The 71,586-nt window shown below is 43.3% G+C and overlaps 2 protein-coding genes across 13 annotated transcripts in view; both read left to right on the plus strand.

Moving 5' to 3' along the window:
* Positions 1–7,245: 7,245 nt before the first annotated feature.
* Positions 7,246–33,516, plus strand: XRCC2 (X-ray repair cross complementing 2). Of its 5 annotated transcripts, none has more exons than XR_006018660.1 (5): positions 7,287–7,344; positions 9,525–9,674; positions 11,726–11,807; positions 17,375–20,861; positions 21,306–30,705. XR_006018660.1 is itself a non-coding variant. In XM_042044222.1 (4 exons), the coding sequence occupies exons 1-4, from the start codon at positions 7,306–7,308 to the stop codon at positions 32,626–32,628; spliced, it is 447 nt and encodes a 148-aa protein (XP_041900156.1). In that variant the 5' UTR covers positions 7,287–7,305; the 3' UTR covers positions 32,629–33,516. The 5 variants fall into 5 exon arrangements, 3 of the variants coding, with proteins under 3 accessions (XP_041900155.1, XP_041900156.1, XP_041900153.1); XR_006018661.1 differs by having other exon boundaries at positions 17,375–20,786; XM_042044222.1 differs by lacking the exons at positions 17,375–20,861; positions 21,306–30,705 and adding an exon at positions 32,453–33,516.
* A 25,088-nt stretch (positions 33,517–58,604) lies between these two features.
* KMT2C (lysine methyltransferase 2C) overlaps positions 58,605–71,586 on the plus strand; it is a 193,429-nt gene continuing 180,447 nt past the window's right edge. For 7 of the 8 annotated variants that reach the window (XM_042044206.1, XM_042044207.1, XM_042044214.1 and 4 more), the window contains exon 1: positions 58,803–58,978. In XM_042044206.1, the coding sequence (XP_041900140.1) occupies positions 58,803–58,978 (176 nt within the window). Of the gene's footprint in view, positions 58,691–58,801; positions 58,979–71,586 lie in introns of those variants that run through there. The other variant, XM_042044205.1, reaches the window with a different exon arrangement.

Consider the following 71,586-nt stretch of genomic DNA (forward strand, 5'->3'; position numbering starts at 1 on the left):
AGTGCAGCATGTTCTCTGCAACTCTCCACATGTGCAACTTCACAGCAGTTACTGCAAGTGGCCTTACACAAGAGACTCTCCCAGGCTGATGTAACATCCATCGTGGATAATGCAGCTTTCCACAGTACCAGGAGACAGAAAGGTCTCTGACAAAGCTGTTGCAAAGCCATCTTTGATCCATATCCATGGTCACAGATGTCCAGTTTGCATAGATTGGAACTTCCGAGAAACATCTGAGCAAGGAAAACCCTACAGACCCAGACAGGTCACAGGCAAACTCTCTTGAGACTCCTCTAGCTGCTGTGTGGAAACAAGGATTGCAGAATCAGAGAAACAGGAATAAGCTGCTGAAGGCCATTTGAACCAACCTCCCACTCAAAGCCTGACTGTCACCAACTATAAATCAAATCAGCCATGGATTTATTTGGATTGAATCTTGAAAACCTTCAAGGACCAAGATTTCACAACTCTTCCAAAATGCAAAAATGTATTTCAGTGCTGTACTGTCCTCCTACTGAAGAAATTCAGCTAATGTCCAGTTTCAATCTCCCAGGATGAAAACTGTGGCCCTTGCCCTCAAATTTGCTCTAAGTTTCCACATTTCACAGTAAGTTTCCAGTTTGTGTTGCTGCATGAGGTTATTCTGCTCCAGGTACCAGGATTCACTCACCTTACTGAATGCCTTAAGGTCCAATTCACAGGTGTTTCAAGATCCCTCTGGACTGAAGCTCTGTTGTTCAGGGTGCTAATCATTTCCCTTAGTTTAGCATCACACACCGGTTTTTCGAATTTGCATTCTCACTGATCATAATGAAAATATTGAACACCACCAATTCTGGGGTACCCAACTACTGAGTTTTGGGCTGTTGATAACTGTTCTTCAAACCTGATGAGCCAGGCAGTTTTCAACTGATGTAACAGTCTGTTCATCCGAGCTATACTTCGTCATCTTCCAGATAAGGATGGTATAGAAGCCTTACTGAAAAGATAATGTATTACATCCATCCTCTCATCTTTCTGGCCAGTCATTTCACCATAAAAAGCAACCAGGCTGGTCAAGAACAATTTACCATTGATGACTCTGCTGCAAGCACAGCAGTGCAGGTGTAGTCAGGTTAGCTCATGACCCTACAAACAGTTTACTCACAACAGCACAGACTTGGTCAGCTTTACTGAGCAAGCTTATATGGGGGCTTGGAGCCATGGTGAAATCAGACTGCCTCAGAAAACCTGTCTGCAGTGCCAAAGATGGGCAGTCACTGCAGTAAATGTACCCCAGGTCTTTCTGACAGATGGATCTCACAGGCTGTTCAGGCTCAGCTTTAGGTATCTCTGGGAGGAGTGCACTGTCAAGCCCCAGTTTTAAGACAACAGTCAAAAACAAGGCATTCCCTGAATACGGTCTGGAGTGAGGTAAAAGTCTGGTTTAGCTTGAAAAACAGTTTATAGCCTTCTATAAAAACATACCTTTTTCTATTACTACTGGCAGCAGATCTGACAGTGTTATCTCTCTACTTACATTTTATGCTTCCTAATTCCAACATATGATGGCACTTCACTTTCCAATATCCATTGACATTCTTTTGATGTATCTTTTGGGCTAGTGCCTAAGCACATTTGCAAATAGTTTAGTGCTCAATTTAAGGCTGAATATATTCCCAGAATTCCCGGGGCAATCAATTATTTATTACTTACAAGTGTTAAGATCAAAAAGAAAAGAAATAGATGTATATTCCATGCTGACAGGAGGTCCATGGGGATTACAGAAAACAGAAACTTTAATGCTAAATTTGTGTAAAAAGGGTAAAATGGGGATTCCCTAGTCAGTTTAAAAAAAAAAAAAAAAAAAAAAAGGAATGGCCTGGATTATACAGTTATTCTTCTTTGTTAGAAAAGCACACTTCAAATGTACCATTAGTTCTCTGTACCACACAGGCAAATTGTGGTTTGTTTTCGCCAAAGAATACCAGTCATCTTGAACTTAGTGCCAACTACCCCACTAAAGGATGCACCTTTTAGTAGTGTGCCTGGGGGAGCATAAATAGCTAATTAATTAAGACACTGACTCACTCCTATTGCAGGTCTAGGATTTGTATGAATTATTCAGCAGGGTCATAGTGCCTGCTTGGATTCTTTGTAAAACTTGGGGCTTGTACGGGCATCAACACCCAAGCAAATGGTGACCCACAGGAGCAGAATTTAGAAAGATCATTCATTCTTCATTGAACTGTACTGTAGAAGGCAGAGAACATTTTCACAAGCACGTTTGACTGAGGCAAAATTTGCTTTATTCCCATCAGTGGGGTACAGGCAGAGAGGGAGGTTCACAAGGTCAAACACAAGACCTCTCCCTCCATGGGCTGCAGGTCAGAGCTCAAGCACTCAAAGAGGAACTTCATCTGTAGTCACTGCAGGCTATGAAAGTGGCTTTACAAATCACGTGTAAGCCTTACTGCTAACCTGAAACTGCACCCATAGACAAGCAAGAAAATACCCCTGGCCAGGTCACCAGTACAAACCCAGTCCAAGCAAGAGGTATCTGGCAACTTTGCAGTGAGCCAGAGCAGAAATATTCAGGCAGGACAGAAGCCGCTCCAGGAGAAGGACAACATGGTACAAACAGACAAGAATTAATTCCAGCTCAGGAATACAAGCTGATGAAAGCCAAGTAAGAAATCTAGACATAAATAAAGGTGAATGGCTACACAGAGCAAGTTTGTTTCTGATGTACATTTGCAAGCTGAAATGTAAAGCAGAATATCCAGCAACTGGCTATAAAACTATTCCAGGCAAGGTTGGATGGTGCTCTCAGCAACCTGGTCTACTGGAAGGTTCACTGCAAGGGGACTGGAACTAGATGAGCTTTAAGGTCCCTTCCAGCCCAAACCATGTTATGATTCTATGATCACAGATGCCAGAACTAATAAAGACCTGGACTTGCTTTTTCATGGCTAGTAGTCCAACTACCAATGTATTAAATTATTTTCTCTTTGTGGGGTTGCCTTTATTTTTTCAACAAAATTCAGGAAATCTATGCAGCAAATCTATCAGCTTTTCTGAGGTCAGTGAAATTATAACACATTTTCAATTTAGGTTACTTATTTCTCAAATAAACAGATAAATTAGACTACCATAAAGCCCAAAATGCATCTAAAGAAAGTGGCAGCTCTCCAGGTAAAAAGAATCAGCCATCTGCTCTAAAAAATAAAAGAAAAAAATCTAATAAAACCCAGTGACAGATCACTTCACTCATTGAGAGAAACTTGGAACAGCGAGGCTGAAATCAGCTCCGTGAAACGGGAGGAGTCACACAACAGGGAGGTCGCAACTAATCCAACAGCCTTCACTACATGGAGACTCAACACATACTTTAAGTCTTAATTCTTACCACCACTACTACTGTTATTATTCTTAATCCTTTTTAGGTCTGCTTTCAATTTTGAGGTGGTCTTTAGTTGGTAAACCTTTTGGAGTTTGAGCATTACTACACAAAGGAGGAGATAAGACTCCACTAGAAACCTTTCTATTTTATTTCTGGGAGTGATTCTTCTGTGTAATGACTTTTGGGAGAGCCAATTTGTCACCTTTGGAATGAAGGTATTTAAGAACCTGGACATTAATTAGGGAAACAACAATTGACTTTACTGGAAGAGTTTAGTTCAACTATATGAACAAACTGTTTTCAAGCTAGAAGATCTGTTTGGAGCTGGTTTGTGCTGGAATGGCACCCACACAGATCTTGTGAGGGAACATTAAGTGACAATACACTGAAAATTATGAAGCTTATGTTGGAGCAAAATCTCTGTGGCTGGAAAAAAAAAAAAAACGCTCAAACAAGGAAGCATTTACATTCCAGTTTCTAAGTTAGCTATTACTTAATTAAATATAAAAGTTTGATGTGATTTTTTTGCAAACATCTTCACACAATCTAGCTTTCTTGTCAACGTATTGGTTTTCTTCATGCTTTTCCTCTTTTGTTTAAGCTCTTACCTCAGGCCTTGTCCCAGGATAGGGTGTTAGTTCTTTAGACTGGCATCTAAAGTCTAATAATCTAATTCTTGAAACTATTGTAGACCAACTGGCAATTTAAATGTAGGACTTTGCATCTTAAAAACAAATTAGATGGTTATATATACAGTAGACTCAGTTCTTTACAGCCCTGGGGCACCTGAGCTAGTCCTTCCTTCCCCAGAACCCATCCCAGTTTCCTTATGTTGGCTGAAATCAACAATAGTGAATGTATGAATAAGCAAATAATTTTTAAAAATACAATAAAAAGTAATTTTTCTCTGCAACTCCACTTTAAATATCTTCCTCTCTTGCACTGCCATTTTTTCTCACAACAATGCAGGTCTTAAACACATGCAGTGGAAAATACAGCATCCCAGTGTGGGAGATGTTCAAAATCAAGATTACGAAAGAGGAATTTTCTCCAGAAGACACATTTCATAAAGGCAGAGATGCTCACCCCTAGAGTCTGATCTTTCTGCTATTAGGAAAGTCCTTGTTCTTGCTGCTGAATTGCTACATGAGCAGTGCTGTGGCTCCAGGGGCCCCCTCAGGCTCCCCTCATGCCAAACAAAGGAAGACTAATTTTCTGCCTGTAGAAACAGGTGTGCTGGGGCATGGAGACCCTGCATACTGCGAGCTACTTAGAGCTGTAGTGCTTTAAGGAGGATTCTGCTGTTTAAGAAGGAAGAGTAAGGGGTGGGTGGGATCTGTACTCCTGGATCGCCCACTATCACTCAGAAATGCTACAGAAAAATATGAAATAATGAATCATAAATAAATAAATACATATAAATAAATAAATAAGCCTACCAGAAGCCCAGAAAATAGAAGGTGCAATTAAAATCCTTGCTCTGCTGATACCAGTGCTAAAGAATTTGTCTCCTTACCTATGTTACTGTTTTTCTTTAAAGGAGCAAGGTCAATGAAGAGGTTTACTGTGCAGGGAGAAAAACAAACAAACAAACAAAAGAACTATGAGAACTATACAGACAGCTTTGATAAAATATTACAAAATGTGGTAAGATGCCAGCAATGCTGACTGCTGATGTGCAGTCTGCCTATCAAGGTGACCAGTGTATTTGATTTACACATTTCTAATTATTATGTACTATTTCAAGCAATTAAATATCCTTAATATCCTTTTTTTTTGCTGCTGCTCAGATGAATTCTATGATTTTACCCTCTCTCTCGAATCTTTGTTGCTTGGTCTCCATTGAACTGTGATACTTCATTTTGCATTAGATTGTAATGCCAAAGCTGTGCTCAGCTGAGCAGTAGAAGAGCTCCCACAGAACCCTACTGGGACACTCACAGTGGTAAGTGATGAGGTAGGAGTGGGCTTCAGTCAACTGGCATTTATCTGTGTTGTATATTTTATGGCTCTAAATTCAAGCAGCAATCACTTTTTAAAAATTAGTGCAACATCTTTAATTAGAGGAGAAGAGCAACAAAGAACCTGTAATTATAAGAAAAAAATCATGTGGTTGATGCAGTGTGTAGAGTCTTTGTTGTCACAGCGAGTCCACTCTGCTCTTGGGTTAGGTCACTCCTCAGTCAGCTTCAAGGGCAATCACTACCAATTAACAAAGCTTTTAAACTTTTCCAGGGAACGTGGCCCAGACCACTGAGGTACTGTAAGAACAGTCAGACATGCAGCTCTTAAAGTTGTCTGTCCCTTATGTTGACTTCCTCCAAAATGCAAGGCAGAAACTTCCTTCAATACAGTGAAACCAAAAGTATTGTACTTGCATTTTTGTGCACTCCCTGCAGTCATCCAAGACCTTCTCACTAGAGAACCACCTTCCATGCTCCTGATAATTTGGCATGTGTATCCATACACAGAAAAAGAAAAAGACTACTCAGCTGTGCAAAGTGACCATCTCCCTTCTGTACTTTAATGAGCAGAATTAAGACTGGACACTGAAACTAGAGACTTGAATTGAGTTAAATCTAGCTGGTGGCATCCATCTAGCACCTGAGTTAGTCAAGTGGCAATGACAGTGTGTTTTGTATTGGAGCTGCGTATTTTGGGCTGAAAGAGGGTTGAAAGAGTAAACAAAGCTGATGCCTTGCATCTGAGGCTAGATTTTCTATTGCGGTGCATGCTAGTAGAAACTCTTTTATATAGACAAACATGATTTCTTTGAAGAAACAGAGAACTGTTTCACCGCCAGTTTCTCCTCCTAACTGTAAGGACGTGCAGTATCACCGATAACCTCACTAGACCTAAAGGGATGATATCATTACTGCTCTTTGATATGCAGATACTGGGAGCTGCTATTCTTATCCTGCTGGTTTTGCATTTAGCCTATGGAAAACACAAACAGGTTCTCCCATGTTCTCCCTGTGCCCATCCCTCTTGCCTGCCCAGGTTGCACAACTGCAGTGGACGGGCCGTGATCCGGGAGGAGCAGGTCCTGCTACCAGCCATGGGCATACGGCTGCTGATGTGACCGAGCCACTGGCCATCAGCTCCTGCCCCAGAGCATCACACACCATACAAGCCCAGTTCATTCCAGAGACTTATTATAAATACTCTAGACCCCTTTTAATTTAAGTCATAATTGATAGCTGGCTTTGGCAAAGAGCAATTTCGCAGGCGTCAAGAGTTTAATTGCAGCCCCGTGAACGAGCTTCCCTTGAGTCACAACTACCCCAGTGTCACAGAGGACCATCCCCTGAGTCACACCAGCCCAGCCACCTGCCCCTTTCCAGCAGGAGCAGAAAAAACCCACACACACCTATAGAAAGACAGGTCCTTAAAAATAAATAAACAGCTGCCTCCAGGTGAGGGTCAGCCTCTTCTCAGGTAAATTGGGACAGGATGACAGGACATGGTTGTAAGCTGTGCCAGGGGAGGTTTAGGTTGGACATCAGGAAGAATTTATTCTCAGAAAGAGTAATTAGACATTGGAACCGGCAGCCCAGGGAGCTGGTGGAGTTACCGTCCCTGGAGGAGTTTAAGGAAGGACGGGACAAGTCACTCAGTGCCATGGTCTGGTTGACACGGTAGTGTTCGGTCATAAGTTGCACTCGATTACCTCACAGGTCTTTTCCAACCTATTTGACTCTGTGATTCTCCCGGCGGTGTCCAAGGAATCCCAAGCCGCACAGGACGGGCGGGCGTGTGGGGGGCCGCGAATCGAGCCCGAGGCGGGACTCGAACCCGCGACTCCGCAGCCGGCAGGCTCCACCCCGCGCTCCCGAGGGGCCGAGCCGCGCAGGCGCAGAGGGCGCGGCCGAGCGGGGGCGCTGCGGGGCGGCGGCGGCGGGCGCGGAGCCGCGAGGGCCGCTATGGGTGACGCGTTCGGCGGGGCGGAGTCGGGCACGCAGGTGAGGCGCGGCCCCCGCCCTGCTCCCCTCAGCCCCCGGCCCGGGCACACGGGCGGGGAGCGCTGGGCGAGGCCGCAGCCGGGGGGGAAGAGGAGCGCCGAGCCTCCCTCCGTCACCGCCACGGGGCGGGCGCGGGAGAGCCCCCTCGGGGCCTCCTGAGGGGGCGGTGTGGGAGGGACGGAGGGAGTTCCACCCCCCGAAACGCCGCGGAGGCTGTCTCGGTGGATTTCCTGCGGATCCCGGAGGGATCAGGGGCCCGTGGGTCCCTGTCCTGCCTCTGTGTCGGGATGCGGGTGGGCTCCTGCCCTGGGCGCTTCTTGCAGCACGGGGGGAGATTGCTTGATTTGTCTCGGTAATTGTTTTATAAATACTTCCTTCGGGCTCCCTTCCTAAGTGTTGGAGGGGATGCCTAAAGAAAAATACTTGTGGGGAAGGTTTGATTTAAAGGTTCGAACTATTATCATCTTAGAGGTCTCTTCCGACTTTACGATTCTATAAATAAACAGTATGTAAGGTGGAATTGCTTTCCTCCTCTTTAGGAGAAAAGAGGTTTGAGTTTCCGAGTTTTGTTGTGTTGTTGTATTAGGGGTTTTTGTCCCTTCTGGGTGGTTTATTTGTGAGAAACTTCCACTTGCAATCAGCAACTTAATTGCGTGGAGATTGTGTGGAACTGTACCAGAATATGCTGAATAGTTCACATAAAACATATGTGTGATAAAGTTTATTTGTTGTTAAAGCTCTGCGTGGCTTTTAGGGGGACTTGAGCTTTTAAGCCCTTTTGGCACTTAAAAAAAGAAAAATTAGAACCAGATGTCCACTATCAGCAAATAGACACGAATTAAGGGCATGAGATGTACTCTGTGTCCAAGGGGTAAATGCATTTATTTGTCCACATGAGTAGTGCGAACAGGGAATGCACATGGCATCAACTACCTGCAGTGGATGGATATCCAGCCTGGAACAAGGGAGGGGTTGACAACCAATGGGTTAAGAGAGGTCAATGTATGAATACAGTGTCTGGAAAAAAAATTGTTAAAAGCGCCTGAAACAGAAAACACTTAATTTAAACCAATACTTCCTCAAATAGCCTCATGCGTAAAGTCAGATTTTACTGAGTTACACTGAGACTGCAGTGTTATACTTTTATTATTGAATGTAATTAATACAACAGATTAGAGCTTCTTGCAAAACAGCTTATATCACAATAAAAGTAATGACAAATAGCTTGCATACGTCTTCATGCCCAAAGTTTACAAAAGTTCAGTCAGAGCGGTTATAGTGGTTGAGAATTAAATTTTGTCTAGTACTTGAGATAGGTTTGTATGTGTAAATAGCCTGTAGGTTAGCTCACAGCCTCTAACAGAGCTGGAGTATTTAATTTGAATTTCTTTAACATTTTAATGAAGTAATCTCTCATTGCTGACAAGACCTACATGTGTGCTTCCATTGATGCACAGCTCTCTTGAACCCAACAGACTATGAGCACATCTTGCATTAGTCAGTGGAACTGTCCATATGCGTATTTGTTTATAAAAAGAACGATAAATTATAAAAGGCATAGTTAAAATATTTGAGTCCCATCAGCTTTGCAATTAATGACATTTAACCCAGCTGCTGCTGAGCTTTTGCTGTACAGCTTGTTCTCTTCGTGTAACTGCACATCTGTGCAGTTTCTTGCTGGCATAATTACATTTTCAAAGAACACCTAAGAGTGAGGACCTACGACTAGCAGGTTGCTAAAAGGTAGTGTTTTCTGTAAAAGAAGATAAAGAGAGGCTTATGGAGGAAGAAATGAGCACCTACAGTTCAATTATAGAATCTGAAGTCTGTTAATATGGGATTTGAAATGGACTTAGGATTTTTTTCTAAGCTCTTCCCACTTCAAGGTTCTCTCCAGTGGTGCTGTACTGCTGTATTCTGTACCCTGTCTGTGACAAAGCTTGGGACACCTGACATACACCTTTCAGATTTCCCTTCACATGCTGTAGATTTCTCCCCCTCTCATTTTCCAGAAGAACGTGTGAGAAGGCAAAATGGAAATGCCTCCCCTGGAACAGAGCCAAGGTGGCTCTTCCTCCATTTGGAACAGCCCATATTGTCCATGTCTGTAATGTGGGCAGAGGGGAGGGATGCCTGTGTAGTGTCTCATCTCATCTTTGATTCCATCACTTCTGCTGCAGTGTGGACAAACCTTTGTGAGAGTTGAAGGAAAATTGTTGGCTGTTTCTGCCTGGAACCCCGTTGCTCCCAGCATGGCACTAATGAGGCAAGTGCCTTTGGAGATTCTGCTTCAGAACTCGGAAGTAAATACAAGCTTGATAAAAACACAGGTGCGCTATCATCAGCAAATTACCATAAATTACCTACATGAGCAGTGCTCAGAGAAAGCACCTGTAGTTATTTAAAATTAATATATAAACTTGTCATTTAAATAACTGCAGATTCATATTTAAACGATAGCAATCAATCTACTGTGTGTTTCCAAAGCTCTCACAGTAAACTTAAAGAGTTAATAGTCTAAGAGGAGACAGCAGCTCATGGTTTCCACAAAAAATTAACTGCAGAGGATGTATTTATTAATGTACAAGTTAATTTAGGAGCAGGAGGCTGCAGAAATGTGTTTAGGCCAGCAGTAGTTGTGACTGCTGGCCCCAGCAGCACCCGTCATTGAGCCCCTGTTATCCCTGAGTGCCACAGTGGTGCTTCCTCTGCTAAGAAGTGAAGAGCATCAGAAAGCAGCAGCCTGTGGTGGTTTTCCTCTTTCTCTCAACTTCCACTGCCAACGAAGAGGTGAGAGATTTGTGGTCCCTCCCCTTGCTGGGGGCCAGGGCCAGGCCCTGGCAGCTGCTTGCACAGAAGAGCTGCACATGTAGGGTGTGCCAAGGTAGTTGAGAGCTGCTGGTTCATGTACCCCAAGTTACGTTCCTGTATTCTTGTGTACATATGTCCATCTGGATTTTTGCTTTGTCCAGATCATGAAACCCTGCTGGTTTCCAAGAGTTCACTCTGTGTTTTCTGTGCTGCACAAATGTGTGAAGTGTAACAGGAGGATCTGGTGATCCAGAGCAAGGTCAATTCAAGTGTTACTCTGGCCCTTCAGAGGACAAGTCAGAAAACTCTCCTGGATACGTGTGAAGAGGCCAAGGCAAACACACTGACATTTTGTTAATGGAAGGGACTCTTAAAATGTCAATGGTAATGTCACACTTAGATTCCCATTGTGACCACTTGAAATAAATTCAGGGCCATTTAATGGAGTTTTATTTTACTGTTAAAGGCAAACACACACACACAACTGTTCAAAGAACTTTTAAGACAATTCAGAGCAAATGTTGCTCATGGATGTAGCAAGGAGGAAAGCAAGAGAAGGCAGCAGTTGTTTGAAGGTGTGTGCTCACTGCTCATTTGGTCTTGAGGATGGGATAAAACTGAACAGGATTTGTTTTGTTCAGATCTTTAAATGACAGCTGGGTGCCTTGGAGAAGGTAGTATTTGGCACCAGGGTACGTGCTCTGGTGACACTGAGCATCCCAATAATGTCCTTTCCCATGTGTGCTAATACATGTAGGGAATAACAGCTCTAGTACCAGGGAAATGTTCATTCTTGCTTTACACAGTGTGCCAGAACTACTACTAACACAGGTTTTGTGAATACCTATCCACTTGCTATGCAAATACCTCTCAATTTAAGAAACTGTCCGTGATCTTTGAACTAATTAGTTTTACAATGGACTTAGTTTACAAGGGGCTTTGGAGAACTTGCTTAACAAATTCAAGCTTGCTTTAGAAAGGTTCTTGCAGAGCCACTGGTGACTAATTACTTTTGAACATTCTTAATCCATACTCTGTTTGAACAAGTAACTATGATATAGTAGGATTGTAGCCCAGAGGAGTCCTGTGTAACTTTTCAGGTGAAATGCACATGGTTTTACTTATAAATGCTCAGAGAGGCTGACTCGAGGGATTGATGATGGGTAAGGTTTCACGTCTCAGCCAGTATTTTTTTTGGAGGTGATGGTTGTTACAAATGATGTTCTTTCCCTTTTTTCTTTGGAATGGGCAGCACTGCTGTGTACCGGAGGCAGTTCCTCTCAGTAATGTACCTGAGCAGCCTTTGCTTTTTAAGCTTTACTTCTCCTCATATATCCAGTCCTCATTGCCACTGAATCTGTGTGCTCATTGTTTGTAAGGCTAGAACCTTCTGTTGCTGTAGTACAGACTATACATTTCCATATGTATTTATGAAAACATCTTTAAAATCAGGCTAATCTCTCGATAGGACTGTCATGGAAAACTGTCAGTTCGTAGAATCCTTTAAATTTGTTTCCCAAGGTCCATTATTTTCAGTTGACAGCATGGCTCTTTATCTTTTCTTTAAAAGCTGCTTGCACGACTTGAGGGCAGAAGTTCTCTGAAGAATCTCGAACCTTATCTGTTTGCTGAGGAAGGATCTCCTGTCCATGGTAAAAATGTCTTTATCGCACTAATCGAAAAATGTCCATGTAAAAGTATTCTCAGAGCAATGTAACAGAGATACGTATACAAGTAAATTATTTTGCCCTAGATCAGAGTTTTAATTGTTGATGTAGCTATGCAAACTAGATAAAATGGAATAATACAAAGTCACCATTCCAAACATTGTTTAATAGGCCTTAAAATCTACTTTATGCATATCAAAACACAGGTGTGAGTAAATACCAAGCACGTTGGTCAGTGTCTAATAGTTTTACAGCAGTTTGTTCTAGAGTCTGTCATTAAACCTCTTTGTTTTTTTTTAATCAGTGGTCTAGACAACCACCACAAAGTCATAACTGCAGAAATTTGCAAAGAACGTGAGGTTCAGTAAATAGCAAAGAGTTCAGTGATATGGAGTTGTCTGGGTAAGTTAGGGTAAGGGGCACGAGCAAACAGTATTTTTCAATAAAGCCAAGTAATCAAGCCATTCAGTCTTGGCCTGAAAAATCCTAATTATACTTAGATAGAACTTCATAAACAATTCCATTATGGAAATAGGTACTAATTAGTTGAATGAGTTCACAATGTCAGGATCAACATGGCTCATAGAGACCTTCAGTGAATGAACCTGAATTTAAGATTGGAGAAATCAGGTAACCTCCCAATGACACCAAGAAATTTTAAGATCAAGGTTGGATATTTTAATGAAAGAAATTACTGAACTAAACAGAAATTAACACACTATTCAGGAAGTCAGACTTATTTTCCAGATTGTGTGAAATTTCATTAATTTCACAATGGAAGAGAGAACTCTGATTACAGAAGACTAAAAATATGTATGAAAATAGGCATATGAGTGGCAAACTGTAAGGATCAACTGGTGAGGTACTGCTGTGGAATTTAGGTATGAATGAGTGGATTTCATAGGGCAAGTATAGGGCTTCAGTGGTTAGCAGCACGCTTATCTGCAGTTTTAATCCCCACAAATACAGAAGGTTCAGAAGAAATAGCAGAAAAAGCAATAAAAAGAATCAGGATAATTGGATGAGAGATGATGCTTAGTCTACAAATGCAGTCACTGTGAGACTCTTTGTGTATTGTTTTGCAGCACTTGAGAACGCATGTGGGCTTTAGCAGTACATGATTCCTGCCCTGGAAGTTTCCAATGTGACATAACAAAGATAAAGGGTGGAGAAATACTGCTAAAGCCAGTGCAAGCAGAGCATAGAGGAATATTTAAATACTCTCAATTCTGAATGGCTGTGTTACTCACTAGAAGAATTAAGGGCCAGGAGTGAAATTGGTGTATGCTTCACAGGGCTCTCAAATTCTTAATTTTTTAGAAGATGAGATATTACTGTATTTTTTTCAAAACATAAATATAAAATGCTGATCTTTTAGTCTGGATGTTTGGTATTTTTTAGTCAACTTTATGCACTGTTTGAGACTAAACTGGTTACGTGCTGGTCAAACAGACTTTACGAAGTTTTCTTGGGGATCACTAACTGCCCTTGCTGCAGTCCATAGCATTACATAATTTTATGTCAAATTATCTGCTTTGCTCTTAAAGCTTTATAGGTTGTTCATGTCTGTCCAAAGAGTGTTCCAGAACCTCAGTTCTAAGATGGCTGAAAACCTTGTAAAATTCATCACTGGTGCCAAAGAGTGCCAACAGTCATTGAGCTTTTGAAGCCCGTGTATTTTTCTTCTGGTTTCAACAAATGGTATCAATTATTACCCATGTTGGTCATGCTTTTTGGCTGACATTAATGAAACTGCCTAACATATTAGCACAGCTCTTTAGCTGTATATATAAATGGACTTCACCTTTTATTATGTTTTTGCTTTGTCTTTTAATACCACAGTATTCATGTGCGCCCGTATGTTATTTTGATGTGTGTTCTCATTATTCAGTCTGAAATCCCTGTTGAAGGCCTACCTCTCCATTTGTCATGAGCTTGACTTTTAGTGTGTCACTGTGGAATTCTGTAATGTTGCCCATGAAGTCCATACTGAACAGTGCTTCATCTAAAATGCTGTGATTAAAGCAATGCAAAGACCTAAATTATTCTTTTTTTCTGATGGTATTTAAACCAAACAAATATATGAAGTCTCAATAAACTATCCAAAGGTTACTTTTAGTTAAGTGTTCATGACTTGCATGTCAGGGTACTGTAAAATAGGGAGAGGTAATATAGGTATTAATGTGATATTCTAACCACTGCTTCTAATTATGATGGACTTGCATATTTAAGAACACATAAGTACATTAATTACATACCATTTAAGCTCTTCTGGAATGGAGCAAAAGTGACACAAGCATTAAATAATCTTCCACTATTGCCAGTCATATTTCCCCTGTGCCACTGGCATGAAGGTGTGGGTGTCAGTGCAATGCTCTGATGTTCAGCAATAGCATGACACCCAGCATTAACTTGGAATAAATATAAGGCCTTTCAACTTCACTTATAAATGGTATAAATATTAGTGACAGCTTCTGCACAAAATGGCCAGCCCAGGAACTTCAAGGTAGCCTACAATGTGAAACACACAAAGTTATTGCTGAGTATTCCAACAGCTTGTTTGTATCTGCAGTGTCAGAAAATAGTTTAACCAGCATTTGCTGGTGGATTGATTACAGACGAAAATAAGGTTCTTCTCTTTCAAAAGATAACACCAAATTGGTGACCAGGACTGAGCACAATGTTTCAGCTAAAAATATGTTAATCTTACATAAATATTTACATTTCTGCAGCATCATTTAGTTGAACCGGTATGCACATTCATAGCAGGACTATTGTTCTCTTTAGTCTGTCCATAATGGGCCAATTCAAGCTGCCCTGAGCCAGGCAGTGTGTTGTGGGACTCCTTAAAACCTACTTCTTGAATTCACCAGTGCCGAATTTCATGTGAAATCACTCTGCTCATCCATCTCCATCTGTTAAATCTTCACAAACTTAAGTCTTTATTAACCCAATTAGTTTGTCTTCTGCATGTTTTGCCAAGCTAATGGAACATTCATCTACTGATATGTTTAACATCTGCCAACACTAATTCTAATAGAAAAAATTCCCATTAACTTTCTTCCATGTTAAAATGTCTGTTCCTGCTCTCCCTCTCAGGCTGTTCTCATCCTGTGACAGTATCTTTTTACTAATCCTCCTTTCAAAGTTGTTTTGACATTAATGGATGATGCTAGTCCTGATCACTCAGTTTCTTCTGTGACCTATTGTCAGGGTGTCAGAGGCTTCTTGAAAATGTTGCTGGCCTCCCTTCCTCCTTTGCTGTGTCATGGTTTGTCCTCTCTGATCCAGAGAAATGAATTTCCCCTCTTATCTTACTGTAACAGCCTGGTTGCTAATTCAATGAAACCCTACATTTATAGATGTTGCTATAAATGGCTCCTGTTTTGCACCCGTTCTTCTTGTGGGCAGCCTCTTGGATAATCAGGGAGGCACAGAAATCCCCAGCTCTCTTGAGGTTTTCTTGCAGTCCAAGCTGTTAATGTTTTCAGAGTAACTCAAGTGTCTTGGTCAAACTACAAGGCAGCTGTGTATCTCCTTCAGCAGTGTTGAACAAACTCTGAGGGGTGCTTGGCTGTCTTACTATGAACATTCATAAACCACCACCATAAAAACCTCTGAGAATGATTTTTGTCATTCAACTTAGAATTTTTACTTAAATAAGTTTTCTTAGTTCTGCCAATAAAAAAACCTCATCCAGTGTTATTCTCCAGCACACAGATATCCTGCTAGAATGTCTTCAAGTGGTAAAAGTGAAGCATTTATTTCCCAGGATAATTTTTGAATCAAACAGGTCATATTTTGCTGTAAAGGCAGGTGAAGCAGTCTGTATTGCCTGTTGAGCCCACTCAGTTACTGGTCTGGATTCAGAAATGCCAGTCAGGGTGGCAGAAGTTTTGTGCCACAGCCAGTGACAAAAGATACACTTCGTTCCTTAACAAGAGCTGCCTTACGCAATTGTTCTAAAATGTTTCAAGAGACAAAATATGAGGGAATGACCTACCCAGCACATTTCGGGTAGTTCTTCCAAGCTGGTATCTCACCCTGCCAGGGTGTGGTTATATCTCTGGCACAGGCTGTGTGACAGCAGAGCCACTGGCTGCAAGTGTCAAGAGTTGGGCACTGCGACCTCTGGACAGGAAGAGAAAATAAAAACTTATGTCCCAGGAAATGTAGTCATTTTTCCTCTCAGAAGCAAGGGGGCCATTCAGAACAGCTTAGTAAGGGCTTGGGAGGCAGTCAAGCTTTTTAATAAATTTCAAAGTATCAGAAATTCATAGAAATGGTATTTCTGGGTGTCACTGAAATGGACAGACTTGTCACATCAGGTGTAAATTGCTTTTAACACTTGCAAAGGGAGAAGAGCTTGGTTTCTTCCCTACCATCCTCCTCCCCCCATCCCAAGCTTGACATTATAGGCACTTGTGAATGAGGACATCCTCTGGAAGCTGAGCAGTGACTTGAAAAACCCTGTTAACTCGGGCAGGCACGAACATGTTTAAGGAAAGTTGCAGTTAATTCTCTACTCTCGCATCCCCCTATGGAAAGCTGTAACGCCATTTGCACTTGCCAAGGCCGTGGAAGTCTCTTACCTTCCTACAATTACAATTGTGTGATTGTCCTTACTGTGTGTATTTACCCTTCTGCCTGAAATCCAAAATGTCATAAATAAATAATCCAGTTCCCCAAATTAGAAATTTATAAAGAACTGCTTATAAATCAACTTTTTTTAGAGTCTTGCTCTGATACAAGAAATCAGAGGACTTTGGATAAGGCTTTAGAGTATCTTGCATTCACATTCTACAAAAAAACTGGTTTCCTAATGAAGCGTAATGCTGTTTTTAATTAACATTTTAAATTTTTATGATATGTATTTTATGACCCACATGGATGAGGTAATTAGGCTGAATCCTTTTATGAACAGAGATCCTTTGCTTCAGACAGAGGCATTGCCTGGAGTTGAAGGAATCCCTGAGTCTCCCTTGTCAAAAGAGGCAGTTTCACATTATTATCACCACAGTAGAATAAAAGTGCTAAATAAACTTAGTGGTGTTCTCTTCACCAGTCACAGACTCCTGTAGGAATCTTGTGACATGCAGCATGTGACATCTATGTGACATGACCTCTAATATGTCAGATTTTTTTTGTTTTGTCCTCTACTTTGTTATTTCTTAATTGTGTGTGCATAACGTAGATGGTTTCTTAGCCGCTTTTGTGGAGCAGCTTCCTCTTCTGCCTTCATCTGCCTGTAGTGATACAGATGAAATCCAGTTGTAAACCTTTTATTGATAGAAGTCTCTTAGATGCTGCTGGCAGAGGTTTACAACCTTTGCTCACAGCTGATTAACTTCACTTTAGAGGCCTTTCTTGAAAATTGAAATACCTCTTGGTAGATGCTAACCAGGATTTAAATGGGGTTTTTTTAATATCAAACTGTCTAAAATGCATTTTTCAGTTTATGGAATAGTGAGTGTTGGTTCAGAAAACACTGAAAACTGACACTGGGCTGTAAATGCTCTTACCTGACAACATGCTGCTTTGTTTTTGAACAGGAGATGTTATTGAATTCCATGGCCCAGAAGGGACAGGAAAAACAGAAATGCTTTATCACCTAATAGCTCGCTGCATCATTCCCAAAGCAGAAGGAGGACTGGAAGTAGAAGTCATGTTTGTTGACACAGATTACCATTTCGATATGCTCCGGCTGGTCACTGTTCTTGAGAACAGACTGGCACAAGGGACAGAAGAAACGATAAAGCAATGCCTGGGAAGGCTTTTCCTTGTGAGCTGCAATAGTAGCACTCAGTTACTCCTCACTCTCTACTCTCTAGAAAACCTATTCTGCGCTCACCCCTCGCTCTGTGTTTTGCTCTTAGACAGTTTATCAGCTTTTTATTGGATAGACAGAAGCAACGGAGGGGAGAGTCTTACCTTGCAGGAGATGAACCTGAAGAAATGTGCTAACTTCCTTGAAAAGCTTGTGACACAGCACCACTTGATCCTCTTTGCAACAACACAGACACTAATGCAGAAATCTGCAAACTCTGCAGAAAGCTTTTTACCTTTAAAAATTCCACATGAAACTGATACAGACTACAGACCATATCTCTGTAAATCATGGCAGCAAATGGTAACCCACAGGATATTTTTCTCTAAGCAGTGTAATTCTGGCAACAGCAAAGGTTTTACTGTAGTTTCTTGCCACCTCAAAAGAAACCAGATAGTAAAACGTTCATTTAGCGTTGCAGAATGTGGAGTTCAGTTTTAACATCAGTTTATTTGGTAAACATTTAGCAAATCCTGGTGCTTAAGGCCTGATTAGGTCTAAGTACCTTTTAGTAACTTTTCAACTAGCTGGTTGTTGCTGGGTGATTAATAATTGTTGTCACCATTTTCTTAAAATTCAGTGAAGGGCGGGGAATGGTAAAAGTTTTGAATTACTTCAGCAGTTCAGTCCAAACAATAGAGGAATGTTGACATTACTTGTTTGTGCCTAATCAAGAAAATGGTAACCAAAGACACATTAAACTTACGGTATCCTTCAGCAATCTAACCGATGTGGCCAAATGCCTGTTGGAATTTCTGAGTCTTGCTGCTTTAAACTACTCCTCTTCCACACTCCAGAAGTAGGAGTCTGCTTGTCTGTGGCAGAGGTTGCAAAAAGGCCAGAGTTCACTCTTTATAAACATTGGCCTTGGTTTATTCCCTGTAGCCTTGGGCATAAGAAATGCAGTCACGATTTTGCCTGAAGAAGAGAATTCATTTTCACAGCCTATTAAATAGTGGTGATCCTGACTGTGCTGCTTCTCCAAGCTCTCAACCTCTCCATTTACATTAGCAAGTGCTCAGAGGAGCAGGGATTGCAGGTGTTCTGACCCTTACAAACAGCTGGCATTGAAGAATCTTCCATCTTTTAAAGAAATACAGGCCTGATTTTGATGACTGAAGGAAAAGTAAAGACCCAGTGCAGGATATGTGTGAGTTTGTGCTGCATGCAGCGAACAGTTTAGTTTTTGAAAATAATTAAGTGCAAGTTAGGGGATGTTTTGGGAGTGGAGGTTGTTTTTTTTGTTGTTAGGCGTTTTTTTTAATCATGCACAGACTTTTTTTTCTCTGCTGTCCCTCATTATTCCTTCCCACTTCTTTTCCTTCCCCACTCTCTCTAAGAAATCGAGGAATGCCTCTGGTCTTTACCAATATGTATTTGCCACATGTAGAACATTTGTGTGCAGGATTTGGCATGCACATGTTGCAATTCTGGCAAAGAAGATTCAGAACTTATGAGAAATGCCCTACAGTTCTGGCAAAGAACACCACATTATTTATGAACCTAGAAGTGCCCTTTGAAAGCTTCAAAGTGCTTTACAAGAAAGAAAATTGCACACAGTACATTATTTAATACAAAAACTTACATTAGCTTACAAATTCAAATTACTCAAACAAGGGGGAAATATTTCTCACAGTGATGTTTGTTCAGTCATGTTGCACAGCACGTTTTATAGTTTAGATTGAAGAGATTATTAACAAAAATGCATATTAAGAAGAAGTATCTAACTCAGTATCTTTTTGAGGAAGATGCCTAAAAACCACTGTTGTGAGACACTTACCTTTGAATTTCCTGACTTCTGAAGCAGCTTTTTCAAGCTGAATGTATGTCTGGAATCACAGCTGTGTATAGTTCTGTTACCCTCTTGGGTTCCACCGTGTCTGTTCACCATGAGTTCAGTTTAATTATTCTTTCTATGAGAACACTTCCTTTTTTCCCCTTCTCATTTTAAACCTTCCATCTGATTGCTTCTTCATGCCATCAGTTCTTTGATACAAGTGAACTTTGCCTTTTCGACATCTCCCCAGAGCTGATGATTTTATAGAATGTCATTTCATTTGTGCTTTTTAATCCATCAGCACCAATATGTATTTTATTTCAAAACCTGCATAAGTACACAAATCCATGAAAAAACATACAACAACCATTCAGCCTAGTGGACCCAAGTTAGATGGTTCACCATGAGTAGACACTTCCACTACAAATAATCATAAAGGGCATTCTTGATTTTTTTGTAAAAAAGAATGGGAAAATTCAAGTACAACTAGAGCACTTTAAAATCTGAAAATTCTAGGACTATGTAATTTCTACTAGAAAAAAAAGAAACCAGCCCCACTTTCCATTTGGAGAATACATCTCCACTGATGATTAACTTCTTCATAAAATCATACTTGCTAAAGAATATGCTTGAGAGAAAAAAACAATGGATATGTTCTGGCATTCCCGTCTGGAAAAAAAGCTTTTATATTATTCACAATGTAGTTTGTATTTTGCATTGTACTATTATAGAAATGCCTAAACTAAAATGAAGCCAAAGTTCTAGTTGATCAAAAAGAGCACCTCAGGAAATTTTGAAATTTCCCAGTTTTATTTTTACTTTGAATGCAGACAGATTTTTTTAATTCTCTGGTAATTGTAATATTCATGCTCTGCACATTTGTTTTAGCTGTATAGCAAGCCTGGATTTCTGAAGTGCTGAGCATCTGCATATCCTTGTAATACTGCAGGAGGGATAGGCAGTGCATAATCTGGGAGTGCACTGACCTCATCCTCTGGCATTTGGGAAAATGAACCTTTAGGATACAAGTCTCAGAAAGATGCACTGATAAAGAACCTGGGAAGCAGCAATTTTGTTTGTACCTTAATGCTCTGTGAGTATTAAAAATGGGGTTTGCCATTTCTTCAGTGGAGAATTTTTGCAAAATTTTGTACCGACTGTAGTTAGTGGAGACTGCAATTGATCCTTGTGAGCCAGGAACAGCGTATGAAATGTGGCGTTATACCTGGAATACTCTGTTTAATGCAGATTCTCCTCTTTCACCTAGACCTGAGGTACCGCCCCGTCTCCAGCCCAGTGTCTCACCTGGGGTGCCCTGAGCTGCTGCAGCTCAGTCTCCCAGGCAGGAAGCACGTTTCGGGTTAGTACGTCTGTGCTAAATCAGCCCTGCAGAAGAGCATGGAATGCTTGTATTCCTGAACTCTGATTTAGCCAGGTATTTCTTAGAAATGAAAATCCTTTCATGTCAGTGCCATTGTTCTTCAGCTCAGGGTGGTACTATTAAGGCTTTTGTAGGCACAGGAACTTTTTACATTCCTTAGAATTTTTGTTTGTTGCTTCATATGCAACATGGAATTAGAGCAGCAAGCTTGAAGTAAAGAGGAACTAGTTCACCCTTTCCTCCATCCTTTTCATAATGAGAGAGCTTCTTAGCAAAACCAAATTAAGGTATTTTGCAGGTTTTATATTTATTTTCAACTAAACTAATATTTCTATGGACACATGGAAAGAAAATGTTGAGTTTTATATTCAGTTAAAAGTTCTTTGTATTCCTAGACTTTTTATAGAGCAAATAAAATACAAATAAGAGTTTGCTTGGTTTAAGTTTGTACTTGCACATAAAATTCAAGTTTCCTTTTTCTTCTATAACTAATCTCAGAAGCTTAATTTTCCCTGGAGTTTGGAAATGGCAGAAGATAAATGTTGTCTTGTGGAAACATACCTGCAGTTGTATTTTTGCTGGAGAGTAATGGACAAAGGAAGAAGAAATAACCACTTTGATGGCAGCTTTATGGCAGGTTTGGACTGTGTCTGAAGAGAAACGTGACTTTTTACTTTTCTGTGGCTGCTCTTATAAAACGTCTCTTGAACCTCTTTATTCAACTGTACTTTTGATATGCAGATACCACGCTGGGGCAATGGGCAATGTCATTTTGCCATCACCAAGGCCAAACTTACCACCCATAGGCCAAACTTACCACCCATCTCAGGAGGAAGCTGTGCCACAGCACCAAACTCCAGCTGGTGTAGGAAGTTGCAGTGAATTCTCACCTGTATAAAAGCTGCAGACAAGTGCAAGGTGTCCAACAATTACAGAGTAACACAGGACCCATGTGTTTCAGAAAGGGGGAAACACTGGAAGGACTTGGAAGATTTTGGCAATGGAAAAAATTTTCAGACAGGGAAAGGAGCATCAGTACAATGGATGTGCATGATCTGGATGGAGAACTGATGCCTTGCAGCAGTCTCTGAAATCAAAGGTCTGGCCATCCTTCTGTGTGAGAGAAGACAGCAGAGTGGCACTGGGCTGTGAATAACGTGGAATGCGACAAAAGGACCCATGAACTGTTCGCTGATGTGTCTAGTATGGTAATGCTTTCAAAGAGAAGGTTGACTAGAGATGACCTGCAGGTAGTTCCCACCTGGCCATATGGATTCCACTGTATAAATGCTTTATAGCTTATTTATAATGAAAATATAAAGCCCTGCTTTTCTGGACCCAGGAGGAATTAAATGTAAAAACAGACTTCCTCTTCTATGTTGGGGGTTTTTTCCTTCCAGCTCTAGGCACCTTCCCAACAGTCAGCACTTAGCTCCAAAGCACTCTTGCAGCTTTCTGTGGCAGGACTAAGCTTCACTGAAAGTGAGTAGTTTTCTCCTTTGCTGAGAGTTTATGTACACTCTTTATTACCAGCACAGACTGGGCTACCCAGATAGGGAAGCTTGAACCTGTGTGACACGTCAGTGTAGCTGGTAAATAGCTGTGGAGGCTTGATTCTGCTGGCAGTCTGGAGTAATGTCGCATTAGAGTAGATGATTTTGAAGAAACAGGGCTGTGACTTCCTTTTGGAAAAGCCTGGCACTCTTCCCTGTGCTTTCCCACCCTGCTTTGCATCCTGCCCCAGCCAGCTGGTCGTTGTACCTGTGTGGGCCTCAGTGCCCCAGGATAGCGGTGACAAGATGTCACCGCCTTGCCAAATGCTGGTGAACAGCCATGTTTGGATCTTGGCACTCATTCTGCAGGAGCTGGCACAACCACTAGAGTTAATTTAAACCTTTTTCCAGGCTTCTTTCTCATACATCTCGCTGGGCCTGTGCTAAAGACCTCCTAGCTGTGGGGGAGATAGGAAAAAGAAGCAATCTTGGGGTTTGAGTATAAGAGAGACAAGATTTTAGGCCATTGCTCCAAAAAGAGGCCAGGCAAGGCTGTGAGGTTCCTGCAGTGGCAGACAGAAATCAAGGCCTCAAAGGTGGCTTGGCAAAGGTCAAGGAACAGACTCTCCATCTCCTGTGATGGGATGAACAGGAATTTTGACTTAAGAGGTACTGCACACTCTCACACTGCTGATAGAGAAGACCATGCTGTGGTGGGCAGTGCTGTCTCTGAGGCACATCTCAGACTCCCATCACTGACAATTCTGTCTCCATCCCACTATCTCTATAAGGAGGGAAGTGAGAGGGGAAGGGGTTGAGAAGAGGGGAGGCTGTTTGGGAAATTCCTCAAGGCTTTGCTAAAGTATGGGAAACAGGAGAGCCATTTGGTCAACAAAAGTTGGCAGGCAAAGGGCTCCATTTCTCTCCAGAGCCTGTAGAAAAATGCCCATAATAGCAAAGAATGGCTTAGCTGGAAACAGCACACTCTAAAAAGGTCAGGGGGTTTCAGGAGCAGCCTGCGGCCACCTTGAAGAGGAAAACCTGGCTGGAGAGGAGACACCACCAGAGCTGCTGTTTTGCTCCTCCAAATTCCTATCAACATGCCCTGGTGGAACAGCACATACTGCCACTGGAAGCTCCTGTCACAGCTTCTTCTAGCTGGAAATGGGACACAGTTCAACCCCTTCTGGGAAGCAGGAAGCTGGTGGCAGGACACTGTGTCTCCACCCTGCTGAGCAGTCTTGCCCATGATGAGGAGCATTCACTTAGAAGGTCATGGCTGAACTTTCCCTTATCCTTTATTTTAATGCCTTAACTTAGTGGCTCTGCAGTGATACTACTGCCACTGCTTGCATTTCAATTACCATAAGCATCAGTGGCACTTTTCTGACAATAAAATTTTGTGAAATTATAAGGTGCTTGTATTTTCACCCATCAGAAAAAAATGATGCTTTAAAAAAAAATTATGAATCCCCTAAGCAAATGCTATAGACCAGTTGCATAGGCAGTGAAGTTACAGAAGCCAGTGGAGCCAGGAATTTGAATAGCTCATGTAGTTAAAGGAAAGGGCTCACTCACCATCTTTAAAATCCATGGAAGCATTCCAAATATGATTATTCTGCAATCCTGTTCACAACAAATCTTGCAGCCTGACACTACATGCCCCTTCCCATTGATTGTATGGCCTGCACAAGCACTCTGAGCCTATTAAGCCTGAAGTCCCTGCTGCAGATAATAACTTAGACATTTCAGTCCCTTGAGCAGACACAAAAAAGTACTTACTAGCACAGTTGTCAATTTTGTGGAAATGTCCTGTGGGATTCCATAAGTCCATATCCTAACAACTGGCTGAGCTCTTTCCTTCACTCCCGCAGGTGTGGTTAAATCAAGGAGCAGTCAGTGCTAGCTGGAGGCAGGCAGGCCTCAGCTGCCTGGTGCCTGCCAGAGAGTATCCATGATCCACTGCTGGCTGCTGGATGCTCAGGAAAGATTCCATCTCCCACCACAGCAGAGGAGTCAGTGAGACCCCCTGGACTCAGAAGGGCAATCCTAATATGCCCGATTTTCACCATGCCACAGTAGCAAATCAACCTTTCTCAGTGATGGAAAGGGGAATTTCTGACATTCTCAGGTCTTTGCTGGTTGCAGATCAGCTCACACCAGTGTCAGTAATTCACCCCTGTGCCTGAGCACCGCAGCACAGCCCAAAGGAGAATCACCTGGAGACACCTGCTGGGAGGTCCAGCATGGCTCCTGGACCAGGGCACTGCTCCTGGCATCCTTCCTGGCACAGGGAGAGCCGGCTCTGCTCCTCTCTAGAGCAGCACAATGCCCGCATGTGGTGCCAGTGACTCCCAACCACTGTCAAGGAGTACAGACACCACTAAAGGAAACCCTTTCTTGCATTCTGATCAAATTCCATAGTTCTGCTCATGGCTCTGCTCTGGTGGGATCTTGTGCCTGTGTTTTGTGTTGTAGTCACTTCTGTTTTGTAAAGAAGCTCAAGTCATTTTCCTGCTCTGAATGAAGGACAGAGGTTGCATCCAGCAGTCTCAGTGACACTTTATCCAACCCTCATGGCAGTGCTGGCTATGAACCAAATATTAACAAGAAAGAGCAGCTTAACAGAGTGTCAAGATTACAAAACATGCTTTTCTTTTCATGTTGGTTTGGGTTTTATTCCTGCTTCTAATAACTCTTCTAGGAAACAAAATTTCCCAATACTTCCTTTTCTGGTAAGACAGAGTTTGTGTGGTATTCTACCCCAAAGGTAAGAAAAGGACATTCTCTGGGTTTATTTTTTGAACTAAAACTATACTCCAGTTTGGGCTGTGCATCCCTTAACAGTGTTGTTCCACTCATGGATTGATCAAAGATACCACAGACAATAGGAAAAGTAGGAGGGAGTGCTAGAACACAGAGCAGGCAGGATTGCAGACAGGTGTTTAAATGAATTCACTGGATATGAAGAAAATTCTGCAGGATCTGAAAGCCAAAAGTCAAACTTTGAACTATTCCTTCTGAATTTGCACTTTTACATGTACAGCACAGCTGAATTAGAGCCTGAAGATTATAAAAATGCAGACACAGAATAACAAGGCTGGTTTTCCAGATCTTTTGATCCTACAGCCTGTTTTCTCCAAGAGCAAGGTTTAGCTTCTAGGACAACAAAGGTGACACAAACAAAAGTGCTTTCTGTTATGATACGAAATTATCAAATACCAGTGCAAAAGTTCAAAACCTGCTGAATTCCCAGTATGTAAAATTGGTCCTGGCTACTCTCTGCTCTGGATGATTTCAGTGTCACTGTTGTCCTGTCATTTATTTGAAGCCAAAACCATTATTTTTGGGAAGCAGGTAGGCTTTCAAACTCTCCAAAACCAATTCAGTATAATTATGGGGTAGGATGTACTAACACTAAAATATTAATTCATACACAGACAAAAACATGTATTTAGCTGCCTCCAGAGTTCTTGTGAACAACAGCAACACATAGAACAGAAGGCATTTCATCTTGCAAAGCCATCATGGACAAAAGAGGACATTCAAAGGCAATGGAGAAATCCTTTTGTCTAATGAAAACTGAATGGGAGGTACATTTTCTTACACTGTGGTCTCCTGTCCCAGATCTCCTCCCTGTCTGAAACATTGTGCCAAAGCTCAAGCAGTAAATCTGTCTTAGCCAAAAGAAGCCTGCTGGAAACCAGAATAAATACAAGTGGAAACTGGAGTAGAGACTGGAGCCTCATCTCATTTTGGATTTGCCTTGTTTCCCCACAGCTTTCCTTCTAACCAGTTCATTGGTCTTGATATGCAAAAGCAAATCCAGATAATCCTGGGCAGGGTGACATTAGGTTTTGAATACAGAAGAAAAGAGAGGTCAGAGTGTAGTCTTGATACAAAGACCCAAACTCCCCCAATCCTGTGAAACTGCATAAAAGCCTTAAGTACTCCTGAATAAGGAATTGCTTTTTTGCAGACTTCTAGTTGATGGTCTTGTTCAAGTATTCATTTTTAATTCATCAAAGGAAACATAGAAGATGGTTGAGGATGTGACTTGCCCAGGCTTCTGCCATAAAACAGCAAAACTTAAAGGTCTGTTTTAAGGTGGTTTAACAAACACAGGTCTAAAAGGCTTGGGTATAGGGCAGCTTTGCCAAACAAGTGGTTTTGATAGTGCTGTAGGCTGGGTTCATGTTGTTCTCCAACCACAAGTTCAAGTCTCAATATTGCTTATTTGCTGGAAGTTTGTGTAGCTGACATTCCCAAAGAGGCCATGGTAACTCCAGAACAACCTATAGATTTAAATGCTGATGACTACAACATAACCTAGACAATAAACCTATCAAGAAAAACAATGTGAAGAAACAGCTACAGACATTAAAAATAGAAACATTTCCCGTGTGAATATTAAAAATATAATTATGGGCTAATAGCTAACAGAATTCTTGCTAGCCCAGGGAAGCTACTCCTTGAATGAAAATTCATTACTTATGAACAGACTCAGGATATCTTGCCCACAACAGACTGCTCAAGTAATGTAGGTCCTTTTCATTTTTATCCATTCCCTTTGTCAGGCCCCAATGGAATTGTTTAAGTTGGACTTAGCACAGAAGCCACCAGCAGAAATGCACTGAGTGTGCTTCTGTGTTGGCAGGACTTGAGGTTGTCAACGCAATGAAAGGATCTCAGCCACACAACCCAAGTTAAACTTGCCTCCTGCCAATCTGCCACATGCTAAATTCCAGTAAATTGCTTAATTAACGTAATGAATGCAAACTGCACTCCAGTCTGCTCTATAGGTAGCTGGAAACACCCTCGTACACAAGCAACGTGCTCTGTCCTTTAACAGTGTGGCCTACATTTATCTGTTCCTAAGAGCTCCTATGTGCACACCTCTTGTAAATTTTTCTATTCCATTGTACAGAAAGTATTTCTGGCTAACTATTTTGGTAGCCTCATTTATATTCCCTATTTCTAGAAAGGCTCATGCATATGTTTAATGCATGAATAGTTCCAGGGAAGTCAACGGGAAAATTTATACCTTTAAAGTTAAGGCTGTGCATACATCTTTACAAAGTGAAAATGGACTTTTCATCTACACCTCAAGGTTTCCTCCAGCTGTGTCTGCCAGAACATACATAACTGAACCAGACTTCAACACTAATCCATTATTCCTCCACCTAGGAACTTGAAATCCACCATTAACTCTACAATCATTATATATGGCTCTCTTTCTTTTTCCTACTTCTTTCCCAAATTACTCAGAACATGGGGCATGAAAAAAATACTGTGGTGTAGGAAAGCACATGCAGAGGCAGAGCCAGGTGGTGGTGGCTGGAGAAGGACATCAGGCCATGCTGACAGTGGCTGTTGTCTCACATTGTGATTCTGAAGCCTGTAGAGGTATCCACAGGCTCATAGCACAGTCCTGTTCCCAGCCTGTGGTGACTGGCACTCCCTTCCACCTTGTTCTGGATCAAAATCCACAATCTAAGCATCTTCTGTCCCCATCCCCCTGTACTCTCCATGCCCCAGTGACTTGGAGCCCTTTCCCACCAAATACATCAGTCATGGTGTTCATGGCATTAAGACCACACTGGTATTTTTGGTACATATGTTGCACTCAGGAAAAAATCCAACAAAGTGTATCTGTGTTGCAGAAAAAATGTAGCTGTATTTTTCCTCTCTCAGTTTATTTTCCTCTACTACAAGGACAGGCCATTCAAAGACTCCATGGAGTAGAATAGTGTGCTCAGTAGAAAAGCACAACTCCTGCCTACATGACGTTAAACTATCAAGTAGAAACAACATTTTTTGCTTTGTGATTGCATTCCCTCCCACTCTCACACAAGCCAAGAGGAGTCTCTTGTGTTTACAGCCAGAGAATGGGAGACAAGCACTGGGCTGGTCTTGGCTCAGCTCGGTTTTTTGTTTGTGTTGGACACATGATGACACTCCCCTCTTCAGATCCAAGGTCCTGAAAGCAATTTGTTTTCATTTAAAAACAGAAAGGCCTGTGCTTTCTTACCAGCACACGCGCTGGGGAAGGCTGACAAAGCAGCTGCCTGTCCTTGTGCCTCAGCAGAGGAGCCGTAGCTCCCGTGGCTCCTACCCAAATCTCAGGCGCATCAGAAAAGTATAACCACAAACTTTCCAACCTTCTGCAATCGAGCCAGCAATATTCCCAGTTTGGCAACTACACGTCCCAGCTGTCAGCCTTACTGGGCTGTATCAGAGCCACGTGGACACGGGGAGCTGCTCACACAGCCTGACTTGGAAGATCGGTGTCTCAATTTGTCATGCTCATATAATAAATCAATTTGTTTCCTTTAACTAGGAGTTAGTCAGCAAACCCTCACTCATGCTTTTCTCATACAGTAAGTCCCACTTCCCTGTAGGATTTGTGTGAATGTGGCCTTACCTTTGCTTTAGGAGAAGCAGCGAGATGAGGTTGGTTTTCCTGACATATCCATTCTCTTGTGATTCTCCCCCAAGCAATCAACACCTGATTTTTCTACCCTTGCTGAAGAGCTATTGGACACATGGTTTACCCTGTGCCCTATACACCATGGTGTAGGGAAGGAATGTTGTCCTCCAAGCCAGGCTGACCTGGATGTGATGTGGCTGAGCAGCAGAGCTGCATTTCACCCACAGCCCCATGGCCACCCCTCGTCCATGTCCCGGGGCAGTGTGGAGGCTTTTTGTTCCAGAACAGTCTGGGATGCTTTCCCACTGAGCCGGGGGAGATCCTGTCTGTCCTTCTGGACAAACAGGTTGTTGCGTTAAGCAGCAGAGGCCTATCAGTGATGGCATCTCTCAGTCTGCCCCAGCAGGGCTGCGTGGGAGGGCTGGTTACCAGCACCAGCAAAGGTGGCTCCTTGTAGCCCCCTTGGTCTCTCTGGCCCCACTTGAACCCTGCTTGAACTCAGGTTCAGGCGAGAGATTTCGCACATGGTTCAGAGCAGGGCTTGGAGCAAGAGGACAGTGTCAGCAGCAGGTCCCTCGGCACTGCTCCTCCCCAGCTCTGGCTGAGGGACTGCAAAATCTCCAGCCCCATGTGCTCAGCCTGCCTCGTCCAGCTGTGGGAGGAATTTCAGCTGTGGAATAATTTCTCAGAGGAAGTGTCTATCCATGAATTAATGTCTCTAAGAACTAATTATTGGGTAAACTGTATAAACAGTCCCTGAAGTGCCTCTTCAGTACTCAGCTTTTGGGCTTCAGAACAGACAGAGCAGGCAAGAGGATTTTCAAAGGATGCTCTGTCTGGGCAAGCGATGATGTAGGTGACTCAGTGGTTTTCCCTCTCCCAGCCTAAAAAAACCAGAAAGGTCCATAGTGGTCATTTGGGGTGAAAATTTATAGCTTAATAATTAAAAAAAAGAAGAAAAAAAAGCCATTTCTAGGCCAGATCATAGATTCTAGGCTGCCATCCAATGTCAGAAAATGTTCCCCTCCCAGCAGGGGACCCAGGCTAAAAGGTTATTTAATACTTTCTGGTTTATTTTCTTTTTGGAATAACTGCCTTAAATGATTGGTTTTGGCCTGAGAAACTGTTTGCTTACCTGGCACCTGAACTTCAGTGATAAACTTTAATGTCCTCCTCTGAGTATTCCCATAGTACATAAAGGAGGCTTCATGCAGTCCCACTAGCTATAAATCTGACCTTTCTTAAAAAAAAAAATCTAAATCAGATGTTGTTCACTATCTCTTTCAACTCCTATCTACCCGTGAACATCCAAAAGTTTTAAAAGCCTTTCTTAAGCAGGTCTCCACTCCATTGATGGAATATCCTTTAATATTTTATAGCTCTGACTTGCACTTCTAAAAGTACTAATTAATCTCACTAGATAAAAACTGGCACAAAATGGCACAAGTGAGAATAGCTCCATCCTTCCTCGCAGCAATAGTGTGCCAGTTCATCTTGGAGCATGTAATGATTTACTGTAATAGTTTTAGGCCCGTAATGGGGCCAATAACTGGCATCTGGAAGCTGTGAGGCTCTTTCCCAATGGATGCCATTCACATATAGTTATTTAATTAATTAACAGCTCCGCTACCATAAGCCAGTGAAGAGTCCATTAAAGTTGTTTTTTTTTTTTTAAATATCTTCCAAAGTAAGAACATATGCTGCACACTGCTTTTCCCTTGGAGAATGCTTAATGTTGCAACCTGTTTATCTTACGACTGATTTTCAAATTCCACCTTAACCAGCTGCTTTTTGCTCGACTTTGGGATTCAGCAGAGACTGAACTGCAGAGCGCTCAGCAGGAGCAGCGGAGTAACATTCTACCTGCATGTGCTCATTCCTGAGCAAGGTGCCAAACCCCCGCAATGGCTGCCTGGCTGCCTCTGTGCTCTTCCCAGACTGTACATGTGATGCACTTTCACTTGCCCATTTCTCTGCTGAAAGAAAAAAACAATGAGGGAAAAAAAGATAAAGGTGTGGAGTTCATTTGGAATAAGCAAAATATCAGTGGGAAAATGAACCCCAGCAGATATTGGAGGGAGTTGGTCAAGTTTGTAAAATGCATTTGAGAGCTCAGTCCCATGTGAAATGTGGAAAAGCCATCAGGGGCCATAAAGCCAGCAGGGATGGGTTTGGTCTGGTAACAGTGCCAAAGGGTTTTACTTCCCAAATGAGGATTCCTATTCCGGAGGTGCAGTTAAATGCAAACCACGTCCTAATGGGTGCTGGCCTGCAGTGGGGCGAAGGGCTCGTCCATAAGCCTCCCTCCTGCAGGGAGCTGAAGTACGAGGTAACAGCTTCCCCTGGCACTGCCTGGGCATGGGCACATGCAGTGTGCGGCTCCAGCCTGGTGCCACGCAGCACGCGGGATCTGAGGAGCTGCCCCAGAAGGACGTGGTACACATGAAATTGGAGAAGCTCCGAAAGGACAGGAATGTCATTTAACAGTAACTGTCTAAAGTGAACCCTGCTAACGTGGCAGGGCACAGCGTGAGCTCCCTGGTACTGGATCGTGATATGTAGGACATGTCAAAAATTACATAATCCCTGATGCAGAATCCTTTTCCCTGGCTGTAATGTGTTGTGTCGTTCCTCCTCCTGCTCTCCCTCCCACTGGTCTGCAGCACAGCCTTCTGCTTGCAAGGCTTTTACTGGGGTGTGCTGCAAGGCTTGGGAAAAACAGCAGTGCCCTGGAGTAGCTGTCACCCAGAGCCCTTCAGCCTGTGCCCCATCCCTGTGATCCACCATGGATCATCCAAGGGCTGCCAGAAACCCAGGGGAAGCCAAGAGGAGCTGGGTTTGATACCCTTGTGAGAGATGTCAGGTTTGCTCTGCCCAGATATCAGGTGTGGACAGTGAAGAACCAATCTTTTTAACTGCGATGTCTCATGCTCCTCCCTATGTAGAGCCTGAGGCCTGACAAGCCTGAAAGTTCAGCACTCAGCTCACTTCCAAATCCATTGGGGCTCTGAAATTGCTCTTCAGCCTAAACCCCCTGAAGCAACCAGTCTGTCCAGGCTGCTGGGTCATGTCAAGACCTCCTGGCAGGTCTTCCTCCTCCCAGAAGGTAATGGCAGCTGCTGCTGTCTTACAGAGCAGGGGCTGTACAGGAGGTGGTTCCCACTTTCAGTTGCTTAATGGTCCAAGGACTCTCCAGGAAGCAGCACGTGGACCAAGTTCCTTCTCCTGTAAAAGGACATTCAAATATGCACTTCCTACTTTCCTCAGCAGTACCTCAGCCCCTGGGATAATGCACTACCTGCTGGGATAATGCACTCTCCTCAGCTGGAGGAAGAAGGGACACTCTGCATTCACTAATGCTTGTGTCCATGTGACCTGTAATCTGCACAAACTCCATCAGAAGTCCTTGAAGCAGAGGCCAGAACTCAGGATCTCTCCTCCCAGGAGACTGCCATACCCAATAGGCTATGCATGGTCACCTCAGCTAACTTCACCAGTATCCAGGTACCTACATGTACATATGGGCAGCAGGGAAACAGGCATTTCCTGTCCTGAGACAAATATCTTTCTTGAGTTCTTTTTCCTCTCCACTGACTGTATGTGGAGCCTGGGGTGACTAACAGAGTCTTTGAAGTCCAGTTGTTCAGCAGTATCTACATCAAGGATGATGAGTCCTCCCTCTCCTCCCTCCAACCCTTTCCTGTCTTCTCTTTCTATCCCAGTAAACCTTTCATGTTGCCGCAGATCTAACAGGAAGACCTGGGAGCACAGTTATCCTAATCCCCTGCAGAACTGCCAAGAGTTAGCGGCTGGAAGCCTCACCATGGAGCTGTGGGCTCAAATCATCTCCAGGAGTTCTCCTGTGACCCAGCAAGCCCCCAGCAGAGGAGCTTCCTGACATATGGCTTCCCTTCTCAGTTTATTTTAATAGGCAGGACTGACCATTTTTTGGTTCTGCACAACAGATGCTGTAGACACCTATATTCTGCAAAGAACTGTAAAAAATATTAATTAATATGGTAATTAATACTCCATGTGTGCTTTCTGCTTTTGTAGAAAGCAAAGCAACTTTAACCCAGTTTGACTGGCTGTTCTGTTTTACTGATTTGTCCTGCTCTACTACTTCAATTAATATCCTCTTTAAATGTGATTTAGGCTTAATATTACTTATCTTCAAAATATAAGAAGCATCCCACATGACTTCAGGTTTCTTGATTAGTGTTAATTTACAGATAAATTACCTCAAGGTGCAATGAAGGTTAAGCACATATACTGGGAATTTAAAGTAAAACAAATCTGACAGATTTTGCAACTAAAGTAAAACCCTGCAGCAGAAAATCCAAAGCACTCATTCCTGAAGTTACACTCAAAATCCAAGCCAATTAATATTAGGATCATAGAATCATAGAAAGGCTTGGATTGGGAGGGTCCTGAAAGATCGCCTCATTCCAACCCTCCTGCCATGGGCAGGGACATCTTCCAGGTGCTCCAAGTTCCATACAGCCTGGCCATGAACAGTTCCAGGAATGGGGCATCAACAACTTCTTTGGGCAACCTGTTCCAGTGCCTCACCACCTTCAAAGAAGCAAATATATTTATTCTCTGGTAGAGTTTACTTCATGACAAAAAGGCACATTCTATCGTAAGCCTCAGGAAAACATTTTGACCAGCTGCAGCCATAGATTTTGACCCCTGTGAGGTCATAGGCAAGTCCAAAGACCCAGTGTGGGGCCTTTGTGTACTGACTTCCTCCATATCTAGCCTCTAGACCAACCTTCCATTTCTTTTCTAGGTTTGCAAATACATCAGACTGAACTTCTGAAAATATTCAGGAGTTCTTTGCTTCTGTGATGTGGAAGAAAACCCAATTCACAGCCTGAGAACTCCCTGGGATGGGAACAGGATGGTGTGATTATCTGTTTCCAGGAGTGTTGCTGGAGGATCGGGGAGTATCATTAAAGCACATGACAGAACTTTCCCTGGACATATGCTGTATAATGTAAAAACACTCAAAGGATTAACACCAATCGGGTATATATCTCTGGCTGTGCACACACACCAAATCTACAGACAAAGGATTAGAGATGTAGCATATGAACCTGCAGGGAAAAAATACAGTGGGGCCAGAAATGGAATCATAAGAGAAAGGTTATTCCTGCATTTTTAAAATTTTATACAGATCCTTGTATTCCACAATGGCTTATTTGAATTGCAGGAATATGTAGAAAAAGAGATCAGTCACAAGCTGCTGGGGTTTGTACACGCTGGTCACAAAGGAGAGTGTCTGCTCTGGAGCTTGCAGGCCAAGAGCTGTTCCTTGCAAGTGCATCCACATGGTTGGACTCTCAACGTGTGGAAACCCAGTCCCAGGCGTTAGCCCAGAAGAAACATCTTTATTCTTTCTATGCTCATTAAAATAAAATACCCTTGTGAATTTTAACAAGACCCGTCCACTCCCTGCCTGGCTTTACTGCATCACCCTCTTATCTAGAAAGTTTTTCCTAATGTCAAACCTAAATTTTATTAGCTGCAAATAAAGCTGGTTCCTTCTTTCCCTAGCCCCCAGTGAGCATGGGGAAAGATTTATCACCATCCTCCTTACAATAAACTTTAACATATTGCAAGATTTTTATCACAGCTCTTCTTTAGACTCTGCTGTTCCCAGACTAAACAAACAATCCTTTCAACATTTCCTCCTAGGTTGTTCCTTCTTTGCCTCTGATATTTCTAATGTCTCTCTCCTGGACTCTCTCCAGTTTGTCTACATTTTTCTTTACAGCGCAGTACCCAAAACTGGACACTTATTCCAGCTGAGGCCTCACTAGTGCCAAGTGGAGTAGAATAATTATCTCCTATGTCTTAGGTTGCAGTCACACATCCTGTTCTGCCTGCAGCTGAGCTGGGTGAAAAGTTTATTTCTTTTCACCCACTCCAGCTGCTTATCACCACCCCTCAGCTGCAGGCTCTCCCCCTCCCAGGTCAGCAGCGTAACTGCCGGGGGATCGCCCCAAACACAATCTGGGTGAACAGTCCAGGTTAGAGGCAGTAATTCAAATAACAGGGCTTTCCTGATCACCTCACCAGGTGAGGCTGAGGATAAACAGGTATGAAAAAGCTGAAACCTGAGGTGGGAGGACATGATGAGCAACAGAGTAATGGACAGCAGCTTTCACAGCCGGAGGAATTGCAGCCAGGAAAGGAAACCTGATATTGTCCTTACTCTCAGCCTTTTGTCCCCTCTGCACCCTCAGTCCCTCCTGATGCTGCTGCCCAGCTGATAAATCCTCTTTTTGTATTTGTCCTCCCAGAGTGCTGTAGCTTGCACTTCATCATCAGGCTGACTTTGTAACATTTTCCCTCATTATCAATGCGCTTCTAAACTCAGATTTTGTTGTCCTGAGTAAGACCACCCCAAACAGTTCTCCTGTAAGCACATCCCTTGTTCTCATGCCTGAGGTCGTTAAGAAAAGGACAGAGAGAACAGTGAGGTCTGGCTGAAAAGCTGTCCTGGTGTGGCAGCAATACCTTCATAGCCATCACCTCCTTGCCCTCATCCACTCCTGCACTCAGAGGGACCAAGTTTTGTGTCTGCTCACAGCCTGTCACTGAACAGGGTCATAAAGCTCACCAGTGTCACGGTGAAAATTCCTGTTCCTTTCCTCCACTTGCTCTGCCTGCAGAGAACAGCTGGCAGGACCCCATATGGGCTTTTCCCACTGCCAGGAGAAATACATCCAGACCAAGTGGAAATACTGCACTGATTAGACTGGAGATGAGCCTTTCTTTGCTTAATCTTTTCTTTGCAAAGATATGATGGAGGCCTGAGCTGGCTGCTGATCCGTCTTGCAGATTTTCTGCTCCCCTGCAAAATAGTGTTTTGTGCTCTGAAGAATGAAGACTTGGGAAAACAACAATCCTGTGAGGTCCAAGGGCATTTCTATACCAGGACCACCAGCCATAGTGAGAACATTTGGTAACATCATGACCCTGTGGGACTCCCTCCCACAGCTGACTTTTCCTTCTGCTGTTTAGACAGAGTTACACCCATTGTGCTTTATTTCCTTCAGCTCTGGGCATACCTTCATCCCACCCTTTGCTTATCCATGCATTCTTTCCCTGTCCATCCTCATTCCTTTTTTTCCTTTCCTCACCTACTCTCCATCTCCTTCCATTGAAACTTCCCTCCAACAGCTTCCTTGTTTTCTCAGGCTCCCTTGTGCCACCCCTCCATTCTCCTGGCCCCACCATGGCCCCCAGTAGCCGCAGGCAGGCTCTGCCCTGCCCGGGCATAGCTGTGGGGACTCTGTTCATGCCACAAATCCCCTCTTTTCTCAGGCTCTGTGGGAGCTGAGGGTTGGGTACTGCAAGCTCATGGCAGGCTGAAGTAATAGGAGTAGAGATGAGGTGAAGTTCTTGTTCTGTCTTGAACACAGACTGCCAATCACGCCATAATAGATGGTGGTTCTAGGCAGGGAACAGCTTTTCAGCCCACCAAAATTACACCATTAAATGGAATTTCCTCTATGGGCTAATCAGGATTTGAACCCATTTCTGTGGACATAAAAGGCACAGCTCAATCTCCTGGTTTGCGAGGTCATCTGGAATACAAATCAACTTTCATGTATTCATTTGAAATGTTTTTATGTAAAGGGATATTTTTTTTTAATCTGCTTGTTAGTGCCTTGTGCCTAAACTGGAGCTGTGAAGTGACTTTTTCTCACTAGAGGCTAAATAAAGTACTGTACTGTTTTTATAAATGTCCTAAGCTTTGCCAGAAGGCTGGCAATGAAAGAGGCTGGCAGGAGACAGGCACTGTCTCTGTTCTGTATCACGGAAGTGAGCCCAAGGACACTGGCCAGTGCCTCCCATCCGCGGGAATGCAACCAATTAACGCACGGATGATGTCATGGGATGGCAAAAGCACTTCCCTCGCAGCTCTCCCTGCTCTGCCAGCTCCGACCTTCAGTGTATTTTCCTCAGTCTGGTCCATGTACTGTAATAACTAAGTCAACTGGAAAAAATATTGAAGGAAAGACTGAGGAAAAACAGAGTGTAGGGGCAGCTGGAGCCAGCAAAGAAGGCACACTGAGAGCTATAAAGACGCTTTGTGCAGCAGCTTCTCTCAACTTCAGGATATTTAGTTCCACAGGAGTTGGAGAAGATGGGTAATAAGCTGGCCTTTATTTTAAGGGATATCCCTTGTAGTCTCAGCTGCATAAAGATCAGTCTTTGGGCATGTGGAAACAGTGCTAACAGTATCTCTCATTCAGTACCTCCTGCTGCTCACTCCATTGAATGGCCTTGGTCCAGCTAGAGAGGAAAAAAGCTCTCCATCCCAAAACAGTTATCGGTCTGAGGGAAAGGAGGTGATGAAAAGAGGCTGCGAGTGATGAAGTGAAGTAATTATTTATAGAAAGATACATGACCACAGAACTCAGGTGCCTGCTCAGAAACAGGGCCCAGTACTGCTCATCCTGAATGCGAGGGAGATGTGCATGTGCCTTCCCTGCCCCAAAACAGGTAAGGGGAACACTTCTCTGGGCTTCAGGCACATGAACCACCCTGTGCATGGGGTCAGGGAGCACCATGGATGTGGAATGAGGCTGCTCCAAGATCCAGCAAGATGAGGATCAGTGAGGGACATGGCCAGGCTCAGATGTAGCTGCAGCATCACTCAGGCATGGACCCAGTGTAGGAGCTGGAGCACAAGCGGTTCCGGAGAGAAGGGGTCAGCTGTCAATGGGACTTCTCCCAGCTCCTCCCACACTCTTTTCCCAGCAGCCTGCTCCCAGGTTGCAGCCACAGCGCATCTGAGCTGGCCTGGAGCACTGGCAGCCAAACCTCAGAGAGGGGAAAAACATCTTACAGAGGCAGTCAGTCCACTCAGGTCTGTGTGTATCTGTGTAATCACTCAAGGAATTGGGCTAAAGAGGAGACCACTCTGTAAAAACTACAAGTTGAGACATCCAAATGTAGTTGAGATATCCAAATGGAGTCAAGACATCCAAATGGCCATATGCCACTTGGGGTTATGTATGTGTTTGCAAATTGCTTCTGTATTTGTGAGCCAACACATGCAGTGCTGCTGATGCATGTATATAAATTCAAATTGGCTTCATGTGACTGTGAATCAGTACATGCTGGTAGTGCAAGGATACAAATTCCAACTGGTCCTGTGTTATTGTGAATCAATGTATGTAGCGCTGATTAGACCCATCAAAGTTCTTTTATTTCGTAGCTGATGGGGAGAGCCAAGCTTTGAGCATGGATGGGAAGAAGAAGCAGCCCTACAGGCATTGAACAGAATGTCCCAGGGACCAATGTGTTAAATTGATTAGAAAACAAGTTTAAAATTTTACTTGGAAAGAAAATCAAAATAAAATTGCCTCGAATGTATCACAGGGGAAGGTGGCTTGCAACGTTCTGTTGTGCTAGGCAAGCCAGCAAATGTTCACACTTCCTTTTAACCACAGTCACCTGCATACACTTAGAGAACATTTTTCTACCCTCATCATTTTGCTCCCAGGCCTATGTTTTTCTGTTCTACCTCCATTACAAAACTGGCTTCAAACCATCTCCCAAGTCCGATGTGACAGAGATGAAGAGCAAAGAGATGCCAGATTGCTGGTGGGAGCTCTGGCTGACTGGGACATTGCTGGTAGCTGGAATGTGCTCAGACAAAGGGAGAGCAAAGGAGCCCAGGAATTGGAAGGTTCCAGGGGACTTAGCTCTGCCTTGTGAAACACTTTGCAGATCTTCCAACTGGTAAAATGTAGAGTGACACTAAGTGAAATAAACTACTTTATAATTCAGGTATAAGTATCTTCAAGAGCCATATGACTAAATTCTAAATAGTTTAATAAAATAAAAGTTCTTGTTCTAGAAGGGTTTTCTTTTTAATGGATACTTCAGATGTTCAGTTAAATGTATTGTGACCAATGTAATTATAATTTGCCTGTATCTCAAAATTGTCTAATCAAGCACTAGTGGGCTGAATAGTTAATAAGCACAAATAGAGATATTGAACTCTTGTCTTAGGGATTTCATCATCTTCCATTTCCACTCACCATAAATACTAAAAATGTGGAGACAAGGGCTAGATATAAGAGTATAATAGGAAAACTAGCTGGGAGTAAACACAAGCTCAAAAACTAAAAGTAAGGTTGGGCATAACTTCACTGCAGGAAGACAGGAGAGCAAAGCAAGTGGAGAAAAAAAGGAAAACAAGCAAAACTACTTTTAGAATGGAAGTTTGCCCATGTAATGAAAGGGATTACATCATGTTTGTCTGCAGTAGTGAAGGGCTGAACTTGGTGACCTCAGATATCCCTTCCAGCTCCTTGCGCTCACAGATATCATTTCACTGAGCACAAAAGAAACACCTGACCCCACTTCTTTCTGCCACCGACCCAAACAATGTGGCTGTCTGGGGGCAGGAGGAGCAATTCATGTACTGAGTGCTTTTTTAGAAGGATAGTCAGAGTTTATCCCTTCTCCTTAACCTTGGGATTTGAACAGAATTTAGACACCTTATTTCCAGAAGTGCCAAAGAGAACACTGCCTAACCACCATCATTGCCTGATCCCTGAGGGGCCCTCATTAGTCTCCCACCTAAACCCTCCTGCAACCCAGATTTAGGCCAGATCCTACAAAGACCTTGAAAGAGCACTGGAAGGGCACTTTCAGAAAACACTGACAAAATGCTAACAGAAACACAGTGATGAGGTGAAATCTCTGCCCATCTTTTTCACAGCAGTTTGGGCACCCCACAGGAAGCAGGAAGAGGACACTGCAGGCTCTGCTCAGCCCAGTGCCACTGTTTCTTAATAAAGAGTAGGCCCAGGTCAGTTTAGTGCCCAACAGAAGTTCCTCCAGGGACAAGATCCCAGAGGGATTCAGGGCAGTCCTGAGGTGAGGACTGGGCCTTCAGGGAGGGGAAGGGAGGGGAGTGAAGGCAAACACAGCATTTAGCACTGTCTGCATCCCCCCAACACCTCCCTCCCCTAGCAAAGCAGACTGGCTTTTTGACTCACTCTCTGCATGTGAAGCCCAAATATCTAACCAAGGTGACCTGGCTCATCCTGCTGGAGTCAAGTCTCCTAATTTCAGCGATGACTAATGGGGGCCTAAAGTAAGTGGTCGTTTTTCCTGAGCTCGGTTCCTTAACCCAGCTTCCCTGGTCTAAGGTGACTTGCAATTAGCAGCACTGTGACTAACTGGTTAATAACAGTTTCAGGTTATGCTGCACAGATTTTACAAGTACTTCAAAATGCCACTGAGCTTTACAGTGCACTGCTTTCCCCTGCAGATGGAAAAACCACCAGCCCTGTGTACCAGGTATGTCTGTCAGCAGTGCTAATTCACCACAAATATTGTTTCCCTCACACACAAATATTGTCTCCATCTCCCTTTCAGGAGGCAAAAATCCCACTGTGTTTCCCATTTCTCAGAGTAGCTGGGATTCAGCAGAATACAATACCCCTCCTTTGGTATTTTGTATTGTTACTTTTGTATTGACATTTTGGGAAGAAATGGGTGTATGGGCTGCCTGCAGTAACTCTGCAAGAGCTGTTGTTCCTGCTGAGTTCCTGCAGGCAGTGTGGAAGCAGCAGGGAGAGCCTCTCCCTGTCTCTTCCAGAGGCAGGATCCAGCCCAGCAGCTCTGGCCATGTGTGGCTGCACCCCAGGACCCCCAGCTTCGAGCACTCCGGCTGCCAGTGCAAGGTGAATTCAGAGGTGCTCCTCTTAGGTTTGCTCCTGTTTCTTTTTCCACCCCTATTTTTAACTCTGTCAGCACAGACAGGTGCAGACAGATGTGAGCTCACCCTGCCCCTACTCCGAGCCAAGCGGCCTCGTGCCAGCCCCTGTGCAGGAGCCACGGGGCTGTGTGAGCGTGGCTCAGTGCCCAAGCCAACACTCCTGCTGAGAGGCCGGGGCAGAAGAAGCCTCTGTCTGTCTGCACAGAGCCCAACAGCTGCCCTGGAAAGCTGAGGCACAGCTACTGCTCTCCAGTAACACAATTTTTTTCTTAGATATGGATACAGGCATGAAAGCAAGGGATTTTTAATTCCAGGAAAGGTTCTGTTACCTTTCTTTGAAGCTGCCACGGGTCAATCCAGCAGCAGCCCCAGGAAGATCCCAGTATGAGCCAGGGTCCTTACCTCTGCTCTGGCCCTCCCAGTCCAGATTGCCTACACTTACCTCCCCATCTTTGAGGGAAATGGAGCATAACGTGCACTTTCCTAATGTAGTTTTGGCCAGCAGCTATCGCTTGAAAGCTCTGTGGTGGTCTGACATTAAAAAATTATAAATCTGTTAAAAAAGGTAACACTTTTCTAGAACACAGTCACACATTCTATCCTATTTTGATAGAAGGAGAACAGTACCAGCATCCTTCAGCCCATATGTAGGCATGTCAAAAAAAGAATAATTTTCAAAAGAAATTCCTGGCTGTTAATAAAAAGTTTACTATCTGATCCTTTGTATATCAATATGGTGACTCAAGGCTGGTTCTGGTGCAATATACAAACACATTCAGTGTTTCTTTGTGCAACACCTACTTGGTTTACCATGCTAAGACATGACTTCCAATGTTTGTGGCCAGGTGGAAAATGTCCAGCAATGAAGTCCAGTCTCCATGTGCCCAGTTTTCTTACCAGAAAGATAAGGAGAATTAGGAAGGGAGCTAGTTCTTAATTTGTGCTTCCTTCAGATTAGAAGTTTCTGACTAAATTTGTATTTGGTAACCAAAGGTCACCCTATTCTAAAACTCTGATGAGCTTCACACCCAAAAATGACAGCATTTTGTGGAATGGAAATGACAGACAATTGTCATAAAATTAAACAGAGTTCATGAAGAAGATCTCGGGACTCTTTGAAAAGCAGAATGTTATCCTGAGATCTGGCCATGACTGATACATACTAAAAATTTCAGTGAAATTTTGTGAATTGGAGGAGCCTTTCTATTGTAATCTGTCTCCATATAAGCCTGGAGAGAAATAACTGAAATCTTTAAATCTTCGGGAAACAAAATCAAGGGTAGAAATTGCAGTTGCTTAATGTTTTTTTTCTCTGCACCTCAATGGGTCAGTGTGGAAGAAGGAACAAAACCAGTCACTATCTCCCTGTGATTGCAGAGGCTGCAGATATCATCCTATCCCATATCCTTGGGGAAGTCCAGACTGAAAAGACTGCACAGTGCTGAGATGCTTGAAAAATTATTTGGGTTGTGGCATGTAACAAACATCTATTCATTAAAGTCTTGCAATTGTGACCCAGCCCTTCATCTTGCACAAGATCTATAAAAAAGGCTGAGTGACTATAAATGTGTCCCTTGGAGCAAATTATGGAAGACATTATAGGAAGACTGGTTTCTAGCCAGCTTTTCCAGCTTAATGAATTCCTTTCAAGGATGTGTGAAAGCTCCATTGAGACCAATGGTGAGTATCCTTGGACTCCTCTAGGAAGATTTTATAAGAGGTCTCAACTATTGTATTCTTATTTTTCTTCTATTTTCAGAGAGCAGTTAGAAAATTATTTGAAATGGTAAAGCTACAGTTCAAACACTTTTCCCTGTGAGAACTGACCTAACTAATCCATGAAGAGTCAGCAAAAGGCTCTTGGGCAGATCAGTTTTATCATGGTGTCAATAACCATGAAAACTACTGTAATTTGTGTGCTGACCACACTGGAAGAGAGAAAAAATGTTTTCCTGCACCTTCCATGCTAAAACCCCACTCATCTAATTAATGTACAGATGTGGATTTCCAGTGTGTTCCTACAGACATCAGCTATACATGGACCTGGAATGGGAATACTGAGAGTCAAGGAGGACTTGGCTCAGATCAAATACTTGTAGGTACCTTATATTTATGGTATTTCTTGCAGCAAAAGGACTTTCATCTACACGTTTATTATGTTATCAGCTGACTTCACATATTTTCTGTTTCTCCATTAACAGACTGAGAAAGATAATGATCTGCAGTGTTTCTCTCTCTAGAGACTGGTTTGCTCTTTCAGACTCCATGCCTTCAATCACTCCTGCCCAAGATGGTGGGATGAGTGGGGGAGGTGAGGGAGAGAAATTATGGGCTATATGGAGAGAACCTACAAAGGGCAGTCAACGGAAAAAAGAGGGATGTTTCATCTGGGAAGAAAAAGGCACAGAGCAACAGGGGAAAAGATGGTAAAGAAACAGAGGAGTGTATAATACGCAGGCAGAAAAGATGGGAGATGAATAAATGGAATAAAAAAAAAAAGGTATGAAGTTTTAGCTGAAAAGTTCATCATGAGTCCTTTACTTGTGTGACTTCCCATCCAGTTGTACTGGAATATCCTGATATTCAGCTTTTTGCTTGGGTACAGAGCAAGTCACAAGGCACAGGGAGTGAACAAGTGCTACACACGGCAGCACACGCCAGGCCAGCTGCTCACATTCTGCTGGACCTCGTCACATTGACCCCAGGAGCTGCTGCTGGCACCTCTTTGTAAAGTGCTACACAAATGAAAAGTCTTGTTATGATCCAAAGACAGAAACATCCCAAAATATGTGCTGTTACATGTAGCAGGAATTACAGACATGTACTGAAATACCTGACATTACACAGACAGGTCCACAGGCTGATGTCAGGGCAGCTGCCACCTAGAGATCCTTCAGGCCTTGTATCAGTAAAGCCTAAAATATGTGTTGGTATAGAAAAGGCATGACCATCAGGAGTCTGCTACTGTCTTCATTAATGGGCAGAACCATCCTTCATCCAGTTTGGAAAGCCAAGCCATGGATTCTAAACATTTTGCTATTTTATTGTTTTTCAGACTACAGAGGAAAATTAATTCCCCATGTAATTCCATTGAAATCTAGTACATTAACTGAAGGACTGCATTTATTCAAGCCTGTACCAATATTTATGAGATGAATTTAGGCCCAGAATGTGTTGGCTGATGGCCCTTTATTGGGAGATGGACAGGATTGTTTACTGGGAAGACTCCCCAGCCACAGGGAGTGACAGGGGGGAATGGGGAGGAGGAAAGAGAAGAAAAAGGGCAGAACAGACTGTCGAGACCACAATAATTAATGCTTAGTGAGGAGAAAAGGAGACAGACTCAGAGGACAGCAATACCGGCATTTTAATTCATATGTTGTGGAGTTTCAAATTAAAATCAGTGGCTTGAACACAGCTTTATCTACACAGGTACCACAAGGAACTTACACACTTCCTGTTATTTAAAAATCAACAACCAGCATTTAATTGTCCTGCCACAGCAGCAGGAGTCCTGCCACAGAGTACCATGGAAGCAAGGACAATACAGGTGGGAAAATCTTTTAAACCTTACTCATTTTAGATTTCAAAAATACATCTGACATTGTTATCCCAGTACCACAGGCCTGCACAGGTGAGAGTAAGAGACTGTTTCATTTCAGTACAGGGATGATGATTTGGGTATGTTTGAAAGTAATTACAGATAATAGAGCTAGAAAGAAGCTGGAAAACACTAAAAAGAAAGTTCCTTTTCACCTAAACTAATATAAGAAAGATGCAGACCCTTCTGATGCTTTGTATATCCTTTTCCAAGTTATTTAGAAGTCCCTAAAACTGAAAAATACACCACTGAAGAATACACACAAGAGATTTTTCACAGCGCTTTAACTTAGAGATAAAAAAATGTAAGTCCATAGGCCTAAACAATGTGGTTTGTGATGCACAGAAATGTGTGTGCCCTCTGAAACACTCAGCAAAGGGCTCAAGAGTCAATAATGGTTTCTTCAGCTTTTTACAAGGGAAGCAGTTCAGAGGCAAAGTGTCAGTCTCATGGAAATTACCACATGGAAATTACTGCTGAATTCCGGGACAAAATTAATAACGGGCAGTGTAGGATCAGTTGAGCTTCTTTAGTTCTTTGAAAATATTCTTCAATTTCAGTTTGTCACACTTTTATATTTGTGAAATATAAAACCTTCCTTGGTATTCTGTACACTCAGGTAGAATTTGAGTCTCACTGACTTCCACCTTTTCTTTGCAATTAGATTTTGTCACTGTTATTTGTAATTCTGCCACCTCCAGAATGGATGACACCATCATTTAGGGCAAGCACAGAGGGACATTTGGCACCACCAGTCTGTGACTGCAGAGGAGTTTTGACCAATGTGCCCGCACAACACTCAGACTCCGACCATTGCTTTGGATACCCCTCCAGTTCTAGGTAGAATTCATACTTTTAGTGATATACTGTGAAGTCTTTGATAATTTGGAACACCATTTAAATATGGTGCCTCCTTCAAATCTGAGTTGTTGCTGTTGGAAGCTTGGTTTCTCCAAAACCAACAGCTGAGTATTTTTGGTCTGTACGTCAAAACCTGCACTTGGCACATTTTGGGCACTGTGTTAGTCAAGCCAGCTGTTTTCAGTGTTACTGCATTTCCATATTTGCATTTGTTTGGTTCTTTGCCCCTTTGTTGCTGGATTGGCAGGGGTGGGGTATTCCTGGTTTCTTGATGGAGCCTTACGAAAGGCAGATCAACTTCCTAGACTGGAAGTCAGAACATTCCTGGTTTTACAGGTTTTTATGCACAAACCTGCCAGTCTGTGGGGACTAAGGAGTGCTGCAAAACCTCTCCTCTGTGTCAGCACAACGAGCAGTTCGAGCCCTCCAACATCAAGCAAATGGTTACACACCAGGACAATCCCCTCCAGACCAGCCAGGCTGGGGCTGAGCCCTGAGATGGTGCATAAAGTAAATAGGAAAATGTGCATGTCTGAAAAGGGAATTATCACTGTGGTATAATGACTGCCATGCCTCCCTGGAAAATGCAACATGGTGTGGGACTTTGTTCAAGCACTTTTTTTTCCAAGCTGCTATTGCCAGCTCCAAATGTTCAAGAACTACAGTTTGACCCTCAAAATCACAAGCCCATCTGTAAAATGATAAATGTGGAGCTCTTTTACTGTGCTTTCTGGTTTTTGAGCTGTTAGGGTGCACCTGGGTCACACTTGCAAGCTTTATACTCTAACCATTAGGACTAGAAACTTACTTTAAATTAAAGAAAGAAGAAAGCTGAGTTTCTAACCTCATTACACAACTGTAGTAGCTGGAGTGTAAGTGAAACATCAAACATCACAAGACCTGTGATAAAATCATGAGTGCTGACAACATCAATTTAGAGTAGGAGGTAGGATAGCAGGGGAAACTCAGGGCAAATGGATTTACTTTTTATCTTAATGTTTTTACAGGCTGTCTACTTTTATCTTTAATCAGAAGTTTTCAGTGGCAGTTCTTTCTTCGTGTATCTGTGCATGACATTAAAAGGTCACTTCTGCATTAATACCTGATGCCATTTGCTAACTGCATGTCTCTATCAGAGATTACATGAAAAGGTAGGTGTACTGATGGTACACCTGGTGCTAATATCACAGCAAAGAGGAATTATGGAAGTCCAGGTCATGAGTGCAGGGGTAAAACAGCATTGAGAGGGATTCCAGTCCCCTGTGATGTGTGTGTGTGAAGAATACAGGATGTTTCTCATGGCTCTGATATTTACTGCCTGCGCAGAGAATATTGTATTTGCCAGTAAAACTCCACAATCTTTGTGGAATGGGTTGTTTTAAGTCATTGCATGCTGGATCTTTTATGCCTGAAAATTACCTCAGTGAAAAAGAACATGGAAACTTACAAAGCTAGGTATAGTTAAACCTTTCATTATAATAAATTGGCTGCAATTAAGCCAAGTAATTAACGGATCACTGTGATTATAGATCAACAGACTGGCCAGATCAAGAATTCAGGTCAGTCTTCAGTGAAGCCAAAGTGGCAGCAGTGACAAAGTGGTCAGGTGTCCCTCCGCTATCAGAGGCAGTTCCCAAACCGTGCTTTTATTGTTTGAAATGCTCCAGTTTGAGGGAATTGTGCAGTCACCAGTCCTTCCAACCACATGAAAAGGGTTGTCAGTGGCAGGTTCCTTGGTCCTGTGACCTGCTGTCACTGGTCTGATCTGTCACTGATCTGAAAGTGGCAGGGCAGCAGAGTGGCCAGTTAGCAGGCAGCTCCAGCACAGGGAAAACTCCTGCTCCATCATGATAATCCTAGGATTTAAAGTAGGAGCTAAGCCTGCTCCAAATGGCCAGTTCGCTTCAGCTGCTTTGCACAGCACCAGGGGTACAAGCAGAGTGCACAAGTGAATTTCATGGTCTCAAGCCAGAGTTTTTTATATGGCATAATGCTGATATTATATATCTTCCACTCATTAAACCAGCTTCAGACCCATCTGGGTGGGACTGAGTTCTTTAGTTCATGGATGATTATGTTGCTAATTGGAAGGAAAGACACAGCCCCTGTGTTGACTGAGAGGAGGTGCCGAGGGTCTGGAGCCCCTCTGTCACAGCAGAAGGGATCCAGCCCAGCAGGTATATAAACAAATCAGAATATTACAATTGTTCCCCCCAAAACCATTACAAACTCAGAAAACTCAAGACAAGTATGCACAATTTGAAAATTTTAATAACCTCAAGTTTACTCTGACGTGATACATAACCACATCTAACTCACAAGCATGAGAGAATTTCATAGCTCATAGTCTGAATTTGGGAAAAAACCCAATTTTAGAAGAGAAATTACTTTTAAAAACGTTTCAGTACATTTTTGTTCCACATACTGCTACAGGAACAGGGTTTGACCCGTTCATTTTCATGCAGGTGATTTGGCATTTGGTCTGATTTAATAGATTTCATCTTTCTACAAACTCAACTACAGAGGTCAAAGAAGGAAATGCTTTGTCATCCCTGCCTGCTTTCGTGGGGGAGCATTGAGGTTAGCCTTCTGGATGTAAAATCTTACCACAGAGACAGAAAACAAGATTGGCTAACCACAATGACTTGACTCAAAGAATTAGGAGCTCTGACATAATGGAGGCATTCCTGAAAAATCTAAAGTCACAGTTCTGTCTGCTTTTTTGAATAAACAGCAATCCAAAAATCTAGGAGTTTTATTCTCTATAGGCATCTCAGAATTTTATTTCAGCCAACATCAATCTTCCTTCCCTTCAGACAAGCTAAATTATACCAGTAAATCAGCGATGTTTAATCAGTCAAACCAGCTGAATGCAAAAGCTGAGGGAACAGACCAGATCTGAACTGTGTATACTGAGAGAAAGAAAACTGCTCATAAAGTTAAATCTTAAATAAACATGAACCCTTAGAGGGGGTACACAGGGAAAAGGAAAGACTACAGTTTAAAACTTCTGAGAGGCCTCTGAATAAATGTACAGGGGAGTGGGAAATGGACTTGGGTTTCTCTGTGCTTCAGAGGCTGCAGCTTATGGAGTCAGAGCTGTAAAGGAGCTAAATCAAACTTACCAAGAGGACAGGAACAGAGCCAGGGCTAACCACCCAGGAGCACTCCCAGTTTGATGGATTCTGTAGCTGACACTGCTGGAACGACGCTGTTGGAGGCGCGGGATCCAGCGTGCCCAAAGCATCTGCATAAAGTAGGCCACGGCAGCCCCAGCTCTCCAGGGACTCGTGCTCACGGCCTTCCTGGATGTTGCTGCAGTGGCTAAGGACGTGACATCGCTGCCTTTCTAGCTCAGGACCCCGTTCCTGCAGGGATGGAGACGCCAATGAGCCGGCTGCGAAGTCACTGATGCGGCAGTGAAACTCCTCTGTTTAAGCTGATTAGTGTTGAAGGTGCCGGACTGGGAGAGGCTGAGCTCCAGGGGCAGCGTGTGTTTGATTCTGCTGATCATACAAAAGGGAAAACTCGGTAATGGAAGCTCCAGCAGCTGAGGTACCCATGGAAATGCTGACCACACTGCAGGGTCGTGCCTCAAGCTCTGTGAGACACCACAGGTTTGGGCACTCTTTACACCAAGGCCAAGGACCTGTCTTACATCACCCACATCTCTCCCACACAGACATCTATATTTTCAGCACCCAAACTACACAGGACATGGGATTTGCATGCTCCAATACAACATTCTTCAAGCTTGCCACATCTGTAGGAATAGGATGGCTCACTGCTTTGTAGGTGCCCTGGAATAACCTTTAATCAGAGCAAATATTAGAGAAACTATAATGAAAGAACACCCATGCACATACAGACAGCAAGAAAGTAAGATAATTCTGATTTTCTCCTCCTGTACTGCAGATCAGCTCCAGGAGGCCTTTTGCTCTTCCATCCAGTGAAGCAGCTGTGAACTGTCCATGGCTGGGATCTGCCATCCCCATACAATGATTATGATTGAGGTTTTCTTAAGGAGTGCCCAGAGATAGAAAAACTGAACTTCCCTTAATGCAGAACTCACAACACATTTCCTTCTGCTCTACTCCTGTTGAGCACGGGACACCTGAACTTGTCTGCAGAAAGCTGCTGAAAAAGAAGGTAGAAAGAATGACTTGAGATTACTCATCCTTTCACTCGGGATTCCTTTGATTTCCTCTCACAATATGAAACAGTAGAGGTGGAGCAGGTCTAGTAGATCAGTGAATGCATCTTACTTGAAGAACAGGATTAATATCTTCCCACAGCCATCCACAAAGAAGAACTCCTCAGTTGCCAAAATAATTCTGTGCTGAACAGAGGAATCCACAGGTGGGAAGCAATTCTCAGTGAATTTGCTTTCTGGGTACTTAATAACTGCACATATTCAATAGCATCATTCTCTCAAACAAACAAGAGCATTTTTTTCTGTGGTGCCCTCCTGCCTGTTGGCCAAAGGGATCAGAATCCCGAGTTCTGTTCCTAAAGGCTGGATCCACACTACCAACTGGTGGGTTGATCCTTGCCAAGACATTTTTAGAGGAATTATAAAAACCCTCTTACAGAAGGGAATTATATGTGGTACTTAGGCAAAACAGGCATTCCATTTATAAATACAATTACTTCTGCTATTCTATCAAGAAAAAGAATGTAGTAGTGAGGGATACAACAGAGAAAATTATTTATGTGTTGACACTTAACAATATAAATAGAAAACAGGTCTGGCTGGAACTAAGTGGGAAATGAAAAAAACATTACAAAATATGTAACTGAGATTACCAGTTGGGGGGTAACTTAGGACCACTCCTAGTGCATTCTTTCCAATGGAAGTACAGTCCCTCATTTTGCTTTTTGTTTGGATTGTAATTATCTGTGTGCTTAATTAGCAACAAATGCACAAGCTTACTTTGTGGTTTTTGGCAAATTATCTTCTTCTGACTGATGCCCTTGAACACTACAAGGCAGGCACTGGTCTGCAGTGCAAAGGAGGGAACAGAAGATGGCTTGGACATAGTCCCCCTGCTTTAGTGAGCTGTAGCACAGGTTGGGGAAGAAAGGAATGAGTGTGCCATTCACACTCACTAATAGTGACTGGATGAAATATTATCACCTAAGGAATGATTCTGACCCCATCTCTTGTGTTCATGCTCCTTTTACTCAGGCTCTTGTCTGGGTATGTCCATTACTGCATGTCTTCTGCTTTAGATTTGGGGAAAGTATTTTTATCCAGCATCTTCATTCTTAATATTAGTGATTTATCACATATGGTGCACTATATTTTTACAAAGCTGTAAGATACCATGGTGATTAACACCATATGAGAACCTAAATAGAAGGGAACAGGATAACAGAAACGTCCTCCCAGCAGACAGAGGGCTTTGGCTTGTTTTTAGAGACAGTATCTCAGCTGCATAATTTTACTCTGTACGTAAGAATTCTAGGAGTCCCATAATAGAAAACTGTACTGTACTTGACAATGTTGTAGAGAGAACAAAACACCTTATGTTTAATTTCCCTCTAGCCTTTAGCTAGGATTTTCAGATCAATTTGGAGAGATTGATTATTCCAACTCTTTTGATCATACAGATTTATTACTTTGACTTAAGATGGCAGAAGAAAAAAATGTAAGAACCATAAGTATACCTTTGTGCTTATACATGTACATATATATTCTGGTAGGAATTTCTGGTAGGAAAATAACCCAGCTTCACACAGCCTTGCAAACTTGTCCTGTCAATATTGCAGTCCCCACACAAAATCTATGCGCTGAATTGACACGGTAATGAGAAACTAGTCACTTTTTACTTACCCACCCAAACACTGTGAGAGCCTGGAGACACTGACGGCTGCTTCATATGAACGCATCACTGCTGGGCACAGCACAGCCCTGCTTTCCAAACAGCTCTGTCCTCACCCACCTGGATTAGGGCTGCCACTGGGAGAGCCTTCCCCCCTGCACTACTGGGTCCAAAGCAAGGATTTTACTCAAGTGTGGTGGCCAGCAAAAAAGGGGATTGTCTCTGGGCACTGGGATAAACCAGAAAGGCAGCCTGGGGGCTGCTGGAAAGTGTCAGGGTGAAACCCCTGTGGTACAAAGGTGCTGGACATGAACTTTGGCTCCTGCTGGGCTCCCACAGGAGACAGGCAAAGGTGTGGGGAAGCCAAAGAGGTGGCTGCAGGCTGGGCATCCCTGGGTACTGCTTGATCCACCTGGGCCAGGGCTGGCTGATCCTCCAGCAATGCCAGGAGGGCTGCAAGGAGTGTGGGGAGATGAGCACGAGCAGCTCCACATGCATCTTCCCCACGAGCAGCACAGCACAGGTTAAATTAAAAAATGCACTGGGGAAAAGGTTGTTTCTGTAAAACTGGTCACTAGCAGCCAGGCCCCCAGGGATGCTCTCCTCGCCTAAGGATGAAATGGGATTATGATGGTAATGTTAGCTGCACTGTAATTAAGGTGGTGTCAGGACTTTCATTAAAAAGTGTGTTTTTGTTGAGGGGCTATGGCTTGGAGAAAATTTTTGCTTGAGGCTGAAATATAACATGGTTCTCAGCCAGAAAACACATGCACAACCTTTATTATATATGTAATTTAGAATCTCACTATAGTCCTGGCTGTGGAGGCTCTGCTATTGTTTCCATAGGGGTATGTAGCTAATTGGTTTAAAAAATTAGTTATTAAAGAAGTGAAGGACTGAATTCTGTCTGGAGCTCATGTATGTGACATGTCCCCATTAATTGTCTGCAATTAACTTCAAAAACCAAAGGCCAAACGCTGCCCTTCTTACTCAGACATGCAATGTTATTGAAGTAAACAGCTGTAAACAGGATTGGGCACCTGTGTCCAGGTGTTTACATCGCTACAACCCAGGGCCTCTCCCACATTATAACAACTCCACTGAACGTCAGGCCATCCCATGTGGGACAGAAATTATTTTCTTGCAAAACTGGCAACCTATGGCAAGCTTATTTCTACAAACAGTATTTAAATTCCTATTATCATAGCACCCAATATCTCAGATAAGGAATCAGGACCCCTGTGCACAAGGTGCTGTACAGAATAAAAACCCAATACATACTTGCATACAAACAAATCCTTTCCCCCATCTCATGGCCAGGTTTGTATTATTTCTGTTAAGTAATCTGAGTGTAATGCACCACCCCTGCAAACAGCAAACACTGCTCAGACATTTATTTAACTTTCTGCATGATGAAATCCCAACTTCACAGCAATCTATTGTCTTTCCCCAGAGGTGCACACAAAGGGGCCAGCTACTGCCCTGGGTTCTTGCTGCTGGCTCTGGGGTTTTTCCATCTATCTGCACTGTTTAGCACATACTGGTTTCAGGTATTAATTTCATTTTACTCAGACTATTAGCATTCTACCATTTTGGATTAAAACCCCCATGCAATTAATAACATGTCACAAAAGATTATTTCTCTGCTGCCCACCACCACATAGATGTCAAAAATAAAAAATATTAATGTTTATAAAATTACAGTTTCATAAATGTGTAAACCAGACAGGAAATCACAAAGAATGGAAGAGAAGTTCCTAAGTAACTTGTAGATGCTTTATGTGACTTCACGGGGATGCTAAAAAAATACAACATAACATAGCACAGTTCATTGTTTCTTCTAAGAAAAAGTTATATAAATTGCTAGTTTAGGAAGAATTTAAGCATTTCTGCAAATGTTTAAAGACAGACCAAACTTTATTCAGGAGGTAGTTGTCTTCAGTGAACCTATTTATGCATCTAGTTATTTATCTGCCTAATTTAGCATCCCCAGGATCATGGCCTCAGTTTGGAATAACTTAATGAATTTCAGTAGAGTGCCTCAGCTACCACTTGTCAAAATAGGATGATTCAAATGCAAAAAAGTGCAAACGTGCAAAATTAACATTCCTAATAGACAAAGCTTCTCCTCATAGGAAGGTATTATTAATACTACTACCAGAGGCAGGCAAGCATAATTCCTCATGTGGACAAACTCACTCCAAGTACCTTTTTTTTGATTTCACTTAAATGAATTAAAGAAGTTAGAGTTAATCTAAAAAAAAAAAAGAAGAAAGAAAAGCCAGAAGATGCCAGAATGAGTGAGTTTGCATGAGGGTTATACTACAACTACTGGTTTTAAATTCACACTCTGGCGTGCACAAAAAGAACATTTTTTTATGAAGATAAAAGCCTCCACGTGTAATAACTCGATATATAGACAAGCCCTAGGGGCTTGCATCTTGAGCACTTAACATTTTTGGCCTCATCTTAATGGATAAAAAAAGGTGTGTTTCTCAGTCACATTAGCCCAGTCAAAGGAGCTTAATATGATGAAAAGGCCTTAGGGTTTGGTGAGGCTGAGGTGTAAAGGTGTGAGGCAGCACACCCATCACAGCGTGGGCACCGCTGCCTTCAGCACACACTGAACTGATCAGGGGGAGCAGGCAGGGATGGGGAGCCTGGCCTGGGTTAGCCCCACGTTCCTACAAACTCTGGATCCGTTCGTGGGTGGGGGAGCTGTCGTCCAACAGAAGTCAGGATGTTTCACAGTGCGGAGCAGGTGAGAAAAGAACTAGAACAAAGTGTTTTTTCCTCATGGACTGTGAATGCCTCCAAAGAGAGCAGTTAGATGGATTCTACACAAACTGGACCTCCACACTATCTGTCCACTGCTCCAGAGCACCTGGTAACTGGAATTCAATCCCAGCTGTCTGGGAATGCTGCTCAGGATGAGAAGCGAGGCTTTTTCCCCACCATTGCAGCAAAAAGCATCTCCCCACACTGCTGGGAAAGGCCCCACTGCTCAAGGAAGGGTATGTGTGTGCCATACCCACTACCCAGGCTGTGCTGCTGCCTAAAGTAAAGCAGATCCACGAGATGACAAGTAAGCAAAACTGATGAAAAGAAGAAACAAACATTTCAAGTTTAAAACTAGGCTTCCACAACACATTGGTTAGCATACGACAATTAACATATGCTAACATTTTTTGTAGTCTAGCCAAGTTTAGTACAAATTAACTAGAAGTCACGTATTTGTATGATGTAATCCTGATTTTGTCACTAGATTTAGGCTTTGTCTAGAACTCTTTTAAATTATCTTGGGCTTGGTTTTTTAGTACTGAAAAAAACCTGGTAATGTGGCTATTTTTGAGCTACTTGGGTGAATATAAATGCAGATGTAAAACAAATATCACGGGCAGCTGATGTGGTTGCTGCACTCAACTGCCCCTGCACCTTCATCCTGAAGTTTACTACAGGGAGAACCATATGGGATGTGCAGCAGTACCAAACTCTCCACAGTTTTCAGAGCAGCACACTGAAGTAAGCAGATGTTGAACCCAGTCAATTAACAATTATCAATTTAGCATAGGGTAAGACAAAGTGGTTCAATATACTGAACATCCGAAATATTAGTATGTTGCTGATGTAGCTTAAATGCAGCCTTTGTGATAGATAACTTGGACTTTTCTGCAATGGCAATAAAAGTGCGAAGAGAACAAAAATTAAACTTTTATTTGCTTTATGTAGAGTGATGAATGTTCATTAAACTGGCAGAGTTCTGAATTAATGCCATAAAACAGAAAGTATCTGGATCCCGTTCCTGAGAGAATCCAGAATAATTTTCTTATTATTTATGTTACATACATCACTTTAGTTGTATAAAGGCAAAATTATATTTACATTCCAGTCGTCATTTTCCTTTAATTGTAACAGGATCATTTTCCTTAACTAGCTGATTTAAGACAACATCCTGTCTTCAACTTTTTCTATTATGAAAGTATCTCTTATTAAGCACATTGGGACAATTTAAGATGTTTTGAAGTTAAAACTGCTAGCATGCCTTGTTTAGTCAGTACTGCAAGGGTCTCACATTTCAGAAACAATTCCAAAACTACAGAAATGTTTATTTTAAAGAAGGATATAAAGTAAAATTCTAGTTGAAAGTTTCAATGCTGCCTGCCCTTGAAAGTAAAGAAAAAAGCAGGTGTGTCAGCTCACCTGAGTTAGTTTACAGTGAACTAGAGGATCTCTTAACAGTAAAGCAGACAACCTGTTCATTCAATATTACATATTTGCTGTAAAAATGTGTGTTTTTCCAGACAGTGATAATTTATAATGTGGTGGTTAGTGTGGCCAAGGTATAAACATAAAAATTTTCCTGACAGAACTGTTCAAATATCCTGAATCAACAAAGCACTCCCACACGGGATTTATGTGTGGTGACACGTCTCCCAGCTCGTCCCTCTGCCTTCTCCGAGCAATAGACAGTGCCAGCAAATACAGTTTCCTACAATTTCATCTCCGCTTCAGGTTCCTGCTCACGAGTCTCTCTCAGTCCTACACAGTTCTTCACACCTTTGATTGCCACAGCAGTGGCCCCAGCCATTCACAGCACAGACCTGCCCAGCTGTGTTTGGACACGTAAGGAGATAAGGCACAGCAGCAGAACTCATAGGCCAAGTGCCATAATTTGCTCCTGTGCTAGACCACACTACACCAAAGCTGACTTCAGCATGCCTCCACTCCCATTTTATATCGTGTTAGATATCGATACATACAATGATGCATTAACAAAAGAAGAAAAAAAAATTAAATTATACATAAGTTTTTGTATAACACATGCATCCCAAAGCTTGACCACTCGCAGGTGATCTAAAGGTATTAAAAAATGTTTCCATGGGGGGACTGGATGAACCACGCATGGACAGGTGAACCAGCAATTTCGCCGGACGCATTTCTGCCGTGGGATGTGGCAGCTATTCCCCACACACCGAGCAGTTGATGAGAGCCCACGGTGTGCTCACGTGTCTCAGCTCCAATCAATTTGCACATGCAGAGTGGCTCTGACACATCCGAGGCTCACCCAAGCCGTGGCGCATGTGCGCTGGATCTGCACATGCACAGCCAGTGTTCCAGGAGATGGCCATTTTTTTTAGTAGACCAGATGGCAACCTGGCAACTCCAGCAAATGCCACACCAGTGATCCCACTGTGCAGAGGCTGCAGCCTTTTCCTTCCCTCTCCTTGCCCTTTTTCTCTCTCTACTCCACCCAAGCCTGGGCCTGTATAGCATTAAATATTTTCATCTAAATTACGCTAACTGGCCTGAGTTAACAAAATTCAAAGCCACTTTCTTCTGTCAGACATGTAAACACCTTAAAATCCCATATCTGGAACTGTATGAGCAGTATTCCCATGCTGTCCTTTGCAGACTTCATAACACAAATATTTAACTTGGGATGTTTTTTTTTATTTGGCATAATGAGTACATTTTCAGTGATAGGGCCAAGAAAGCCATACCAACAATCCAGCTGTGCTCTTTGCGTGGTTGAACAATAGGGATGGCTTTATATAATTTCATACATACATAAATGGAGACAAATGTGTTATTTTCTAATGTATTTCATACATTGTATGAAAATGTCACAAAGGTCTAATTTAATTACTTACAAACCTGGAAAATGAATCAACAAAGGTTTTATGTTATGAAATGGTTCTGAGGAAAAAGGTCAGAAAAAGTCGTATTTGCCACAGCATACCATTTTAATTTTGTATTCTGACACTGACAAGTGAAAAATTGGGGAAGGAAAAACACTGTAAGAGTCAGGATTGCTTTGTATTTATTTTTACTTAAAAAAAAAAAAAAAAAAAAAAAAAAGCGACTAACGTCAACCCCTTCTGCCCTCTTTGTAACTGTGCGATACCCCGGGCCATTTTATCAACTGGGATTCAAACAGAAACCTAAAAGCCCCTGGAGACACGCTCAGTGCGCGGCTCTCGGGATGTTTCTACTCGCACCCTAGGAGCTATCGCTCCCCACCACGTCTGCAAGTCCGGCGAAGTTACCGAACCTGCCCGCCCCAAGCACGAGTCACCGCTCTGCTCTTCTGTCCGTGCACCCCGTTTCGTGATTCAGCATCCGCACCCCGAACCCGCTCCCTCCGCTCCGGCTTTGGGAAGGAGGGAACGAAAGACGGAGGGAAGGACGGCCGGGCTGGGGCCCCGCGGGGGGCGGCTCGGGGGAGCCCTTGGGGCGGTGCCCGGCGCGGGGGCCCCGGGCCGGCGGCCGCTCCGCACCGGCGGCCGCGCTCCGCTGGAGCCGCTCCCGCCGCAGGCAGCGGAGCGCGTCGGGGCAGCGCGCGGGAGGAAAGTCCGGGGGCGCGGCCGCTTCCTCGCCCCGTGGCCGGACTTTTCTCCGGCTGCGAGGCCGCGGCGCTCCCCCGCCTCCCCTCGGAGCCCGAGTCCCCGCTGGCCTCCGGGACACGTTAAATCCCGTGTAATGAGGCTTAACCCCGCCCCGCAGCCGGGCGGGCAGGCAGCCAGCCGGGCCCCTGCCCGGGGAGCTCCCTCCCCCCCGCCCCGAGCGCCCGCAGCTGTTCCAGCCGGAGGTGCTGGAAAGCGGCCACGCTCCCCAGACTTTGTCTCCCTCGCACACAGCGCTGAACTCTGCTCCCTCCCTCCTTCCCATCCCCCGGGGCGCCCGCGGCTCCCCCCGCCTCCACCGCCCCGAGCCGCAGACGCGCGGCGGGGGGAAGGGGGAGCGCTCCCGCCGCCGGGCTCCAGCCGCCTCCCCGGGGGCTCCGCGGGGCTCGGGGGGGAAGCAAGCGCCGCCGGAGCGGGCACCAAGCGCTGCCCCCAGAGCCGCGTCCTGGGGAGCGCAGCCCGTGTGCGGGCAGCGGCGGGGGCTGCCGGCTGCGGAGCGGCCGCTCTCACTCACACGGGGCTTTTCCTTTTCCACAGGGAAATAAATTAAAAAAAAAATAACAAGGGCGGGGAGGGGGTGGGGGAGCGCTGGGACAGCGGCCGGGGCGCGGTGCAGGGTGGGGTGCGCGGAGCGCCCCGTGGCGCCGCGTCCCGTCCAGGCCCCGCTCCACGGTTTCCCCGCAGCCCGGCGCGGCACCAGCCCAGCCCGTGAGGTCAGCGAGGCGGCGGATGGGTGCCTGCGCCGGGGGACGGGCGGTGGGCGGGCGGGGCAGGCGCAGTGTGGGGCCGCGGCAGGGGAGGAGGAGGGCGGGCGGTCGCTGTGTCTATGTGTCGCACTGGCGGGGGGGAAGGGAGGCGGGGAGGGGGGGAGTTACACACCAGGGCAGCGCCGGGATCCCTTCTCCACCCCGCGGGGAGGGGGCAGGGCGCCGCCTCCTCCTCCCCCTTCCTCCTCCCCCTTCTTCACCCTTCCTCCTCCTTCTTTCCCCAAAGTTAAACTTCCTGCTCCCGGCCCGGCTGGGAAGGGGACGCGGAGCCCGGCCGGACTCAGCCCCTCGGCACACACAACAGCTGGAGCTGTCAAAACTTCCTCCGCTCGGCCTCGGCCCCCGCCGCCTCCGCCGCCGCCGCCCGCTCCTCCTCCGCCCCCGGGGGCTCTGCGCGGGGGGAGGGCGCAGGGCCAGGGTACAATGAAGCGGCGGCCGCCGCAGCCGGGCAGCGCAGCAGCCGGAGCCGCCGCCAGCGCCCGGGGCCTCTGAGCGGGGGCGCCCAGCGGCGGGACCAGCCGCGTCTCTCTCGCTCGCTCTCTTCACCTCCCCCAGCCCCGACAGACCCCGCCGAGCCCGGGGAGGGTGTTATTGTGTGTGAGACCCTTCCTTCCTTCCTCTGCGCTTTCTCTTCGCCCCCCCTCCCCTCCTCCTCCTGCTCTCCCCATGCTGCTCCCCCTGCTACCTGTGCTGGTCGGCGGCGGCTGAGGCCAGCGATGCGAGGCGGAGGTGGAGGAGGCGGAGGTGAGGAGGAGAGGAACCGCGGGAGCAGGAGGAGCATCGGGATCCCCATCACCATCCTCATCTTCATCCTCATCATCATCATCCATGTGTCTCTCTCGTCCTGCTGACTAGGATGTCAACGGAGGACAAGAGTCTGGTGGTGGCGGTGGTGGAGCCGCCTCAGCAGCAGCAGCAGCCCCCCGAGCCTGGAGCTCCCCCCCCAGCAGCAGCAGCAGCAGCCACAGACAAAAGACCTAGGGGCCGGCCTCGCAAAGATGGCGCTTCCCCTTTCCAGAGAGCCAGAAAGAAGTAAGTTCAGCGTTTGTGTGTGCGAGGCAGAGAGGGGCCGGGGCAGGCGGCCAGGCGCAGGCAGAGCTGTCAGTGGAGACTCGCTGCTCGTCGCCCCCTCCCTCTGCCTAATGCCATTTTGAGAAGGGCCCTTCTTTCTTCTTCTCCTCTCCCCTTTGCACTTTCCCCTCCTCCTCCTCCTTTTTCACCTTTGTCTTCCTCCGCCTGCTCTCCCTTTTCTACTTTTCTTTCACCATCCCTATTCCTTTCTTCTCCTTCTTCGGAGTTTCTCTGTAGCTCTTCCCCCTTCACCCTCTTCTTCCTTTTTCCCTTGCCTTTGCACCTTCCCCCTTCTCCTTTTTGGGTCCGTTCCCTTCCAGGACGCTCGGCTGCCTTCAGCGTCGCCTGGGTACTCCCTGTGCGTTGACGGTAGTTCCTCGTCGCTTTCCCTTGTTATGCCCCCACCCCCCCTCCTCTTTTTGGGAAGGAAAACACGGTTCTCGGCGGGTGGCGGGGAGGACACCCCCGCACCCCCCGCGCACACGCAGAGTTGAGGCAGGAGTTTCTCGGCGGCGCGGGGGGAGCTGTCAGCGGCCGCCGCACGGAGGGACGCGCCGGCGGGACGGTGCCGAAGCACAACAAACACACGGAGGGAGGGGGCGGAGGATGGTGGGGGGAGCCCGTTCCCAGGCGCTGGCAGCTTTCCCTTCGCCGCAGCCTCTCCCCGCCGGGGGCGCGGGCGCTCGGCCGCCCCAGCGCCGCCCCCCCGCCCCGTCGGGCCGCTCCTGAGAGGCCGCCCCGCTCCCCGCAGCCCCGGGCGGGGACCCCGCCGGGCCGGGCAGCGCTGCCCGCGGAGGGAGCTGTGGGTGCCTGGGGTGCGGGGCCGGGCTGTGCTCGGCAGGCCCCGGCGGCCGCTTCCCGGGAAGCGCCGCTGCCGCGCTGGCTGCGCTCCCCGCGGGTTATTTTTGAGTAGGATGGAGCTTGCCATGGCATAGCTGATGGCAGCGGTAATAGGGCAAAGCTGGGCGGCACGTTTGGAGAAGGAGCGTCAGGAGGTGACCGAAACAGCTCCTGCGCTGTGGGGTCTGTCCGAGTCGCGGGGTTCAGAGGTTGTTCCCTTTGTTTTGGGGGACGCGCTCAGTTTGACATTGCCGTGTTGGTCCTGGCGAGGTCCCGGCGCTTCCCTAAACGCCCACCCCAAACCTCGCTGCCAATTTCCGTGCCGGAATCATTTCGGTTGGAAAAGACCTTTAAGGTCAAGCTCGACCATAAGGTCACAGTGGAAGTCCACAACATGACAAGGGATTCTGCTGGGCTGGACCTAAATACAAGCAAAGGCTTTGCATCTTCCAGATGCGTTTGTTTTTACAAATATGTAAGTATCCCAGGACAGAATTATCATTAGTTTGGGATACATGAATTTTTTTGTTGTTGTTGCCATTGAGGAAAGTTTACCTGCAAAGATTTTCATGCCACCTCTGGTTTTGGGGAAACTATTGTTTACAGCTCTCTCTTTTCATTATCTTACGTATTTACCTGATAGAAATTTTAATATAGCGGTTGTTGAAAGTAGTTGGCAAACACGTACACGCGGTGAAGTGCTTGGGTTCATCTCCTTTGTGCTTAGTTTTACATACTTTGGTTTTATTTCTACTTACAGAATCCAAACCTTCCATGGGAAACCTTTGAATGTCTTTATTTTTAAGGAATTTTTTTCTGAAGAAAAATGCAAATGCAACTGAAATGTATCAGTCTGCACAAAAAACCTAAATAGTGTTATGTGTGAAAATTGACATACCTTGTTAGGCCGGTTTGAGGTTGTGTATGCACTCTTGAGGAAAAGTGTGTGTTAAGGAAGTAATTCCTTGCCTTCACTTAGGTTTTTGGTGTCATGGGATTGTTGTTGGCTAGGTTTAGGAGGAAATAAAATATTCCTGTAAAAATATGAACTTAGGTTGACATGACTGTGTTTGTGTAAAAGTGGGAAGTTAAATTAGCTGAGATAAAAATTAAAATGAGTCAATACTCTTTTTGTTCACACTCTGATTGTTCCTGGCTGGTGTGGTGCTCAGTGTCCTGCTGCATCTTTGTGGAAATCCTGTACTTTTGGTAAAGGCATTATGACATAAGTCATAAATGCGTCCGAAACCAAGATTTTATAAAAAAATAGTTATTTTCTAACTTGCGTAGTATAGATATAGGTTGGTGGTTTGTAGTTGCATCCATTTTGGGAAGAAAACTGTTTTATTTTGTAAGTTTTCCTATTTAAAAAATACTGATTACACCTAACCTAGCAAATACAGAATAAGACAACTAAAACTATTTTCTATTTTTTCCTTAAGAGTGCTTGGTCCTGTCTTCCTTTTCACTTCTGTGCTTTCCAGTTGGATTAATGTGCCTCATGTAAACCAGATAAAAGAGCATATGTCAGACCATTTTCTGTACTGTAATCACATGTCTAAATCACTATTAGCCAGTCAAATTATTCAACTGCTTTATCCCATTGTAGGAAATGTTCCATTGAATGTTCAGTCTAAGTGCAGTCTAAGTAATGATAAAACGAAGAGCCCTGCATTAAACTGGGAAAACCAGAACAGAATAATTCCTCAGCTATGGATGCCTCCATTAAACAGCAGTGCCATATTGGAGGGTGCTCTAGGTTGGTACTTTACCTTCTTTGAAGGCCATGTTTTTAAGCAAATTTGATGAGTTTAAGCAGACAGATGGAAAACTGCCTTGAATCTGCTTCTGTGAGATGCCAGGGATTCTCAACTCTTCCCAGAAGTAGGCTTATGTTAAGGGAGCAGAGGGTTCTTCAGCAGGAAAGTGCTTGCCCACATCTCATTCTGCATTTTACCTGGTTATCAGTAAAAATTCCAGTGGTGCTGTGGACACAGATAAGTACAGGTAACAGTGGAGGCTTCCTGTAGGTGAAGAACTGGGAATCAGTGTCATCAGTACCTGAAGAGAGGTACAGATGGTAGAATGTGGTGCTAGAATGGCCTTTATCATTGTTTGAAGGATGTTGCTTCATGGCAGCACTGTCAGGAAAGTTAAGGTGAACAGTTCATTTTTATTATTTGTATTGTAGTTGTGCCTAGAGGCCAGGGCACCATTATACTACATGCAGTACAAATGCATAAGCAAAGGTTGCTCCTGCACAAACAATTTCTTAATTTAAATGTAAAGATAAGACAGCATGTAAATGTAAGAAGTGTATTGGGAAAGCACAAGGGAGCTGTGAGAATGCTGTGAGCAAAAGGACATGCAGAAGTTCAAGTACCCTGGCTGCCTCAGCACTGGGCAGCGATTCACAGGCATCCGACTCGGAGCATGTAGTTAAAGCAGAGTAGCGTTGTCACCCTGAGGATTTTCACAGGTAGCTGGTTTCCTTCCTGAACTGCCAGGCCAACACTCCTATTTTCTTCCTTACATTTTGACAAGGGTGTATCTGTTTAGAGTAGCAATTCGAATTTAAGAGGTGGAGCAAGAAAAGGCCATGCAGAGCCTTGAAATTAAGAGCAAGTAGGTTGTTCATGCTATGGTGCATCAGGAAGAATGCACAGAACTGTAATCCAAGCAGTGAACAAGCAAAATACTTTATAGTGTCCCCTTTCTGTCTTCAAAGGTAGACCGATTGAATTTATGAAAGTTGAAAAAAGATGATAAAGTTGCATTAGTGAAGCTAGGACATGATGGAGAAGAAAGAAGCTTTCCAGATGCATGGTTAAAAGCAATCTTGCTGGTATTGTGGAGGAAAAATGGAAATAATTAGGTGCCATCTCACTGTATGGCCAGAAATCTTGGGAACTTAACTCTCGCTTGGTTATACCTTAAGTTCCAGGGTAAGGACCTGAAGAATAGGAATGTGGTCAAAAAGAAGTTTTAGAGGAAGAGTTTTAACTATATTGTCATTGTATGAACAGCTGGTTACTCATGAAAATGTATCACAATAGTATTGTACAGGTGAAGTAAACATTTTTGTAATCAATTTTAAGTACTAGAGCTTTCTTAGTCTTTGCAGGTTATAAGCAGTACAAACAGATGCAGCTTCTTAGCAAAATTTAGTAGCAAAACTTTCATGGATTGTGACCCTTTCATGGATTGTGACCATGATTGTAGATCAGTGTCTGAGCTCTCTAGTGAGCTCAGACAAAGAAAACCTTATTTTCAGCATCCATCAGATCTTGATGTATGTTACAAGTTATTTTTGCAAATGTGTGTAGTTTAAAGCAGCATATGATAATGATTTCAGAATTGTGGAAAACGTTTTGTATTTTTATTTTTAATTACCTGTGTTTTAATTTCCATAGTAGTTTTTTATTACTTTGTCCAGTGTAAGCTGCAGTAGGTTTTCAAAGGCCATTGATTTCACACATGCAGATAGTTTTGAGGACCCTTAAGCATAGTATTTTTTGCCAGAAAATGATTATTGGAGAATTTTTATCGTGACTTTAGTTGCATTTGCATTAAGGTAGGCCAATATTTAAAGATACCTACTTTCATTTTAAAAGAACTTTAATGTGTTGGATGAAGCTTTATAGCTCAGCTGTGTTTCTTTAGTTCATCACACACCTTCTGTGTGATAACTTGTGTCTTTACTTGCCTGCCCTTTTCTCAATTCAGAATTTAACATTTGCAAATGTAAGATGTATGTTGTGTTGTAGAATAAAAATGTTCCTAAATTCATGATCGCAGTTAGGGAAGGTCATCACTACCTGGCAAGACTGAGGTCGTTTGATGGATGAGCTTTGTACAACTACTGCACAGAAAAGGGTTAAGGTATTAAAACAAACACTGGCCTGTACAAGCCACGTGTATCAAACTGTTTGGCCAAAAGCCAGAAGGCACATAGTGGAACACAGAGTGAGGAGGAGATGAGGTGTGAGGATTGAAGTTGGCTCTTTGCAGAACAGGGCTGAGCTTTGTGCCATTTTCTTCGGCAGCTCATGTTGTGTGACTTCTCCACTATATTTGCATTACCAAGCAATTCCCCAACTGCTTTATGTATTTTTTGCATAGGAGCCTGGATCACAGTGCTCAGGAGGTGAATGATATCTGTAGTAATCTTAAGATTTTCAGTTCTTGATAAGTACTTGTGTAATGGATTGGGTTTATCGAGTTGTTTTGCCACAATGCTGTTAAAATATGGATTCACGTGGTGTCCTAACTTGTGTCTATGGGTGAGTGAAGTTAAGCTTAATGCTGGAAATAGATGCACAGTTTCCCCAATTTGAAACAGACTGCACTTGCTGTGAAGGGCTCTTTGAGACTTTTTTTTGACATTTCAGTTGTTAGTTTCTTTAAGTTTGTATTTAATGATCCACTGAACTTCTGTAGCACTTGTCATGAGGGGACCTCCAAGAGCTGTCACAGTATCGTGACAGATGAAGTATGATGGCAGTCTGTGAAATCTCAGCAGATTGGTCACAAGGTGTGTCTTGCCCAGTCTCTTGGTTGCTAGTCTGAGCCATCTACACACCAGACATCTCTTTATCCTGTATGCAATGACACAGGAGACTTTTCCCAGCTTAAAACAATAAAACAGTTCCATTTTCTTGGCTTTGCTTGTGGATTTTTTTTTTTCTTGTTAGCATGTTCAACTCCTACTAACTTCTTGTCATTGTTCTTTCAAAAGATAAGTAATTGGAAATGGACATTTCTATTCTTTGTCATCATTTCAGCTGAGAGATGGTTTTCCAAGGCAGTTGGCTTGCTGAGAATAGGTGAACTCTGCCTTTCTCAGGCTGGAGTTGTTTTCAAACTCCTTGCAGCACAGCAGTATTGGAGGGGTAGCAGGGTTGTCTATTACTATGGAAAACAGAATTTCCTGATCCACCACTAATGATTGATCCCTTATGTTATTACACACTAATGCTATGAAATTAACTTTTTGAGAAATGCTGTCACAGGTACACTAAAATGTTGTTAATTGCTAAATAATAAAGTGACTGACAAATTCAGGAAATATTGAAAGCTTTTCTCCTTTCAATATTTAATATATTTGATCACCAGGTCATGCAATCTGCATGTTCATATAGTTTGCGTAAATACAGAGAAGCAAGATTCTACTACAGCAAGTTTTTTTTGCTAGTAACTTGTATTGAATTCTGCATTTTTTTTGGTTTGGTTTGGTTTTTTTTTCACTGGAAGGATGGCACTAGACTTTGCTGTTCATGCCATTCCTCTGTTAGTCAAAATAAGTTTGGGCGCTTGTTTCAAGAACTACGCCAAGTTCTTCTAACAGCATTGGTGCTTTTGAAAGTGAGTAAGGTGAAGCAGGAAAGCCCTTAAAACCTCGAATATATATTACTTAAAGAAACACAGGCAGTGAGTGTATGGAGTGCATCAGGTGGTTATTTTCCCCAAACACCATAAATCTTAAGCTGGTGCTGGCAGCGAGAAGGAGCAGCAGCCCTGCCCTCCCTCTGCTACCAGCTGTTTGTTCTCTCCCCTGTGCTGACCCAGGCACTTGGTGAGCTGCACTGGGAAACTGAGCTGGGGTAGAACTAACCTGGCAAAGAAACGTGTTTGTGATAGCACGAAGGAGGCCAGAGCAAGGGCCAGGCGGGGAGGGAGGCAGAGCTGTGGCTCTTGGCAGCACCACCAGCCTGAAGCGCTGTCTGCAAAGGTACAGCCTTGGCTCTCTGAAATTTGAGGGGCTTTGGTTTTCAGGCTGACTCCTTTGAGTTTTCCAATACAGGAGTAAATTCAGGAGATTGTGATTTTTACAGCCTATGGCCACATAATGCTGGTTCATTGTTTGTTTAAAAAGAAATAATGATGTCGAGAGGGTTCTTCAGAGCTTATAGATAGAGGAGTTGTTCTCATCTTCCTTGCCTCAGACATCGGGATTGATTAAATAAGGAAATTCAGTTCTCACTTTGATCCTGGGAATCATTCTTAAATTGAGTATTTAAAGTACCCTCAGATAACAATGCAAGTAAATGTTTTATGTTAACAATAGTTTCTGGTATTGTGGAAGCTCTTTCCTATAAGTATATCAATATATAGGTAATATAATAAAATCACATGAGATCTTGCTTCTTTCAGAATATTTTTGCCTTTCACATTTTTTTGGGAAGTATTTTTACTAAGTCACACATGTACCCAATCCTACTGCCAGCCATTCCAATATAAATTTATAATTACTAATTTTCAGTGCTGTATTTATCAACATTCTAATTGCTTTTCTTGAAGAAACTGCTGGAAGCACTATCAAACTAGGATGCTTCGGCCCAGACTTTTGGCATTGGGTAGGGGGACGGGAAAAAAAAGAAGTCTTTTTCTTTTCTACTGCCTTATTACTGAAAATAAAGTCTTGCCAAAACTAGTTTTAATTAGGCTCTCAGGAAAAAAAAATCAGCTTTAGGAAAATTTAACAGTTTTTTTACTTTGCCTATTATGTATTTATATTTCTTGGAGCATGTGCAGTTGAGTCACTTGTATGGCACGATAAGATAAAAGGGATTTTTGGTAGTGAAGATGTGGTCCAAATGTGCAGTCTCTGCCACTAAACATTTACTGACATCTGAGGTGACTGTGAGTACTGTCTGGAAGCCTTAGCTAATACAGAATGACTTCTGGAACATCCCAGTGTTCCTGGAACCAGGATGTTCCAATAATGGTGTCGTCCCCTCCTGTCTTTGTCTGGCAGTGAGGACTGTCTGCAGTGTTCTTAGGGCTCAACAGAACAGGATAGGATGGCTCCGTATTGTTATTAATAAAGAGAGGACTAATTCTCTCTTAAAATTTGGGAGATTTATTAGTAAGCCGTTTCATAAACCCAGAGTGAATTATTCAGAGTTCTTTTTCTTGAAGTGTGGAGTTCAGAAGCACAATGAAATTCTTTTAAATGAAAGGAATATTTAGTTTTCCTGAAATCACCAGAGATAAATGGAACTGTATGGTCAAAAAAGACTTCAGGGTGATCTTGCTCATCCTTCTGTGTGTCGTGTATCTGTTCCATTTCTGACAAATGTTTCTCTGACTTGTTTTTGCAGTATTTAGTGAATGCAATTCTCCTGTATCTCTAGGCAATTGGTTTCAGTAACTAATTTTGTACCTTATAAAATAAATACTCTTTACTGCTGATTAAGCCAGTTTTGTCTTGTATTACTCACAACTAAGATTCCACAGCTGAAATGGAGAACAATTTTTATACAAAACTTTTATTTATTAGGTGATTGTTTCCTTTGTTCTGCACGGAACCAGATTAACCTCTATAGCAACGTAATATTGATTTAATTGATTTATTCTTCAAAAGATTGCTAGTCTTTATTAAGTTTCACTTGGTTGATATGAGCCACTTTTCAATTTATCAGAAGGATTTTTGTTAAGATGTCATCTTTAAAAATATTTGTAGCCCCTTGCCTCAGCCATGTGTTGGATGTAGGGCACTTTCACCAGGACTGTATTAGGGAAGATGGTTGCTCATAGTTTAGAGATTACTTCTTTCCCTTCCTTAAGCATTGTGTGAAATTCTTCCAGTCCTGCTAACTCGAATTTCTCTGATTATTTAGTCTAGTAACAAAATCAGTTTTTAGTATTGGCTACAATAAATCTGTTTTATGAAGGCTGAAATACAGAAAATGGCATTTGAGTCTGTTTTGTTATCCATTTGTTCTTTCTAAACACTGTTTGTACAGACTTTTGTGTTTTTCTTCTTACTTCTAAAATATTTCTGAAACTTTGTTTGCCTTTTATACTGCACAGTGGTAATACTGCATGCTGTGCTTTTATCTCTTCTGATTTTTATCCCTGACAGTTTATGCTGTTCCTTTATATTCATTAAAATGCCCTTGTTTCCATTCCTAATATGATTCTTTCTAGTTTCAGGCCCTTATTACTGGCTGCTTTTGATGTAGCCAGTATTGTTCATGTACGTTTCCTATCTCTCCCCTGCTTTGGAATACTTTGCCATTGTGCATATTCCAGTACAATAACTGCCAGTCCTTCTTTAAATTTCAGTCTCAAGAGATTCTAGCAACAAGTTCAAAGAGTTGGTTGAAATTTGCTTTTCTTATTTCAGTTAATTGAAGATAAAAATTTGCTCTCCTCTCTCTACTGCTCTCGCTTTCCCCCTTCCTTGGCACAGCGAGTGCTTCTCGTTACCACTTCCAGCCAAATCACTGTACACATTGAGATGTTTAAAATGGAGCCTGCCCTAATAGAGTGAAGTGTGAAGTAACTGCTCTTCTGGCACCCTCAACTTTGTGAAACAGTTGTCCTCAGCGTTTTCACAAACATGTTGGGCTGTTTGTTCTGATATTTTGGTTTTCTATTAGACGTATGGATGATGAAGGCCTCCTCTTACCCTCTAAGATACGTGCTCTGAAAGCTTCTGTTAGCTGATTCCAAAGACTCATCAGCTTCGTTAGATTTTTCTCTCCTAGCCTTCTCAGTTCCTTATTCCCTAGTTCCCATTCTCTGTTCCTTATGTGTTTGTTTCTACTCCAGCTTTTTTCCTTCTCTTGTTTTTTTTCCCTTCCTTGTAATAAAAGCAAGTGACTATTTTTTTCTAACCATGGCCCACTGGACTGCATGAGACTAGAACTTAGAAACAGAACAAATGCTTTTCATTGTGAGGAAAAGCTTGTAAAAGGGAATTTTGAAATAAAAATAAAAAGAGCTGATCATTTCAGTTTCCTTAAATTTTACCATTTCCAAGTGGGGCTCATTTGTGGCTGTGCTTGTGTTTTGTATGGATGAGGGCATGGCTGTAGCCAGCAGTAGTGTTCTGGCATTCAGCTTCTTGTCCGTGGTTGTGAAAACCCAGCAGGGAATGTTTGGAGTTGCTGGACACTGTTGTCCCCAGTGTTGTCCCTACTGCCAGATGGTTCCAGTGGTTGCTCATACAGTTCTGACCACTCTGCCAAACAGTTCTCAAGGCTGGCCCAAGGTTTTGTGTGGTCCACATGCTGTTCCCAGCATAGTTTGCATGTGGCTGCTTTGTGGGGGAGTTTGGGAATTAGATAGCATGGATGGAGGCTGTCCGGTGCTCGTTGGCCTCAAGGCCAGCATCACCAACTACATTGAATGTGCTGGTACGGCTAGAACTGGTGGTTTTGTTGTGTGTTTGGTTTTCTTTTAAGGAGGAATTCAATCAAACTGATGGAATTCTCATCAGTTTCACTTCCAGCCTCCTGGGCAAACAGTGTGCCACAGTTAATGTTCTCTAACGTACAGGGATGTAAGTTTAGGAGGAATAGCTCACAGCAGAAATGGGATGTACAAGCCATGAGGCTCTGGGAAATGCTGGCTTTCAGTGCTACTTCAGGCTTCTGACACACAATGTTTCCTGGTTCATGTTTTGAGTAATTAACCTTGCATCAGGCATCTTGGTAGAGAGTCATACAAAGCAAAAGTGCAAAACACATTCAGCAGGAATTCTAATTTATATTTCTACCTGTGTCTTCCAGAAATGCTTTAGGAGACAACTGGGCCCAAAAATGGGAGGGTAACTCAAAAAATAAATGGTCTGTAAGCAAAATTATTTAAAGAAATAATTTCTGAGTTCTTTCATGCAGCACTAAGGGCTGGCTCTTGTCTGGCTATGCTGTTCTCTCTTTCTTTAATGGAATGGGAGAGTGTTCTTTGTCTTGTGGTGTGCTGTGAACAGCTTGGAAATACATTAATTTCAAATGTATTAGTTGGTAAAGAATAAATATAAAAGCTTGTTAAACTCACATTTCATGTGCTCTTTATGTGATCTTCTCAGACAAGGATACATTGGTAGAGCAGAACAGAGAAAGCACTGTTGGTTGTGAACCTACTTTATGGACAAGCAGAAAATCTAGATCTCAAGGCTTGTTAACCAGATGCTGTCAGTGGGGGTTTTAAATTACTGATAATGTAAATAAATATTTATTTAAGAATATTTTTGGTTTACTTTTTTTTTTTAAATTCATGTGTCTCTTCATTTTACTTGCTTTGATTGTCTTGATAGACAAAAAATAACCTATTTTTACATTGTTAACTTGGCCATATTATTTTAAAGGCTTTTTATACCAATGAGAGTTTCTTGTCTATACTTAGTTAACATGCTCACATTTAGAAAAAGTGAAGTTATAATTGTCTTGGACATGTTTAAACTTGTTGAGTTGAAGCTTGGGCTTTCAGCTATTCTGCATCTTCTCAGATGCACTGTTTGCCTCGTGTGGCTAGAATTTGGAAAAGTACTGTGATAGATGTTTGTTAGCTGGCTTTTATCTAAAGACTATAAATGTTATTTGGTCAAGTTGTTGAGTTTTTCTGGGGTTTTTTTCTCTTTTATTTTTCTTTTTTTTCCTTTTTGTCCCCTAGTAGGTAGCCTGAACTGAACCTGGGGAATTTACATCTGCATGGATGTGACCACGTCATGTGGTGTGGGAGCATATTCCGTAACAGCTATTAGTAATGGGCCTTGGGGACAGGGCAGAGGCTGAATTCTAGCTCCTGTAGTCATGCCACCTAGGTTTCTTTTTTTTAGGAGCACTGTAATGGTCTCGTTTCTGTCTAAATTGTTTTCTTTCGAAACTTTAAAGGACTAATTACATTTATTTTACTATTCTAAAGGAGCTTACAAATGAAAGGAAGAAGTGTCTTTAAATTCTGCCAAGGTCTTTATGCTTAGAAGAATGAAGTAGTTATCTCTGAAATGCAATTCAGATAGACTGGGGTCTGAGCAGGGGCAGTCTAATAGGAAATACTAAACAAAGGTGTTTAGGTATGATTTAGGCTATCCGAATATCACCGTTATGCCCTGATCTTTGTTGTCCGTATTTGGCATAAGTTATTTCAAATAGGGTCCCCCCATAAGATTTCAGCACTGTGTGTAATTACACAGCTATGTAAACAACAAATTGAACTTCAAAATATTTGTAAACCATTTTGGGAACCGATTCTGACCTGCTTTGATTAGGAGGTTGGACTGGCTGACCTTTGAGGTCTTTTTCAACCTGAGTAACTGTGTGATCCTATTCCATGAGCATCCCTTCTGATGGTGATGTCCATATGTTGTGCCCATTGCTTTTACACAGTGAATGATGTGTAACTACTTTTATTTCCTAGATGGTGTTTTCCTGTATTGTTTATGGAAGGGAAATAGTTTACTCAATCTCTTTGTTTCATTGTCTGTGTTTCTTACTTCCTTTGTGACCTTATACTTGCTTTATCTGTTAATCTGTGTGATTCCACATACACTAAATAAATTATTGCTTCCTTACCCCATTGGGATTGTTTTTTTCAGAAATGGTGTCACCTGGCATTCCAGATTTGCTTTTTAAAAAGTACATTTAAAAGTTTATCTGCTAGAAAAGGGTAGGGCTATTTTGATTACTTTAAAGCAAATATGTCAGAATTTGTATTCTCATTGGATTTCAAAACTGTTGAAAACAGTTTTGTCCTGCTTGTGCTAGCAGTTAACAATGCATGTCACTAGCAATGAGTCATTTTCTGATGGCCTGGGAGTGTTTAGGTATTTCTGTTTTCTGCCTCTTCTCTTCTTGCATCTTCTTTTGAACTTGTGGTCTTTTCATCTGTATTGGTTTTTATTCCTCTCTGTATTTATTTGCTCATCTCTTTTTTTTTTTTTTGTCATAAAGAAAATTTTCATCAGGAACTCTAGTGACAGGGCAAGAGGGAATGGC

This window comes from Corvus kubaryi, unplaced genomic scaffold (genome assembly GCF_017639235.1).
Source record: "Corvus kubaryi isolate FWS band 111438036 unplaced genomic scaffold, C.kubaryi_AGA036_p1.0 37398, whole genome shotgun sequence".
NCBI classification, from domain to species: Eukaryota; Metazoa; Chordata; class Aves; order Passeriformes; family Corvidae; genus Corvus; species Corvus kubaryi.

What these genes read in the sequence shown, in the direction of transcription:
- XRCC2 (XM_042044219.1), top strand. Translation starts at nt 7,306, where the DNA reads ATGGGTGACGCGTTCGGCGGGGCGGAGTCGGGCACGCAG. An exon ending in GGGCGGAGTCGGGCACGCAG is followed by an intron (nt 7,345 to 9,524) that starts GTGAGGCGCGGC and finishes CTTCTGCTGCAG; the next exon opens with TGTGGACAAACCTTTGTGAG. An exon ending in GGAAGGATCTCCTGTCCATG is followed by an intron (nt 11,808 to 17,374) that starts GTAAAAATGTCT and finishes GTTTTTGAACAG; the next exon opens with GAGATGTTATTGAATTCCAT.